Source organism: Dipodomys spectabilis, unplaced genomic scaffold, assembly GCF_019054845.1.
Source record: "Dipodomys spectabilis isolate Male_0828 unplaced genomic scaffold, ASM1905484v1 ptg000319l, whole genome shotgun sequence".
NCBI classification, from domain to species: domain Eukaryota; kingdom Metazoa; phylum Chordata; class Mammalia; order Rodentia; family Heteromyidae; genus Dipodomys; species Dipodomys spectabilis.
Window position 1 is genome coordinate 3,316,767 of NW_024870996.1, and position 72,089 is coordinate 3,388,855.

The 72,089-nt window shown below is 39.9% G+C and overlaps 1 pseudogene; it reads left to right on the forward strand.

Annotated features, from left to right (window-relative positions):
- Nucleotides 1-23,335: 23,335 nt before the first annotated feature.
- On the forward strand, nt 23,336-41,103 carry LOC122128006 (annotated as a pseudogene).
- The last annotated feature ends 30,986 nt before the right edge of the window (nt 41,104-72,089 follow it).

Here is a 72,089-nt window from a genome sequence, read left to right on the forward strand (position 1 = left end):
GATGACCTCAATAATACAAAGTTGAGAGAAAAATAAATACATAAAATCCTGTGTGAACAATGCTCAGTTGGAGATGCATCTCCCAGGCTGTAGCCAGGGTTGAAAGTGTCATTTTGGATATTTGCTGGGCACTATACTCAAACATGCCACCAAGGGAGAGGGGAGGAGAAGGGAGTGTGGTTGGAATTTTGTTTTTAATCTTAAGTTCATTTTTAGATCCTGAAACACAAAATGGAACTTGAGAAGTGTGAATTTAACCAAGCTGAAAAAAAAAAGAAAAAAAGATTAAAAGAAAGCTTTTCTCCACCTCTGCAAAATGAAGCTGCCGAATTCACAACAGTTTTAATTTTAACACACTAAATAAAAACAATAAGCAGCTCTTTGCTCTGAGGTTAAAATCTCTATTTTTGTATCTAAGCAAACAACAGACTGGGGAGGAAAGTTGCCACATTACTAGTGGGTTATTGAATCTATGAACCGTAGCAACTCCCATGTCTTTTTCTGTATTGCATGTCAGAGAAAAATCATTTCTTCAAAGATACAAATGGAGCAAACTCATGCTAAAGATTTTTTTTAAAGACATCCTCTTTCCAGAAGCTAGGAAAAGCTAATAAGCACATAAAGAACATTGCCCTGAAATAAATTTAAAGTCCAGTCCTCTTTGAATTTCACAAAAGGCCTGAAAAGAAGGGAATATTTTTAAAAAACAAAACAAAACAAAAAACCCATAGTCTCCTGGGCCTGGAGCCTTAGGACATAAATATAAAGGTCACTCCAGAACTAGAAAAAAAAAGAATCCATCAGCATATGTTTTAACATATGGGAGTGTTTATGTCTTCAGTTTCTATTCCATTCTATGCCACCAGTCTATTTTATTTATTTTTGGTTGTGGGACTTGAATTCAGGACCTGGGCACTATCTCTGAGTTTTTCACTCAAGGCTAGTGTTCTACCACTTTGAACCACAGCTCCAATTCCAGTTTTCTGGTGGCTAATTAGAGATGTGAATCTCATGGACTTTCTTACCTGGGCTGGCTTGAATCATAATATTCAGATCTCAGTCTCCTGAGTAGCTAGGTTTACATGCATGAGCCACCAGTACCCAACTGTTCCTTTATTTTTACTTTTTTTTATGCCAGTCCTGAGGTTTGAGCTCTGGGCCTGGGCACTGTCCCTGAGATTTACTGCTCAAGGTTGGAGTTCTACCGCGTGAACTAAAGCTCCAATTCCAGCTCTTTGGTGATCAATTGGAGAGAAGAGTTTCACTGAGTTTCCTGCTGATGCTGGCTTCAAACCATGATCCTCAGATCTCAGCCTCCTGAGTAGCTAGGATGACCCTTTAGTCCAGCTATGATCTTTGTTTGTTTTTTACTGCACTGTTTTGATTAGTGTAGTTTTCTAGTAAGATTTTAAATGGGGAAATGTGATATTTCCAACTTTGTTTTTATTTAACAAGATTGTATTTGCTACTAAGGATGATTTGAGATTCCTTATGAACTATAGGGTAGGTTTAAAAATAATTTTTGCAAAACAAGATTTCATGAGATTCTACACATTTAATGAAATCCTTATCAAATATTGAAATACAAGAAATATTAAGTAATATTGAAATATTAGCAGTAGTAAGTCTTCTAATACATGAATGTGGTCTATTTTTCCATTAATTTAAAGCTTTTTTTTTTTAAAAAGTGCAGTTGCAGATTTTATTTAAAATCAAATAATCCATTTAGTCTTGAGAATTTGAAATGCATGGTATAAAATAAAATATAAAAATAATGCATTATAAAAAATATAACATGGGGCTGGGAAGGTGGCTCAGTGGTAGAATGCTTGCCTTGCATGCATGAGGCCCTGGGTTCAATTCCTCAGCACCACATAAGCAGAAAAAGCCAGAAATGGTGCTGTGGCTCAAGTGGTAGAGCACTAGCCTTGAGCTGAAGAGCTGAGGGGCAGTGCCAAGTCCCAGAGTTCAGGCCCCACGACTGACAAAAAATAAAATAAATAAAACATGATATGACTGGAGCTTTGTTATGTCTTTCTACAATATAAAATCAATGATGATTCAGTAATTCTCTCCTGTGATTAACAATACATTGGGCTGGGAATGTGTTTTAGTGGTAAAGATCTCAATTGGAGCTTGTCTCAAGTGGTAGAGTGCTAACCTTGAGCAAAAGAAGCTCAGGGACAATGACCAGCTCCTGAGTTCAAACCCCAGACTGATTAAGAAAAAAAGATGAATACATCACCCAGGTTCTGGTGGCTCTTGCCTGTAAATCCAAGCTATTCAGGAGGCTGAGATTAGGCTGAATGCAGTTCAAAGCCAACTGGGAAAGAACAAGTTATCTAAGCTGGGAAAGAAAAAGTTATCTAGATTCTATTTCCAATGAGCCAGCACAAACCTAAGGTTGGGGACATAGCTCAAGTGATAGATCCCTAGAACTAATAGCACACACACACACACACACACACACACACACACACAAACACACAAACACACACATACACACACATGCACACACAGATTGGTACTTAAATGAAGCAAGATCTATGATCTCCTTTTGAACATAGGAATGAAACTCTGAGTGTAAGAGATTTGCAAAAAGTAATTGTAAATCCTGACTCCAAGGAGTCATTACAAATACTTCCTGAGGAGTTTCCATTAATGTGGATGTTACTCAGTAAATGTTCATCTCCAAAGGGCCTTGCGTTGGGAAGCTAATAATGCGGGCGGTATGTTGCCATGGTAATGATTCATTTGGTTGGTACTTTTTATAGATTAAAACATTATACCCTGGAGTTTATTAATGTCAATGCATAAATCTTAAGTATGGCATTTCATTTAATGTAGATATTTAATGGAATAGAGTCAGACCTAGCTAACCAGCTACGGCAACATGCCAGTGTTCATGTGTATTTTGGACATGTAATGGTATCAGAAATATCACAATTTTTAAAAAATTAAAATCTATTGATAAAATGTGAGTTAACAGTTCTATTCACTTATTTATACTCATACTATAATTATGTTAATATGTATTCATTAATATTTAATAAACATGCAAAAGTATGCCTGTCAGTCAAAAGTTGGTATACATCACTTGATTCTCTATTCCAGGTCCAAATCCCTGGTTCTTATATTTTGTTTTTATTTATTTTTTGTTTTTGTCCATCATAGGGCTTGAATTTGGTACCTAGGCACTGTTTCTGAGTTCTTTTGCTCAAGGCTACTTTGAGCCAGAGCATCACTTCCTGTTTTCTGGTGGTTAATTGGAGATAAGTTTCACAGACTTTGTCTTTGAACTGTGATACTCAGATCTCAACCTCCTGAGTAGCTAGGCTGACAGGCGTGAGCTGCTGACACCCGACTGGCTCTGATCTTCATTAGCAGTGTAGCCTCAAATTCCAATTTCCTTAACTAGAAAATGAGAAGCATTATATCTACTTTACATTGCAGGTGTGCAGATAAAATTCATCTCCAACAAGTGGCATCTATGATAGGAAATGACTAGATTGTGATTTCAGGTCAGTAGTTCAGAACAAGAAACAGGACATGCAAAACATCAAGCACAGCCTTGCTGAGGAAAGGCAATGGAGAATGATCCCGCTGGAGCTGAGGCTTCAGAGCTGAGGAGCTGCACACAGCCTTCCTGAATGGAGAAGGGAAAAACAAGGCTCAGCAGAGCACTGAGTGTGGGATGAGGGTCCATGTTGGGGCTGAGAGGGGTGGGGGGGAGGGGCGAGCAGTGGGCAGTAGTACCTGAGTGGCAGATCCCTAAGGGTAAACTGAGAGCTCTGTGCCTCACAAGGAGAATGACAAGAAATATTCTAAAAGAAAAATTGACAACCTAAGAGATGGGACAAGACAAGTATGAGAAGAACCCTGGGTACCACTGGTCTGAGCAGAGTGGGGTATGAACCCAGGCAGCAGTGAAATGCAGAGATGTGAGTTTCTAAACCACCAAAAAGAAGTCTTCTATACAAAGTGGGGATCGGTGACGCCAGAAACAGAAGTGGGAAAAGCCAAAAGTGCCTGGAAAATCTCCGATTTCTTACAAAGCAGTCGTTCCAAACAGCAATGATAGAACAGCCTATGCTTTGGAAATGTCACCTCTTGTCTCTGGTTAAACATTTTTCAACATGCCTTCATGAGTATTAGCTGACTTGATTCCAGCAAGTGAAATAAGACTGGTAGATGCTTTTTTGTGGGTTTAAAAGTAGTCTACAGATTATTTCTAGGAAATCGACAACTGTGATAAAGAAAATTAATTAATTGCTGAACTTTATTTTCTTTCTCTCGCAAAAAAAAAAAAAAAAAAAAAGACAGTTAAGGGGCTCCTTTCATCTAGGTGTTTGAAACAAAGGTGAAGTCAGTGTGATCAATGAGTTCTTTTGGAATCCTGGAGAACTTGCCCCATGTTCCAGGTAGCAGACACATGCAGTGAAATGGGGAGAAAAACCAACAGCTCGTGTGAACCTTTCTGCTCTCTCCAGCTTGCCCTCTTGTTTTTCCTTTTGTTTGTTTGTTTTCCCCAAAACTGGGATGAGAACTTGGTATCTGATGCTTTCATCAGCTGGTGCTCTACCTCATGAGCCATGTCTACAATGCCCTTGCCCTCTTTCTTGAATTGCCTGTAACTCAGATGCTTGTAAAGTGTGGTCTTGGATATCTCACACTCGTCATGCCTACAACTGAAAATCCTTGGGCCCTAAGTAGTTCCACTCTGTTGTTCTGTTTTGTTCCATGACATTGCTACACTTTTCTAGTGATTGACATGGGATTCTTCACCTCCTGGTTCATGCCCCTGTATGTATGTCTAGGATGAATCGGATGACTTGATTTCAAAGAAGAAACTACAGCAAAGAGCATGAGATGTCACTCCTGCGATCAGGTTATGAAAGATCACAATCTCTGTCTTTTTTTTCTGACTCTTCCCAGATGATTGCAGAGCTGATACAGCAAAGCTGGAGCCGTTCCCATGATGACACACCAAGAAGAATCAGGACATTCCTCCTAATATCTCCTGAGGAACTGAATCCTGATGACAGGAAAGTGAGCTCACAAGTGGATCTCTCTCCAGATGACCCTTTGGATGAGATCGTAGCCCTGAATGACACCTAGACTGTGTCTGGAGCTGGATAACTCCAGTAAGCTGTGCCCAGATGTCTCACCCACAGAAACTGGGAGACAACACATGCTTGCTAAATCCCTAAGTTGGGGTGCTGCCATAGATAACAAAGATACCCAGTTGCCAAGGCTTTGATGGTAAATTGACTGCCATGAGGAATGGAGAAGTCTTCCTAAACTCCCCTAAATTGATGCTTTCCTGGAGTTTGAGGGAATTAGTTAAGGGAATGCACTGTCTCCAGATACCTTTTCCTGTGCCAGACATTCCCCGCTCCCCTCCGCCCCCAGTCTCATCCTGCTCCTTATTCTCTGGAAGAGAGCATTCCCCTCACCCTCTGCCTTGAAGTTGGTTTTTTCTGTGTGTTTATTGTGTTTGCTTTTTGCCCATCCTGGGGCTTGAACTCAGGGCTCTTTCCCTGAGCTGCTTTTGCTCAAGGTTAGCTCTCTACCACTTGAACCAAAGCACCATTTTCAGCTTTTTCTGAGTAGTTTGTTGGAGGTAAAGGGTCTCACAGACTTTCTTGCCCAGGCTGACTTTGAACCATGATGCTCAGATCTCAGCCTCCTGAGTAGCTAGGATGACAGTTGTGAGCCGCTTGTGCCTGGCTTGGAGTTGTTCTTGAGCTTCCAAAATTGGCATAGATCTAGCCTATATTCTTCTGTACCCTGATCGGGATTCCTACAACACAGCCCAATTGCTCCATGTTCTAGCTGATCTTGTTGACTTATATCTTAACTGCAGCTGTATTTGATTTACAATTTATAACATTTCTTGGTCTTCACACTGAACCTACATCAAGCAAATCAAGACAACCTTGACAGTGAGTCCTGCAAGATGGTTCAATTTCATGTCCCAGTAGTATAAGGCTCATTTTAAGTTACAAGGGCAGCACCCTGACCAGCTCCTGATGCTCATCCCTGGTTCTTCTACATCTTGAAGGAGCTATGAACAATCTCTTCAAGGCATGTGCCAAATTCTGAGCTCATCTTATATTTTCAGGGGTCAGTGGATGGGACTTGTGGATGTGCCAGATCTTCTGGGGGAAGATGGGAATGCACCAGCTCCAAGTAGAAGTGTCAGCAGGCACAACCATCAGAGGCTCAGCAGGGAAGTGATGTGGGGCTGAGAATCTGTTCCCAGGCCCTCCTTGACAGAGATGAGGCAGACAATTGATTTGGAGCCAGAAAAACAGATAAATGTTCCTTTTCCTGGCTTCCAAGGGCTTCCACGCCAATTGTGCCAACATCCTGTCCAATTTGTTCCTTACAAGGAGCTTTCTGCTTTCTAGTCCAGAACTATTTACTGAAAGAAAAAATCCTTATCTAGTTGTTAAACTTCACAGACAGTATATGGATGAAAATAATCTCTGCACAAAAAAGTAAATACAATATGCTTCATTTTTATGATATTGAATGTGTGTGTGTGTGTGTGTGTGTGTGTGTGTGTGTGTGTGTGTGTGTGTGTGTGCTGGTACCAGGGCTTGAACTCACACTCAAGGCTAGTGCTGTACTACTTGAGCCACACTTCCACATGATGGTTTGTTGGAGATAAGAGTTTCACAGACCATTTTTACATAGGCTGGCTTTGAATGGAGAGTCTCCAATCTCAGCTTCCTGAGTAGCTAGGATTACAGGCATGAGCCACTAGTATCCAACCAATAGATTCTTTTTTTCTCTTTTTCTTTTTGTTGCCAGATGTAGGGCTTTAACTCAGGGCTTTGGCACTATCCCCGAGCTTCTTTTGCTTAAGGCTAGCACTTTACCACTTGAGCCCTAGCACCACTTCTAGTTTTCTCTGTTTATGTGGTCCTAAGGAATCAAACCCAAGGCTTCATACATGCTAGGCAAGCACTCTAACACTAAGCCACATTCCCAGCCCCCAAACCAATTCTTAGGTGAAAATCAGCTCTCCATATTCCTGGGTTTTACATCTATAGATTCAACCAAATGAGGATTTAAGATAATAAAAGAAAAAAAATTCGGGTGTAACAAATATACAGACCTTTTTCTTATCATTATTTTCTAAGAATACAATATAACAATTACTCACAGCATTTATGTTGATAGATACTGCAAGCTATCTAGAGATGATGTAAAGATACAGGAGACTGAGAACCAGATTCAGGCAAATGTAATGTGACTTTATATGAGACAATTATCTGCGGATCTGAGAATCTGCGAGAAGTCCTGAAACCATCTGTGAGCTGACACAAATTGCAGACGTGCTGGGATAGTTGAAGGCACAGCCTTTATAGAGGTTCTGAGAGCTAGATTACTACCAGAATTACCAGATTGACAGAGAAAAGCTGGGCTCTGCTGGCTCACACCTGAAATACTAGCTACTCAGGAGGCTGAGGTCTGAGGACCACAAAAGGAAAGTCTGTGAGATTCTTATCTCTAATAAATCACCAAAAAGCTGGAAGTAGATCTGTGGCTCAAGTGGTAGAACAACAGCCTTGCGCAAAAAATGCTTAAAAGATAGCACTCAGGCCCTGAGTTTAACCCCTAGGATTGCCATACACACACACACACACACACACACACACACACACACACACACACACACACACACACACACAAACACACACACACACACAGACATTAACAGGTTTATTATCTATTACAAACCAGAATCAAATGACCTTCCCATGTAAACAATGGGGAATTTTTTTCCCATTGAAAAATGACAAAATCATGCCAAGTAGGTACTGGTCCCCAGAGCTCTCCCAACTGAAATGATGATTCCCCTGGGCGACCAATTCTGGGATTAATCCCCATCAGAGAGGTTGTTGGAACAGCAATGCTTTGATTGAATGAGGATTGACTACTGGCTTAGAATTAATGCACTGATAAAGACAAAGTGTACATATTCTTCTGATACAAGACTTAACAAGGAAAAGGAAGAGAAAAAACACTTGTGATGCTGAGTGCATTCTATCCCAAACAATGACAAAGTTTAGGGGTTGATTCTATGTTTTATTTTGCCTTTTTTTTTTTTTTTTTGCTATTGTGCTAATCCAAGGGCCTGAACTTGGGGCCTGGGCATTGTCCCTGAGCCTTGTTGCTCAAAGCTAGTCCTATAACACTTGAGCCAAAGCTCCACTTCTGGCCTTTTTAGTGGCTAATTGGAGGTAAGAGTGTCATGGATATTCCTACTTGTGCTGGCTTTTGAACTATGATCCTCAGATCTCAGCCTCCGGAGTAGCTAGGACTACAGGCATGAACCACCAGTGTCTTTAGATTTGCTCAGCTGGCTCTGATAGCTGTTGTCTCTGTTCCTTGATACTAACATCTATGGTGAAGGTAATTGTAAAAAAAAAAAAAAAAAAAGGAGAACTAGTATCCATTCTTTGACACCCACATCTTATTTGAACTTGAGAACTTAACCATAATAGGGTGATATAGCAAATTAAGTTTGAAGAGGAGAAGATAGTGAAAAAGGGGTTGGCAAGAATGTATCCAAAGTGTTTTATTTGTTATTTATGAAAGAAAACCATTCTCAATGCCAAGTTTAACAACTAACTACTTCATTGTACTATCTAGTGGTGATATCTCCAGGCTTGTATTCAAGTGACAGTTGTATTTCTTTGGCCTGAAATTGTAAATTCTGGTCAATATCCCACCCCCTTTCTCCTCCCCTCTTTCCCTCCCCTCCCTCTCGCTTTCTCCTTTTGTCCCTCCCTCCATCCCCCTGACACTGTGAAATGCTAGAAGAAGAACAAAAGGGAATGGTATCTTTTATTCCAACATTCTTTAAGCAAAACTCCAGTAGCTACTCAGGAAGTTGAGACCTGAAGGATTTTGGTTTGATGTCAACTCAGATGGAAAAGTCTGACTGTATCGCCACTTAACCAGGAAAAAAATCAAAGCAAAATGAACAAACAAAACCTGGACTAAATGGAGTGTGGCACAAGCGGTAGAGTGCTAGCCTTGAGCAAAAAAGAAGAGCAGAGGGACAGTCCAGGCCCTGAGTTCAAGCCCCAGGATCAGGACACACACACACACACACAGAGAGGCACACACACACACACACACCAACAAAATACATTCTTTACAACTAGCAAATTAGCTTGCCACAAGAATTATTCCCACTAGTAATAACCTTTGAAGACCTTTCCATGTCAGAAAATATACCATTATGAAATTATTTCATTTCCCAAGTGCAAGTTTATGACTTCTTTTTTTCCAGTCAGGTCTGTAATGTTATTGTCTTAAATTGCTCCCACTGATAAACCTCCTTGCTGAAGAGCCTTTGGGAATGTCCACATATATTTATTATCCCATAGGAACAATTCTCACATGCGGTCATAATTTCCATAAAAAGAGAAAAATTGGAAAAAATACTATTCAATGTCTCTATATACAAACAGCCATGTCAGTGATACTGTTTTAATTTTTAAAATTGCCTCATTTATATCCTAGGACCCATTGCTCTCAAGACCATTAGCCCAAAACCAAAGTTCTAGAGGAGACACAGTACCAGTTAGTACATGGTGGCTAGTGCCCAGTACAAGTTCTTAACAGGGTTTACAATTCCTTTCTTTTTTGTCCCTGTTATTTCCTAAACTCCCTGTGGAATGCATATAACACATACATGCATGAATGTGACAGAACACCAGATGCCACTGCTGAAGGCAGAAAGGCAACATTGTTGGCTGGTGTAATTCTTCAGACAGGGCCAGCATCAGGTAAAGCTAGCTCAGGCTGCTTCCTGCTCTGTCCCTGGCCCTGGTGCTGCTCTTCCAAGCTTGGTGAGCTTCCTTCCCATGGGCTCCTTTGCACACAAGAAATTCCATGCCCTCAGTTCAAGTCCCGCTGTGATGCTGGGTCACCTTCACTTCATCATGGAGATCCTCTTCTGCACAGTCTCAGGTTCAAGTCTTTGTTTCTTTGTCCCATGCATTCTGCTTCCCCTGCTGACTCCATCATTTTGGCAGAGACTGTCCTCTCTGTTCTCTTCTCAAGAGAAGATGACTTATGGTACTAAATATAACCAGTTTCCTTAGTTTACCCTCATACTTGACTATTCAGTCTGCTAGTGGCTAGTGACTGTCCTAGCATTCATGTCCAGTCATTAGCTCTCCCCCAGGTACACAAGGGGACAGATTTTTGTGTGTGTATGCCTAAGTGGTCCTGTGATAGGTTTGGCCATCAGAAGAAGGACAAAACCTCCAGCCCCAGGGGGCTAGGATTGTGGGCTCCTCCAGGCTCTCTCCTCCGCCATCAGGGAAAAGTCCCTGTGTTTAAACAGAGAAGAAGAAAGGGGATGGAGGAGGAGGAGAAATGGAGGAGGATGAGGAATGGAGGAGGAGGAGGAATGGAGGAGGAGGAGGAGGAGGAAAAAGAACAACAACAGCACAGAGTAGGAGGAGGAAGAGAGAAGGGGAAGAGGAGGAAGAGAGAAGGAGAAGAGGAGGAAGAAGAAGAGGAAGAAGAAAAAGAAGAGGAGGACAAAGAGGAGGAGGAGGAAGGAGGAAGAAGATACATCTCAGCCAGGCACCAGTGGGGTTCACACCTGCCATCTTAGCTACTCAGGAGGCTGAGATCTGAGGATCATGATTCAAAGTCAGCCAAGGCTGGAAAATCCATCAGATTCTTATCTCCAGTTAACTACCAAAAAGCCAGAAGTAGAGCTCTGGCTCAAATGGTAGAGCACTAGCCTTGAGCATTTAAAAGCTCATAGACAGTGCTCACGTTCTAAGTTCAAGGCCCAGGACCAGCATCATAAAGCAAGCAAGGAAGGAGGGAAGCAAGCCAGCAAGAAAACAAGCAAACATCTTGAGATGGAAGGATCCTGGATACCACCAGCCTCCCTGGCTTTGCTCTTGTCATGTCAATTTGCTGAGAAGGCAGGACACCCTTCTTCCTGTTCGCAGTGACCAGGTGCTTTGTGAGTTGGGTTCTCATGGGAGGGGGGAGGAGATGGCGAGGGTACAACTGAAAGGAGGAAAGATTTCTCTCACTTCATACTTACAGATGTTTTGATCTGTGGTCCAGTTGCTCACCATTACTTGGGGTCTGAAGCCCGGCTGCCTTGGGTGGCAGTGAGAGCTTGTGGAAGGGACAGCCTTCCAATGTAGGTCTCCATGGTCTCCATCCACCATAAGAAAAGAGCATGGCCTTTGCTGAGTTCACAACATCTGTAACTAGTGAACAAGAAAGACAGAAAAGAGTTTCCAGTTGAAGATAACTGGCCACACACAGGGGCATCTCTCTCTCTTTTAAGTCTTACTGTAATTATCGAAGAGGTTGTTGTTGTTTTGTCAGACATAAGGCCTGGGCTGTCCCTGAGCTCTTTCACCCAAAGCTAGTGCTCTCCCACTTTGAGCCACAGCTCCATTTCTGGTTTTTTGGTGGTTCATTAGAGATAAATGTCTCACGGACTTTCCCACCCAGTCTGGCTTTGAACCGCAGTTCTCAGATCTCGGCCTTCTGGTTAGCTAGGATTATAAGCATGAGCCACCAACATCTAATGAAATTTTCTCTTTAAAAGGAGAATAAGTGGGGAGATATATTAGAAAACTGAGAAGAATGTTTTGAAGAGAGACCAGAAGGTATAAAGTATTCTTGAAGATGTACAGCAGATGGAATCAGGTTGGTGGCAGTTCTAGAATTTGTGTCCAAAATAAATCAGTTAGAATTGCTCTAAAGAAGTTGTGCTAAAGGAAGTATCAAGAGTGGGTGTTAAGCTGTAAGAAATGATGAGTGGTGGTTGTCTTTTTTTGAGGGGGTGCCAAAATTGATACATACCAAAAAATCAATTCAAGGCTCATTTCTGTAATCCTAAAGAATCAGGAGGCCAGGATCGTCATTCAAAACCATCCCTAGCAGACAATCCTCAAGAGTCCCAATTAACCAGTAAAAATCTGGACTGAAGGTATGATTCAAGCAGTAAAGCACAAGCCATGAGTAAGCAAGCCAAAAGAGCTCAGGGACCTGAAGTCAAGTCCTTATATGGGCACAGAAATAAAATAGAAAAGAAGTCAAGTGACTCACAGAAACTGTCATATATAGTGATATGTGCTGCTAAAATTTAGCAGGTTCATATATCAGAAAAGCCCTAAAATCCTGGAAAATTAATTACAAATCTTAAATTAAAATAAAAGTCAAGTTTCTGGGAGTTGGTGGCTTACACCTGTAATCCTAGCTACTCAGGAAGTTGAGATCTGAAGTTTGAGGTTCAAAGTCAGCCTGGAAGTCTGTGAGACTCCAATTAACCAGCAGAAAACTCGAAATGTGCTGTGGCTCAAATGGTAGAGCAGTAGCCTTGAGCCAAAAAAAAGCTTAAGGATAGTGCCCTAGCCCTGAGTTCAAGCTTGTGACCCACCAAAACAACAACAACAACAAAACAAACCAAAAAACAACAGAGTGACCATGTTTTCAAGAGAATGGGCCTAATTGAAGGTCTAGTCAGACTTGAGAGTGAAGGAGCCCTCCCAGAATGCAATGCAAAAGAAGACACAGGAAGAGCCCTGAGCAAGGCAGTCATTGTCAGGAGTGTGATTTGAGCTCTGTAGCCCATACAATCCTTGAGTTCAAATCCTGCCTCTTCCTCATTCTGGGGTAGGACACACAGCCCCTCAGTATTTTCAGCTGTGAGCTGGGGATGTGTAGAGTAGAAACCTTCCAAGATAGGTTTGTGATACCAGGTAACTGTCAGGCTATCAAACCACATTTCCATGAATGGATTAAACCAACCTTGACCAGAGCTCTCATGATCCAATCACTTCCCCCAGAGTCCCACTTCTTAGTGACGCAGAATTGGAAACCATGTCTTTAACCCATGAGTCTTTAGAGAGACAGTTCATAGCCAAACCATATCACTACCATTGCTTTCCCCTAGTTTGGTAGGGTTTCTTTGTCAGTGCATTAAGTGTCTGGAAGCTGACATCCTGAGAGAATTTGAGGCCTAGTGCCTATTTCACCAGCTGACACCCAGCTGTCCTCAGGACTGTTGGTGCTGGATACTGTTGCCTTGGAGAAATATATAATAAAATGTGTGTCTAGGGACTAAATTCTTCCTGATTTATTCTTTGCTCTTAAGAGTTGTTCTTATTCTCTGAGGAAGCTTAACATCAGTTATAGCTTTCTCCTGCTTTATTTTTCTTCTGTGTATGCTTTTGAGAGCATATAAGTTTAATGTTATTTGGTGCTGTTACTGGGGCTTGAGATCAGGGCCTTTCACTTGCACTTGAGTCTACTACTTGAGTCATACCTCCACTTCTGGCTTTTTTGATGATTAATTGGAAGTAAGAGTCTCCAATTTGTTTGTTCTGACTGGCTTTGAATCATGATCCTCAGATCTCAGCTTTCTGAGTAGCTAGGATTACAGGCATGAAGCACCAGCGCCTGGCAAATCAGGCTATTTTGACAGATGAATGAGCAGAAAAAGGAAGAAAAGCAAAGGTCTGCTGTGTCCCAGTTAACTCTCTAGCCCTTCATGAAAGAGATGGAGAAAAATCACCAAACAACCAAAGAAACTTTTCAAAATTCTGGTCTCAATGGTTTAGTGGGAAGAAACCACTTTCTGGCCTGACTTTTTTGACAGTGTCATGTTACATGCCACATTCCATTCCTCCTGGTCTGGTGAGCTCAGGCTGGGGGGACATTATGAGGTCTCACATTTTTATAATGGAAAATATGTCCTCTAATAGCCAGCAGGATCAAAGACAACGTAGATGTTAATGTGGCACAATCCATTCAGGAAAGAAACTTTATCTCTTCCATAAAGAGCATGACCAAACTGTTCATTAGTTAAGAATGCAATCCTTTATAATTAATATACTTTATTGTTATTATGGAGGTGATATACAAAGGGATTACAATTACATGAGTCAGGTCACGAGTACATTTCCTTTCGGACAGTGTCTTTTGTTCCCTCATTCTCTTCCTACCTCCTAGCTCCTGTCTCCACCCACGAGTTATACAGTTCATTTTCATCAGTGTCCAGTGAGCTTTCCTGTTGCACTTTTCCACAATTTTCTCTTAGAGTTCTGTGCCTTCCCCTACCCTCTCAAAGATAGACAGATGAATACACCATACATATTTTATTTTGTATTACCCCTATTATTGCTCTTCTCACAAGTTGTATTTAATAGATGACCATCTAGGCATTCATGTCTACTATACTACCAGTTCCAGTGTGATTAAAATAACTTAATAAGATGGAACCCCTTCCCCTCAGAATGCATTTCAAATTGAGCATGAGATGATTATGTTAATTATAAGTTTAGACCAAAGTTTCACGGATGCAGAAACAAAATTTACAGGTTGTATGTGAATAAGGGCTTATGTTATGAGCATTATAGTTTAACCTAACAGACTCAAATATGGTCCTAGAGTTTATGCAGTAGGTAGGGTAATTTCAGTACACTTCCTTAACTCACAGCAGGTTACAGTGGGTGTGTTCAGGAAAGTATGCAGCCATTGTTTGTATGGATAGTGAACTTGGAGCTAATAAAAGGAAAAATAAAACCAATATCAACAGAATGTCCAGCTGTGGCCTGGACAGGACAAGTTCTTCAGCAGGGTTGGGACATTCTGTTTAGAATTAGAACCTAGTAAAAGACAATGAAGTCAGAAGATATGCATGAGCAGAAGCAGAAGAATGGATGGGGAGACACAGGTCCCCTTCCCCCATTACATACACAAGTGCCACATGGAAACGATTGTTTCCAGACTCTGGCGTTCAGAATACATCAACTCATACATGACTTCCAGACTAAAAAATTTTAGAATAGCTATTATGTGCACTGATTCCTTAACATACTTTCTCTCTCTTTCTCTTTCTCTTTGTCTCTCTCTCTCTCACACACATGCACACATACACTCATGCATACATGTCAAAGGGAACTGAGATTTGAAGATTGCGGTTCAAAGCCAGCATGGGCAGGAAAATCCATGAGACTCTTATATCCAATAAACTACCAGAAAACCAGAAGTGGAGCTGTGGCTCAAGTGGTACAGCACTAGCCTTGAGCTGAAGAGCTGAGGGACAGTGCCCAGGCCCAGAGTTCAAGCCCCACATCTGACCACCTCCCCCTAAAAAAAAATGAAAAGAAAAAGAAGTCTGCGCTTTGAAAAAACCCCAGAGTCACTTGCAAACCAGGGGGTGGGGGCATGGGGGAAGAGCACCACTTGCTAAAGAGAATAGAGAAAGGTGATTTCTGAGAGAAGGAAGAAAAGGAAAAATAGATTAAGACTTTTTTTCTTTATAGGCTGCAAACACTGGGAATGTTAACCTACTTGTTAAATAGATGAAAGCTTGGTTCTTGCTCTTCAATTGCAAGGGCACAGCTAGGGTCACTTTCAACTTCAACTCTTGCTTGTTCTTCAGTAAGATCCTGTGCATTTGTTCTGTATTGTAACAAAAATGGTTATTACATTTATTTCTAGAGTGTAAGTGTACCTATTCATGGCTTCCATTTTTTTTTTTTTTTGGTTCTCATTACTTTTTTTTATTGTGAACATACTGTACAGAGGGGTTATAATTACATGGGCAAGATAATGAGTACATTTCTTATCAAGCACTGTAGCCTCCTACTTGGTTTAGCCTTCACATCCCTTCCCAGTCACCCCCCCACCTAATCTCCCCCCCCACCACCGAAGTTGTAAAGTTCATTTTCAACATGACAACTTGTACTTTTCATTGTTGCAATGGGTCCACCTGTATTCTTATTTAAACGACTTGTTTTTACCCTTCCCCTCCACAAATTATACTGATATCAAATACAGTAAAAGCAGGGGTTATACTGTGAGGGAGGGACATACAAAGCAACACAGAAAGAATCTTATCAATGCATTAGAAACAAATGCATGAAAGAAAAAAAAACCATTTAAATACATATCTAAGGGTTTTCCTAACATCACCTAATCTGACCTTTTCTGCTTGACTCATACATATACTAGATATTGCAAGTAAGGGAAACCATGGGACCTATGTTTCTTTGGGGTTGGCTTACTTCACTTAATATAATTTTTTCCAAGTCTTTCCATTTCCTAACAAATGGGGCAATGTCATTCTTTCTGATGGAGGCATAGAATTCTATTTTGTATATATACCACATTTTCTTGATCCATTCATCTACTGAGGGGCATCTGGGTTGGTTCCATATCTTAGCTATGGTAAATAATGCTGCAATAAACGTAGCTGTGCTGGTAGATTTAGTGTGGTCTTGTTTGTAAACATTTGGGTAAATGCCCAAAAGTGGGTTTGCTGGGACATAGGGGAGCTCTATGTGAAGTCTTTTGAAGAACCTCCATACTACTTTCCAAACTGGTTGAACAAGTTTACACTCCCACCAACAATGAAGTAAGGTTCTCTTCTGTCTACATCCCCTCCAGCATCTGTTGTTATTAGAGTTCTTGATTTTTGCCATTCTAACTGGGGTGAGGTGGTATCTCAATGTTGTTTTGATTTGCATTTCTTTTATGGCTAGGGAGGTTGAGCATTTCTTCATGTGTCTTTTGGCCATCCTTCTTTCTTCTTCAGAGAAGTTTCTCTTTAAATCTTTAGCCCACTTATTTACTGGGCAGTTGTTTCTTTGAGGATTTATTGTTGGGGGATTTAATTTTTTGAGTTCCAAGTATATTTTAGATATGAGACCCTTGTCCGTTGTATGACTAGTGAAGATCTTCTCAAATTTGTGGGCTTTCTATTGATCTTGCTAGCTATGTTCTTTGCCATGCAGAAGCTCTGCAACTTCATGCAATCCCATTTGTCCAAACTTTCTTTGATTTGTTGTGTTTCCGGGTCTCTATTAAGAAAATTTAGGCCTGTGCCAAGGAGACCTAGAGTTTCTCCTATTCCATCCTGTAATGTTTTTAGTGTCTGCTTTGACTCCGAAGTCTTTGATCCATTTGGAGTTGATTCTGGTGCAGGGTGATATATAAGGATCTAGCTTTAGTTTTCTACAAGTAGTTAACCAATTTTGCCAGCAACATTTACTGAAGAGGCTGTCTTTCTTCCATTCTATTTTTTTAGCTCCCTTATTGAAGATTAGATGGCTATGGGTTTTCAATTCTATTCCATTAGTCCTGAGGTCTGTTCTTTTGCCAGTACTAAACTGTTTTGAAGACACAGAGAGCCCTTGGACCTTTGGCAAAAGCTTCAGGAAAAAGCCTTCCACTTACTTGGGATAGCACTATTGAGAGAAGACCTGCCTGCACTCCTGCAGAGAGAACACACCATTGTACACCAGGTAAGGAAGCCCATTGCCCTAGTTAAATACCTTCAGGATCTGTTCGTGGTAGGTCATGAGTATCTCTGAGAGCCACTGCTTCCTCTCCTGCTTCTCTCGCTGAGTCCTGCTCTCGCAGGAATAAAACCAAGACTTGGCTCCTCTGGCCAACATCTGGGGTTGGGCACAGCTGGATGACTCTCCCATCTGTGGCTCCTGCCTGCGGTGTCCGTTCTGCTTGGACACCTGGATGCAAGGCCATGGTGCTGTGTGGAATTGTGACAGAGCTGCAGAGGGAAGAAAGCATTGGATTAAAAACCCTGGGAGAAACTCACTGCTAACTCGATCAACCCAAGGGGAATGAACTGCATTCATTAACCCCTGGAGCAGAGCTTTCAACATGATGAACAAGACACACAGCCTGATTGACCCTGAAAGTCAATATAAATTCTTCCTTTCACACTCCAAGAATATTTTCCCTTAGCCTTCACCCCTCAAAATATATACCCATGCTCACAATGGAAATATAGGAATTGGTGTCAGGATTTATGAAGTTCAGCTCTCCTGGGACTTCCCAGGACTGGGGCTAGAAATCTCCTTGGAGTACAGCAAAAAAGAGGGACAGACAAGAACAGAGCCAAAGCTAGTATTGCAACATAGTATCTCTGTCCTTGTTCAACTTTCCAGGAAGCACTGTTATTTCTTAAACATACTGATTTTTTTAAGTCCTTAATAGAGAATACAAACTTTGAAATGCTGATGGCCAGGTGTCCTGCCTATAAAATCCTAGCTATTGAGGAGACTGAAATCTGAGGATCATGGTTTGAAGCCAGCCCAGACCAAAAAATCGATGAGTGTTATCTCCAATTAACCACCAAAATGCACCAAATGAAGCTGTGGCTCAAGTGGTAGAGCACCAGCCTTGACTGGAAAAAGCTAAGGGGTAGTGCCCAGGCCCTAAGTTCAAGGCCCAGTACCAGCACACAATAAATAAATAAAATTTGGAAATACTCTCATTTGTTAAATACTGCAATTCCATAAATGTTCCCTCACCCCCAGTCCAGACCTGTATCCACTTAATAGAATGAGATTAGAATGGATTATTTGGTAGAGTATGGGGGTAGCTGTGGCACGCTGCTATAATGCAGGGGCTGCAATCTGGCTCTCCTGTTTACAGCTGCCTGGAACTTTTCAGACTCTGTGGTTGCTTCAGGACATTTTCCTGTCTAGGAGGCATGTGGCCATTTCTTCTCTCAAATTGTTTTTGTTTAGGTCCTTTTTGCTTGTCCATGCTAGGAAGTTATAGAGTGATTTTAAGGAGCTTCAAAGGTTTTGACCTTTTTTTTTCCAGTAGGAATCTAGCAAACAAAATCTATGGTTGTTGTAATATTCTTGTCAGTTTGGATTATTGAAGAAAAAGTATTTTTTTTTTTTTTTTGCTAATACTGGGGCTTCAACTCAGGTGCTCTGTTCTTTAGCTTTTTTTTTTACCTTCAAGATGTGGCACTCTACTGCTTGAGTCACACCTCTACCTCTGGCCTTTTTTGTGGTTAGTTGGAGATAAGAATCGACTTTCTTAGCCAAAATGGCTTCAAGCCATGATCTTCAAATTTCAGCCCCCTAAGTAACTAGGATTACAGATGTGCACTGCTGGTGCTAGGCTCGATCTTTTTCTATAGTATCTGGCAGAATCACTTTCCAGGAAGCAACAAGAAAAGACTTGTTCTGTTTTGGCTTCTGACCAAACATGTGGCTAAGAAACAACTTGGTGCCACCATAATCCTTTGACCTAACCACATAGTTTTGAAACTTTTATGTTTTGAAAACTTACTGGCTCTCTTCAATTCCTAGAGACAGCAAAGAACCCTTGTTTTTTTTGTACTGTTATTGTAGTGTGTGTGTGTGTGTGTGTGTTTGAAGATTCCTACCCATATTTTCTCCAGACTACTCTGCCTCCTGAGGGACTCCGTGCCCCTCATCTTGGGAACTGTAAGTAACAAACCATCTTCCCAATGATGGACTGATAATCACAGAAGCAATAGTAATCATAAAACGTAACCTTTACAAACACCCGTGGAAAGTGCCAGGCTGGGGCTCCGCTGTGACAATTTGGAGAAGTATTCTGAGATTTGGGAAGAACTGGGACAAACGTGGCATTGAATCCCTTTGACATTCTTAGCACCAGCAACTCCCCAAAATGGGCTCAGCATTGTAAATTCTGAGAGAAATAGTGCCATCTTGTGGTCACGTAGAACATATTATTTATTTATTTATAGTTTATTCTAATATTTTTTCCTCTGCAATCTGTTTGAATATTTATTTATTTATAATACTTAATTATCTTTTTTTTGGCCAATCCTGGGCCTTGAACTCAAGGTCTATGCACTATCCCTGTGCTTCTTTTTCTCAAGGCAAGCCCTCTACTACTTGAGCCACAAGGCCACTTCTGGTTTTCCAGTGGCTAATTGGACATAAAGAGTCTCAGGAACTTTTCTGCCCAGGCTAGTTTGAACTGTGATCCTCAGATCTTAGCCTCCTAAATAGCTAGGATTACAGGTGTGAGCCACTGGTGCCTGGTCATATTTTCATTAGTGTTAAGTAGTTCTACAAAGGGATTTTGATTCATCCTATCAATATTTGAGTGCCATGCATCTTGATTAATGTTGAGAGCTTGTTCAGGCTCACAGCAAAGTTGAGCAGAAAGGACAGAGATTTCTTACATACAAGAACTGCTTCCAGCCTAATATGAACATACTCCCCCAAGGTGGGGTTGCCTCTCTTCCCCCAATGTGGGTGAATCTACCCTGAAACTTCATTGTGAAGCACAGCTCTGATCTACTTATGGTTCCACTCCTAATGTCCTATGTTCTAGGAGTTTGGAAATGTGTAGTGATATGTATCTATCTATCATTGCAGCACCACAAAGAATGGATTTGCCACCCTAGAAATCTACTGTGCTTTGTCTTTTAAGGTTCCCCTGGCAACAACTTATCTCATAGTTGCTCATTAAAAGTTGTCACAGAATTCTTTCACCCTTACAAAGCTTCACAATAACTGTACAAGGATGGAACAAGTATAGTTCACAATTCTACCCTTAACTGACCAAGGAAGTATTCTACTATCCATCATTCTTTATCCCGCACCCTCCTTTAGTTTATGATGGTCATTTGAATGAAAATTACCTTTATTCTCATCTACTTTCAAGTTAATCCTGCACCCTTTTCATGTCTTCTGATTTAGTTTTAAAATATGTGGAACATATGTTGCTTTCAAAAGTTAAATCAGTTCACAAGGCTATACTCAGAGAAGTTACTCTTCTTTCCATTATGTGTTTCCCTCATTTCTACTCTGCTGACTCCTTAGAGATAACCAGGTTCAGAGTTTGGCATTTGACACTTCTGTTTCTGTTTGTAATGATAAACAGATTGTCTGTGTGTTTCCCTATTTTCTCTCTTACATACTATGTAACACAAGATAGATGTCCTCTTGAATTTCATTCACCTTTTTTTGCCTTTAGAATACATTGAGGAAGTCATTCTACATCACTTCATAGAGATCTTCTACACAACCCTTCATTCCTTGCTATAACCAATCAAGCCAGTCTCCTGTGTGGTATTTTATACTTAGATATAATCCTGCATTGAGTCTATGGACATATGCGTTATTTGGCTGCATTCTTGGTGATGCATCTTCAGAATAAATTTCAGAATTGGGATTACTGGATGAAAGAGGAAATGTATACAGGTGGCCCTTCATATCCGTGCAATTGGTGTCTATGGATATACAGATCTTAGCTTGAAAGTATTTGAGGAAAAATTGTATTGTTACCAATGTGAACTTTTATCCTGTCATGAATTCCTATCTAACACCACTTTTTATATAGCATTTACATTGTTTTAGGTATTATAAATCATCTAGAAATGATTTAAAAGGTAAAGGAGGGGTTTATAGACTATATGCAAATGTTACCTATTTATATAGCAATATGAAGCATCCATGAGATATTAGTGCAGGAGGGGCCCTGGAATCAACCCCTCGTGATATAGGGGAAATACTATCTGATAGTGTTGACTACTTATGTGTAGTCTTAATAGCTATTGGCATTGGTTTATGTTAACATTCTCCCTTTTTGGAGATTTTTTAACTGATTATTTTCATGCTTTAAAAAAATCAATACAAGTATTATGAATTCTTCTCAGGTCCATGTATTCCACAGATTTGCAGTATTTTCATGATCCTTATTTAAAGAAATTTTAACACCCTCTTCAGTTTTTTTTTTTTTCCTTCCAAATACAAAGTTGTTTAATAGATGGTTTAAAAGCAGCCACATGCCCGCGTGCTGGTGGATCACACCTGTGATCGTGGCTTCTCAAGAGGCCAAGATGGGCTGGGAGGTGTCTCAGTGGTAGAGCGCTTGCCTTGAATGCATGAGGCCCTGGGTTCGATTCCCCAGCACCATATAAGCAGAAAGAAAAAAAGCCGAAAGTGGCGCTGTGGCTCAAGTGGTAGAGCGCTAGCCTTGAGCTGAAGAGCTGAGGAACAGCGCCAAGGATCAGAGTTCAGGCCCCACGACTGGACTCCCCCCACCCCCCCCCCCCCAAAAAAAGAGGCTAAGATCTGAGGACTATGGTTCAAAGCCAGCCCGGTCAGGAAAGTTTATGGGACTCTCATTTCCAACGAATCACGAGAAAACCGCAAGTGGCATGTGGGTCAAAAATGGTAGAGTGCTAGCCTTGAGTGAAAGAGCTCAGGGACAGTGCTCTGAGTAGAAGTCCCATGACTGGGGGAGGGGGAAGGGGAGTGTCCACATTGAAGGTTATGGAGTTTCTTCCCAGGGGCCGTTTGTGATTACAATTAATTTCATCAGATTAAGCTTGCATCATCCAGCTTCTTCATCCACTCAGATCCTGCGGAGGCTGGCATTTATCCATCTTTCCATGTTTTTGATACCGCCCAACCTTTATTTTCCAGAGCAAGTCCTCTCTTTCTTCATCAATAGGAAGTCAAGAGAAAAGGTCCTACTTCAGAATCCTTATGGAACTTACTACCTGTATCATCATATCCTAAGGAATGTTTGACTCAAGTTTACCAAGTCTGAAAGTCACCAGAGTCTCCATGACAATGGAGCATGGTATGCCTGAGTGTGAATCCCAGATCTGTCATGCAAGTGGGTCCAGTGTCACTTTGGTCAAGTGCAAAGCCTCTCGGTTTAAATTTCCTTAGCCATAAACAGATGTAGTAGTTTCATCACATTAAGGGCACTAGTATTACCAGGACATGCCTCTGGATGCTAAAGGAGGACGCTTAGTGATCGCTGGTGGGCCACTGCCCAGGCCTAGGACATCTGCCCAGTGCCACTGCCCAGGCCCAGTGCATCAAGGCTGGGCCGCATCCCAGCCATTCCCCGAGGCCACGCCCCGAGGCCCCGCCCTCCAGCCCCGCCCACCAGCTCCACCCCTTGCAGTGTGTCAGATAGCCTTGTCTTGGCTCTTGTTCTGCCCCTTGCAGTAAATCACCTTGGCACCACCCCTACCTCTGCCCCCGGGCCCTGTGCCCAGCTTCTAACCCTGCCCCTCACCGTACGGGCTGCTCCGCCCATTCTCCTTCCTTGCCCTGCCCTCGCCCTGCCCCTACCCTGTCACGTCCCCTGAGGAGTAGGAAGCTACAGCTCCATCCTCAATGCACTGCCCCCTGCTCCATCTTTGGCCCCTCCCTCTCCCTGCCTTGGGCCTGGCTCTCCACCTGGGTTCCTGAGGGAGGTGGATGCCATGGTGGTTGAGGCACTTGCAGTGGGTGCCGTGGCCTCACGCCTGGAGCTGCAGGAGGAGGACATCCGCTGGCTGTGGGCCGAGGTCCAGCGGCTGCAGCCTCACGACCCCGACCCGAGCCATGCCTCTGGGCCGAGCCTCATGCACGAGGTGGCGCTGCTCCAGGCCTAGGACGTCCCAGGTGGCGCTGAGAACCGCAAGCTGAGCCTCTACCGCCTCTACAGCCTAAGGCTGTGCCCGGCCAAGGGGCTGAGCCATGGGGCCATGCGAGGCCAGGAGGCCAGGAGCTCTGCCCAGGCCATGAATGCAACAGGAGCCCCGGGGAGCACGGGCTGCGCGGGTCAGGAGAGTCCATCCATGGGCCCGGTGCATCCAGCAGTGCGCCCGCTGGGATCTGTCCAGCCAGGCAGGTGCCTGCAGTGTGTGTCCAGCATGTCACATGTGTCCCCACCTCTGTGCTTGCCCTGTGCCCCACATGGCACCATTGCCCCCAGCCCCCCGCTACTCCCACCTGACATCTGTGTCCCCAACCACACGGGCCCAGCTCAAGCCCACAGCACAGCGCCCAGGATGGAAAGTATGCCTCCAATCTTAACACTTGTTAGATTGAGATGCTCTTTACCAAGTGTAATTGTGGTGCATTAGCAACATGGTTTGTTTGGTTTTGCTCTAAAGTAGTTGTTTTTTGTTTTTTAAATCAGGGCCTTATGCTTGTGAGGCAAGAGAGTTTGATCCTGATCTATCTGAGCAGAAGGGGCTTTATAGGGGTGCCACCACTAAGCCCACCTCTAGCAATATCTTAATGAGATGATGGGTTAAAAGTTTCTGGTGACAGCTACACGTTTTCCAGTGACAGTTGTTTATAAGGCATGTCTCCTCCTTCCTCAGGCTTCAGATGTGCAGCTTTTACTTGACTTACTATCTTTCAGCCTTCGTCTAATAAAAGTCAGGAAAAAGATTCTAAAAAGAAGAAACTGAAAGAAAGTGAGCCAGATGGTGAGGTAAGCCATTACAATGGGAATAATATAAAATACCCCCTGTAATTTTAATGATGGGTATGCAGGAGTTTTGACACAGAGTTACTAATTAAATTATTATTTGAGTCATCTAAATATGTCTTTAGTTAAAGATGAGCTAGTCACCCAGCTCTATTAGAAGTACTTCTCAGTTTCTTAAAAGTGAGATAGCAGCTCTCTTCTTTGTATCAAGGAGACTAGTGACTCTGCATTTTATTTTTATTTTTTTAAATAAAAATCATTAGAACAGCCTGGATGTATTCATTGTGTATCAGCATTTGGTATATTTGGACAAAAGAGGACCATCTGATGTCAAAGATATCAGTGTAGTTCTGGACTTCAGATCAGCTAGGAGAAACAATTGAGAAGAAACTGAGATGAAGAGTCGAGCCTATTCTTCATCCATAGTTCAGCAAACTACAAGTTGAAAAAATATGTGGAAACACTTGTATCTGTACTGCACCATTTAGGGACTTTTAGGGTCATTATTCCCTGTTTACCTAGTCTTTTGGTCATAAGCATCTACAGGTGACTTTTAAGGGTACAGGGAAATATGCATGGATTATATACACACACTAGGCCAATTTATTTGAGGGACTTGAGAATCCACAGACTTTGGTAAGCATGGGGCTCCTTGACCAAATCCCCCCTCAATGCTGAAGGATGGCTGTGTATAAATAAATGTTGTGTCACTCTGTATGTGAAGTTGTTTGAGGGGACAGGCTTTGAGCTGGACCCTTAGAGCTAGGAAGCAGTTGGATATGTGGGACAGGGTCTTCCATGGAGGAAAGTACAGGTGAGGCTCTTCCTGGGTATACTGAGCGGACCTTGAGGTGTGAAATGAATTCAGAGCTGTGCAGTGAGGGCATGATTGGGCTTTATAAGTAACTGTATAAGGGCTGTGTGTACTTATCCCATTGTATCCTAATGATTTTTAGGTGAAGCTTGTGGGGCCTTTGCTGTGATTCTTTTTCACAGAGCCTTTCTTATCCTATGGGCCCTCTCCTGGTTCTCCCCATTGCCCATCTCTCCTACAGTAGACTAATTGCGTGAGGGGTGCAACTCTATTTCTGTTCCAGTTGTCTCCCCAGCACCTAACACAGTGTTTGGGGTCAACACAATTCCCCAAATAGGGGTGTTGGGCTGATGTTGGCTATCAGCCACTATCCTGGAAGCATCTAGTAGATGCTGTGCTCCAAGGATGCTTCTCTGCATGAGCAAAGCCTAGTGACCTGGGTTAAGACTGCACATTGCTGCTCAGTCAGCTGATCCCATTATAATCATCTTTCTGACTGTCCTGGGGTTCCTGTTTAGTGAGAGGGGAAAAAGTGCCAGCTGGGGCTTCATTAACCTGTCCCTGCATTTATTTGGTGATTTAATTTTAATTTATGGGTAAACTGAAATTTTATTCCTTATTTATAGACTAAGCTATGTAAGTGAATTTTAGTAACCCATAAACTAAATTCCTTGGGAATTTGGAACCAGATCAGCTTTCTAAACTTGTAGAATGTAAGGTTGCCAGCAGGCATTCTAGGCAGCACCTCATTCTCTCCTGCCTTCATTCTGACAGAGATATAAAATGCCCTTGACTTTGGCATTATCCCAGGCAGCCATGTTGGCTGTCTATGTACCCAGCCCAGAACAGCAGCTACTCTGCTTTTCCTCCCTCCTGATCTAAACCAGATTTCCACACCTCCTCTGTGTTCCAAGTGGACATTCTCATCCCACACCTATATGCTCAAAAGGAACAAGGCAGCAGCTTTTCCCAGGCTCTGGTGAATGCCAGGGAGAGCACAGCTCTCACATGGATATTGTAGACACATTGCCTTTATCCTCTCAAAACTCACCCACTTGGCTCATTTGTGGATCTTCCTATAAATGTCCTATAAATGCTCTGGCTTCTGTCCTGCCCACACAGGTGTACTGGCACTCTAGTGCGCACATTCTGGGGGAGGCTATGAAACTTTACTACAGAGGCCAACTGTGATATGGCCCGCCTATTGAAAATGGATTTTATTACAACATGTTCATCGAGGACAGGTAACACCCCTGAACACTGGCTTTCCAAAGGCCGTGTGCTTATTCCCCATTGCTTTATGATGGCTTCATATTTGCTCATTCATTACATGTTGGATACTGTGAGTTAGGTAGATTGGTAAACCAGTTGTAAAAATTGGTTTTTTCATGTTTCGATTCTAGGGAAACTTTTGATGTTTTATCTCTTTTTCACAGAAAAATAGTAAATGCTAGCTGTCTAATGTGAGACCTGCTAGTGCAGATCTCAATTCACATACATATTCCTCCCAGGCATGTCCTCACATCCTCTGGCAGCAGGAACATGGTGAGCCCTTACTGCAGATCTTTGCAACAAAAACATAAATGCCGGGTCTATAGGGAAGAACACACAGAAAAGTAGGCTTCTGAGGAGCCTGTAGCCTGGCCAGGGAGGCTCCTAGCAGGACAGAGGAGAGATGATGAGATCCCGCAGCATCTGTCTAGGCCCATATCCCTCTCAGGAGTAGTAGGAGTCACTAGTGAGGAAGGACACAGGTCAGAGGCCAGAGGAACTTTAGAGTGTCAGAAGGTCTGTAGTGACTTACATGGTTCTTTCTTTTAGAACAGTGTCCCAGCATGGAGCTGGCAGCCCCGGAGAGCATGTGTAAAACCATCATAACAGAGAAGCAGCCTTTTGAAGTCAGCAAGGAAACCCTCGTGGAAATGTTCAAGGTAACTGGGAAAACAGAACAAAAGCTTTTACTAGGAACATGGAATGCAATTAATGTGGGATAACTTTTTCCCTTCTCACCCCACCGCTAAAAAAAAAAGTCCTCTATTGCTCCGCACACGGTATCCCCAGCCTGGCACTGATTGTGTGGCTACAGCCACTTGCTGTGACATTTCTGCTTTTCCAAGAAATTTTCCAACAGCTGTATAGGTAAAGAGCCAGGTGAAAAATTTCCAATGTATATTTATAAATCTGACGAATTCTGAGCAGTATTAATAGCTGTTTAGTGGGAATACCTAACTATGTATTCTTGAATAAAGCATTGTTTGATTCTAGAATTAGAAATAAAATAAAGAGCATTAAATTCATCAGTATCTGTACTTGTGTACACATAATAGCCATCTTTTTGGAAATAGTTTCTGTTTAAAGAAAAACGATTTTACCTTGTATCTGGGGATATAGCTTTGTGGAAGTCTTTGGGTTTGATCTCCAGAAGGGCAAAAATAAATGAATAAATAATTATCATCTCTAAAACTTTTTGAACATGGTTTTCTAGAACAATATTACCCAGCAGAAATATAATGGAATCCATAAATCAAATCAACATGTATAATCTTAGATTTTGTACAAAATAGTTTTATTTAACCCAGTATGTCAAAAATGCCATTTCAATACATAGACAAATAAGGTCCTGCCTGTTTTCTGCTTGTAGCCTCTCATGTCAGATTACCTGGCTGTAAGTGATGGGGGTCGAGGTCCCCAGGTCAGAAGGTATGGCTTTAGGCTGTGAGCTCTTTGTGTCATGTGGCTCAGCACCTAGACCCTAGTGCCTGCCCTGGTACAGCTTTTGAAAGAGTCATGAGTACTAGTTTGCAAACACATTTTTCTTTGTAGTATAATAAATTTGAGTGCTTCATTCTGAAGGAGAAGGTCAACACTCCAACTACCACAGTTTACAGGTTTGTATGCATACATTTTAACACTTCTAAGGCAAACCTGAAGATTTTAGCAACTGGAGCAGAGCATTTCTAGAGGGTAGTCTGTCATATAGCTGATAAATGATTTGAGTTAGGAGTCCCAAAATATTACCACCTATTAGGATGGTACTAAGACTAATGTTCTTTTTTTTGGTGATACTAGGATTTAAGTTCAGGGTCTCTTACTTGCTAGATTGATGCTATACTGCTGATCCATGCCTCCAGCTCTGTTTGTCATTAGTTATTTTTAGGCTAGGGTCTTCCTTAACACAGACACACCCTCAAGCCTTGATTTGTCTACTCTAGGCTTCCCATCATGACTGTGATCACTGGAGCATACTACTATGCCCAGCTTCCCTCCATAGACTTTTTCTCACAAATTTTTCTGCCTGAGCTGGCTTGGAACCATGATCCTCCCCCATCTTATCCTCCCATATAGCTGGAGATGACAGGCACATATCACTGCACCCAGCTGCCATTTGAAAAATGTCTTGCAACCTTTTCTTCCTAGGCTATAATGAAACTGTTATTCTCTTAATCTCAACCTCCCATGGAGCTAGGTTTATAAGCATAACCTACTGCACCCTGCTAGTATTTGCCTATTGCCCTTCCCTCTTTTTTATGTTCCTGCTATTTAGGTACTGCTAGGACCTTCATGGTTCTATCTAGAGAGTGAATATTTATATTATTTTGGCCATCAATATCCACCAGCAGGGAACTGCATTTCCACAGTTAAGTGCTGTGGTTCTCTGGTGTCAATAAAGTAGAGAGGAAAGTTGTGTCTCTGCCCAGTGCATCTTATATTACATGAACTTGTTACCATAAGGAGGAGACTAGGTTTGTCAACATTGGCCTTCCTGTTCCCGTTAGTTTATGTGACCTTATTTAATTTTTGACACTCTCCTCCCTCCAAAAATGCCTTTCTTCTCTGCAATGAGTTGAAGATGTTATTTAGGCATTTTAAATAAAAGGAAGTGAGGGATGAGGGAGAATAATAGAGTAGTAAATTTGATGAGGCCCGTTGTATGTTTGTATGGACATATCACTATGGAATCCCTGTACAAAATGTGGTAATAAAAATACTAACAATATGAATTGATGTTTTTACATGTAGAGCTTCATTATGTGTGTGTGTGTGTGTGTGTGTGTGTGTGTGTGTGAGCGCGCGTGAGCGTGTGCTGATAGTGGGGCTTGAACTCAGGGCTTTGCACTCTTGCTCAGCTTTTTCACTCACAGTTGGCACTATACCACTTCAGGCATACCCCTAGTTCAGCTTTTTTTGCTGATGGAGTCTTGAGGGCTTTTCCTACCTAGGCTGGCTTTGAAGGGTTATCCTCCAGATCTCAGCTTTCTGAGTAGCTGGGATTACATGGCTGCCTAGGCTGGCTTTGAACTGTTATACTCTAGATCTCAGCTTTCTGGGATTAGATGGGCTACTGGATCCCAGCCTCTTTGCTTTTGACATTTATTTTTTAAACTAAGATATCAAGTTAGTTCATTTTGTAAGAAACCAGATAATTCCAGTCCTGAAAACTGGTATAGAGCAGGGAATATTTGACTTTTCAATTTTATGAAAATGGCAGCTTTGAGAGCCATGACAGTTAAAATACCATCTCTTTCATATAATTTCTTTCAGAAGGTATTCTTTGGTGTTTGAATTTGAGGAAAAGACATCATATTGAGTTCTGAGTATAGATGAGTGGTTTTTCTCCTGGATTTTACATGCTTTTTTTTAAACTTGTTATTATTAAGTAGTTGTACAAAGGAGTTATAATTTCATATGGAATCTTAATTTTTAATTTAGAATCCAGAAGAGAGAAAGAAACCATTTACTTAACACATATAGAAAGCCAAGCATCCTAGCTAGTTGGGAAGTTGAGATTGTTAGGGTTGGGGTTCAACACCAGCCTGGACAAGAGCAGTTCCAGAGCCTCTATCTCAATGAAGAATTGAATATGGTAGTCCACTCCTGTTATTCTAGCTACTGAGAAATCTGACAAGTGAATTACACTCAGGTATGTAACAACCAAAAATAAGAACTGCCAAGCATGGCTCAATGGAAGCAGCACTTCTTGGGAAGTGGGAGTTCAAATTGTAGTATCACAAAAAAATGTGTGCGTGCATGTGTGTGTATATACACACAGACATATGAAGATATGGTTAGAATAATCGAAAAAAATCTGTAAAAGTGTCCTAAATATCTTATTATAGGTATGGTTCACTAATTGAATTCTGTAAAGGCCCCCACAGGGAAAATTAAAACCATAAAACTTTTCAAGGTAAGAATTGATTTTTTAAACTTATAAATACGGCAAACTTAAGTAAACTAGATGATAAGGGATTTCAATTATATTTCTGTACTCTGAATATGATATTTTAAACAGTTATTCTTATTTGGCTGAGAATAATATGTATTTTAGAGTATTGATCTTTTAGGAAACTTTATATGACTTTAATTTTATTTAATGTTATTATATCAGAATACATTTGTTTCATATATTTTGGATAATTCTGTCCTTTATGTAGCTGAACTCCCATAGTCATAAGTTTTGCATCTGTAGAGTTAACAAACTGAGAATTAAAATATTTGAAAAAATTTCATCGATACAGATGAGTGCACACAATAGAGGATAACAAATATTTCCATAGTATTTAGTGTGTCCAATTTAAATATTTAGACATGATTTAAAGCCTAGAGAAGGATAGTGTATGTTATATAGAAATACTATACCATTTTATATAAGGTGAGAAAATAAGAATTTTCATATTCATGAAAGGTTCTGGAACTAATTTCCCTCCAGATACCAAGAATTGACTGTACTAGGGCTTTCTTCAGTTGCCTGGTGCAAGCAAGAATATTTATCTCCATATAAAATAAAAGTACTGCAGGAAAAAGAGCAAAGAAAAGAGTTAAGAATAGAGAAAATGTAGCTCTGAGAATCAAGAGATGTAGCAATGACTTTGTGGTCCAAACTTTTCTGGGCCTTTGGCTTTCTCAAGAAAACTTTTGGTGAATTACTGTGGTGAAATCCCTCTGTACAATTAATATATACTTAAAATTATTTAAAAAAAGCAACATGAGCTGTCAGCCCTGCCCATTTATGTTCTTAGTCCCTGAGCCATTGCTCACTGGGGCTCATCCACCCTTTCTTGGACTGCCTACCTCTTTCTCTTCTACTTGATTGTTCTTCAATATTCTTCCTTACCATTCCTCACATTTCATTCCTACTCTTCACATAATTCACTGAGGTGCTATAATTTGGAAAATTGTACTTGTAATTAGAGCTTTCCAGATTTAATTAGAATTAATTTCATATTCACTCTAGCAACATAACAAAGTGTTTTTAAGCAACCAATGCTGATACAGCAAGGAAAAACCATGACTATATTCAAGAACAGAGATGTTGATACCCAATATGTAAAATGTTTATCAAAACCTTGTGTATGTTTAGAATTCTTCAACATATTTGGAAGGCAATTCTGAACTGAAAATCATGCAGAGAATCCATGGGATATAATTCCCTGATAATAAAATTATAAAGACATGGGAAAAATTCCAAGAGGAAGCCAAGAACAGAGATCACAGGAAAATTGGGAAGGTATGACCCACATTCCCATAGCCATGGAAATATAAACCTGTCTTTGTTACCTAATGATTGCATTTCGTACAACAAAATTTAAATAGTAATGCTCTTCTTCTTCCATCCCATCTGCTATTTTCCTGGTACTCATAACCTGAATTATCTTTTAATCTCTCCCTTTACTATATCTTTTATTAGTTTCTTTAAATTGCACCCTTATAATTTTTTATCATGATTTGTATCATAATATAAAAATAAAGCTCTTTTTAAATGATATACACTTGATAGTATACTATTTACTTAGGAGGTAAAATACTGCATAGAAAGAAGGAATGATATTTGAAAATAGATGGATTCTGGGTTTTAATCTCAGTACTTCCAGGCCAGGATTGAGTTGTGTTATGTGGTGGCTAAGGTGTTCACTTAGAAAGCTCAGTGCCCTCATCCCTCCTGCTGAGCATCTGATGGAATCACTGGGTTGCCCACACAGGGAAGGCTCTCAGGAATGGTCATCATCACCTAAAGTCCACTTTCTACAGTAGACTTCTATAGTGTTTTCGATCATTTTTTCTCCTCATGAGATCTTCTGAGTATGTCATGAAAGTGTTCACAGTGAATAGCATGTGATGACAGGCCAGCCTCAAGGCCAGGTCTGAATGAGTGTGCCCTATAATGTATAGTTAGGGGACGAACTGAGGGCGTGGACATGGCTGGTATTAGAAGATGGAATAATCACTGAGCATTGCATGTTCTGATCCTAGCAGGCCACCTGTGTGCCAACAATTGAGTGATAAGAGGTATTGTTTGAAATGTAATTATTGTTTCCATCTAGGAACAAGAACTTTTCTTTTTTCATGACCTGAGTCCGGGAAGCTGTTTTTTCCTTCCTAGAGGAGCCTTCATTTATAATACAATCATGGATTTTAGATGAATAAGTTAGTTAAATATTTTTTTAAAACTGTTATTGAACTACAATTTATATTTTACTATTTTTTTTCTCATGAATGGTCAAGTAGTTCTATGGATTGTGTCTTCTAATAAAAACCTATAGATGATTTTTTTCTTGGATTTAATAAAATGTGCATGCTGCTCCTGTAAGTCTCTAGAGCATGTAGAATATAAAAATGAGTGTGGATATCTCTGTAGGAAAGGAAAAAGGAGAAAGTGTCTTCTCTGGTACAAAATGTTCATTTAGGAAACTCTTCTGTTGTCTGTGCCCTGACTTCCTGGTGATTTAGGAGTCCCATAGAAAACAATGAAAAGCACTTACATCAAATTCCTACCAGTGGTACAAGTTCATAGATTGGAAAGTCTTCTGTGTCTGCATGGTTAGGACTACAAGACTGCTGGGGTTCCTGTACATTCTCACTTCATTTTGTCTTTCCTGTAAGTAGTAGCCACAAAATCCACTGTGTAGTGATGTTTCAGTTAATGACAGACCACCTATGTAACGGAGAACCCATAATGTATCAAGCAGTCTTATTGCCCTGTCAGATTATGTGGTTGTAGCTGTCTTAGGTTAGGCAAGTCACTGATGAAGGTTCTCATGATGAATTTGCTTAATAACACCGTTCTCAAGATACATCCTTGTTAATAATTGAGACAAGGTCTCAATGCATAGTACAGGCTGGCCTTGAACTCATTATGCAGCCTAGGATGGATTGGAACTCATGATCCTCTTACTTTAGCCTCATGATACACACCACCATACCAAGCTACAGTCTTCAATAAGTTGATTTTTATGTAGCAACTATTACTAACTGACCTTCAGGGATTCTCTTACTATAAAACTGCACAGCTTATTCTGTAGTGGTTCAAGTAGTTGCCTATTTAATTTTTTTTTTAAATTTGGTTCTTTTACTTTAGAATCAATTTGATGCCAAGATTTGTATGAGCTGATATCTTAGAACTTCTTTGCATTATCATTCTGGCTATCCCCTTAAGCTTTCCTGTTTTGGATTGCTTCTTTCCTGACCCTTGTCTTCTTCCTCTTTGCTAATCTGTAACTCACATTTGGAGAGCACTTCCTTCAGTAACTTTCTGAGGAAAGTGCACTGGTTATTGTCTGTGGCTTCACTAGCCTTTTTTTCCTTCCTTGCCTTGCATGTGCGTGGATCGTGAGAGTGATCTCTACTGACTCTGTCACTGGCCAACACACATTCCAGGAAAATTGGCCAGAGGGAGGCAGGTGGAAGACAGAGGTCAGGGAAATTGAAGTGTCCCTGAAAGTTATTATAGATTTTGGTAGATGGTGATGACCAATCACAGTTGCTACTTTGGTTATATTATTCTTGCTAAAAATCAACACATCACCCAGTACCTAGAACTCTCAAGGAGAAGGGTAGAAATCAGTTGCTACTTTGGTTGCTAAAAAATCAACATACTACCTGGTGCCTAGAACTCTGGAGGGGAAAGATGGAGATGAAACCGAAAGGATTTATGATGGATTTAAAGGGCTCTCTTTTCTTTTATAGATGCAAGACAGACATGGCTGATGATCAGGCCCAAGGTCTGATTGTGTGGATTGCGAATTGTAAAGGCATTTAAATATACAACCTTAGTAGTTTCTAATGCTAAGATAAGGCCACTGGTTGGGAAGGAGTGGGTCCCTGAGTTGTATAGCACTCCTCTAAGGTGGACATTCTTTATTTTAATTGGCTTTAGAGAGCAGTTGTTTCTGTAGGATTACATTCGCTTTTATAATGAGAAAGTATTTGAAGATGTTTTTATTCACTTGATGTATAGGAGCTCATGGGGTGTGTTCATATCACCAGGCCTTGTGGTACCTGAGGTTGCCTGAAATTGTCCCTCAGGAACAAATACATTGCCATTATGTCCAGAGTCATTTTCCAGGTTCCTTCAGGAGGCTAGACTGAGCCATTGACTGAGAGCTTGCTTTTCCTAGCCTTGATTACCTCTGCTCTCCAGAGAAAGAAGTTGATGGCATAGCATTAGATATACTTTTCCCCCAAATTTTCTTCTGTTGGTACTCAGCATCAGACCCAAGAACCTTAATCACAAGCCACATAGAAAGTACTTAGTGGCCTAAGACCAAAGCAGGACTCCAAATCCCACACCTGGGTAACATCATAAAGATGTTTCCCAGGCCTCAGCAGAGGTAGAGGAAAGGCAAAAGAGAAGTTGTGACAAGGCCCATGGTTTTGGCCTTTTCACTGTGTGCAAGCCCGAGCCAAGGCCCTTAAACTTCTTCCTTCTCGTGTGAGATGCCCCACCCACAAGGACAAATGCATCTTGAACTTTTTGCCAAGAAATGAACCTGTCAGTGTAGTGAGTAGAGGGGCCTGAACTGGAAGTAGGGCCCAAACATCCCTGCCCTTTATAAACTCTTACCTGGAATTCCTTGGGAAAGCTTAGTAAATTTCCTTATTGATACATGCATACATTTCTTAAGAGGCAAAACCATCTTACTCACCCTCATGTCTTCCCTGCTCAACAGTTGAGTGTAAAAGATGTGCAAGAAGTATCTGTTAGCCGGTGCTGGTGGCTTACGCCTGTAATCCTAGCTACTCAGGAGGCTGAGATCTGAAGACTATAGTTCAAAGCCAGCCCAGGCAGGAAAGCCCATAAAACTCTTATGTCCAGTTAAAAAACCACCAGAAAACTAGGAGTGGCGCTGTGCTCAAGTGGTAGAGCGCTTGCCTTGAGCTGAAGAGCTGAGGGACAGCACCCAGGCCCAGAGTTCAAGCCCCATGACCAAAAATATAAAAGTATATGTTAAACAATTAATGCAATGACATACTTATTGAACTTACTTTCGTCAAATCTAGAACAAAAAAAAAGATAAATATACACTAAAGCAGGCACTTTTTAAAACATTTTCTTCTTTAACAATAAAATAGCAACTACAGAATAGCTTGGTGGAATTTGGAAAACCATGGAAAATGAACCCAGGTGATGGAGCATATTATGGCCCTAAATTAAGTAGATCATAGTCTTCCTAATAAACAAAAATAAAAATTTCAAAATGATTAAAACAAGAAAACCTTTTTAAGCAAAAGTTTTTTACTTACAGATGGATATAAAAATCACTGATGCTATTGGCAGATACCATCAGTGTGCTACCATTCAGTTGGACATCCAGTTGCCTATTAGATTTAATCTTACATATGTTAGGTGAGTAATTGGACATGATAAATACTACAGTAGGAGTATCCTTATTATTTGTCATCTGAGTATGAGTAATGCAAATGTAAACATTAGTGAACCTCTTTCTCCTCTCTCTCTCTCCACACACACACACACACACACACACACACTTACCTGCTCATAGTCTAGTTGGAGCTTTTCTTCATCTATTTTGTCTTCTATGACAAAATATCTGAGTCTAGATACTTCATAAAAAAAAGTTTATTTAGCTCATCATTCTGATAGCTGGCAAGTCCATGCAGTATGGCACTGGCATCTGTCAAGGTCCCCTTAATTGTATCTCAACATGGCAGAGAAATAGTAAGGAAAATGGCTGCATGTTGAAGGAGATGAAGATATGGAGTAGCTTTGCCTTTTAACAACCTACTCTCGAGAACTATCCCAGGCCTGAGAGAGCTATATTGTGGCTCTCTTCTGAGGTTAATGTCCCTATGTCCTAAATAAATATCCACTAGGCCCCTGCCTCTTAAAGACCTACCTCTTGCTGAGCTGTTGGGTATATCCTCATGGTTATAAGTGCATAAGTTACATTTGTCACAATAAGGTGGTATTTTATCTTTCAAAGAAACATGAAAACAAATCTTGTGGAGCTTACCTCATTATTAACCATAATTTCTAGTCCTCTTTTTTTTATTTTTGGTCTGGTCATGGGTCCTGAACTCTGGGTTGGGCACTGTCCCTTAGCTCTTCAGCTCAAGGCTAGCGCTCTACCTCTTGAGCCACAGCACCACTTCTGGCTTTTTTTCTTTTTGCTTATGTAGTACTGAGGAATTGAACCCATGGCAAGGCAAGTGCTCTACTACTGAGCTACCTTCCTAGCCACCTTCTCCCAGGGGAGAAGGATGAGTGTCAAAGGCTTTCAGGTCTGCCGATGGTTTCGCAGAACAAAACTCAGGGAGTGGTAATGTCAAGAGGGTGGGCATTGGATGTAGCAAGCGTGGCTGTGCACGCAGGTGGTGGAAACTAAGAGAGGGTGTGGGAGTTCATTACACTATTTTCTGCTTTTGAATGTATTTTCTTTTCTTTTTTTTTCAATGTCCTGTAATAAAACTTCTTAAAAGCAAGAGAGAAAAGATAAGCAGGCAAAGCCATCCTTCGGAGAGAAAATATGGCCACCAAACAAAACAATCTGTTAAAGAAGAGACAACCAAAACACTAGTCTAAATCTAGACAAAGCTCAATATGAGAAGTAAAGTTACTGCCCAACCTTTCGAAAACATTAACATAAGTAATTTTCATTTTTCAGCAAGGATGGGGATGGTAAGAAAATACCTGTGATCATTCACCGAGCGGTGCTGTGGTCCATGGAAAGAATGATAGCCATTCTCACAGAAAACTACTCAGGGAAATGGAAACTGATGTGCAAAGGAAAACCACATGTCTAGTAAGAGTAAATGGATATAAAAACATTGGCAGCTTATGCTTTATATCAGCAAGTATCTATACGAGCTCATTAACTTTAGAGGAGGAGCCTCAGTAGTGTTGTTTGTTCATTTATTTCAGGCTCTTTTCACATAGTTGCTATATGGAAAAACATACATCCTGCGCCCTGGGAGACGGCACCCTGCCATACTCCCATCTCTTCAACCTACATTGTAAACAGCATAGACTGCCTTGGCCTGTGACTGAAGAAAACCAGCAAATCTGACCCTCCAGTGGCATGAACAATGCTCTGAGAGGTGAGCTCCAGCAGCCCAGCCTCATTCAGGGAGGCCTGGGAAGGGAAATCTTCTGCTGGACGCTGGCTAGAGGTGTGGAGTCATACTAATGTAGGACTAGCCTTACTGCTTTGATAACCAATTTAAAGATTTATACGTAACAAGATTGGAAAAGAAAAACCCAACAGATAGATTAGGGGAAGACAATTGATCTCTCAAAGTGGCCTACTGAGGCAGCTTGTTCTGCCCAGCAAAAGGCCTTCATTGCTGAGGAGTTTTTCAGCATTCACATATGAGAAGTCTTGGGTTAGGTGCTGTGGCTCATACCTGGAATTCTGTCTGTAAATTTTAATTGTTTGAAAATACTTATATGACATAATTTTCAGGCTTTTCTGGCTGTCCCCACTTCAGGTAATGGTCATCCCTGTGGGACCAATGTGTGAAAAATACGCCTTTCAGGAATAAACAGTCAATAACCACCTTGTAGATCATTGACTTCATGCTTTAAAATATAACATCATCATCAGATTAATTCAACAACTAATATGTTTCAGTAATTGGGAGTAACACATGAATAATGTTTATCTAGCTGTATCAGACTATTTTTATTGGCTTTGAAACATTTTTTCCACTTGTCTCTATTAAGCAAAAGCATCTTCTTATATATTATTACATAACAAATTACCCTAAGACTTGGCAGCCTGCAAAAACAAATATTATCTCAGAGATTATCTCACAATTTCTGAATCAAAAGTCTGGGGGCAGCTTAGCTTGGGGTATAGTGTCTCATAAAGCTTGTCACGGGACAAGCGTGTCTTGTCTCCTCATCCCATCCATCTGATAGCCTTCTGAATGTTCCCATAACAGGGCATCTGGGTCCCCCAGAGCAAGTGACGTGGAGGATGGAAACTCAGCAGCAATGTCCATACCATTTGTCTCGCTGTGTGGGGCACGTAGACTGCCTCTTGTGAAAGGCAATCACAGGGGTGTGCAGGCCTGGAGTGGGGACAGCAAAGTTTGATATAGAATCTGGCTACAAGCAACACGATGAGCCTATTCTGTTTTCTTCCAGATATCCAATGAATTTTTTGAGGAAGGATTCATGACTGATGTGGATTTAGATGACAGTTGTACATTAAATAAGAAAATACGGAATGCTGGCTCAGTATAATTTTATTTTGGGTAATTTGTTGTTCTCTTTTTCCAAATGTGTTTTTTGGCTTTGACGCCAAAAAGTAAAATGAGAAATATGCCCCTCCTGATTATATCACAACTTCATGTTTACTTATCCACAAAGAAGAATCCTGGCTTAGCTATTCCTAAGTACTAATGTTATGTGCAAGGTTTATATAATAACTCAAGTTGCCCATGAGTCCTATGATGGAGTGTTTTTAATAATTCTTAACATCTTAAGGCAAATGAAAAAAGAATGTGACTGTGACCTCTTCAGTAGACTTATACTGTTTATTTTTGAGCCATGTGGCAGGCCTAAATTGTTAGTTCCATGTTTTTCTGGTTTAATTAGAAATCTTAAAGATTAATGGGTGGAAAATATTCCAAGTTAAAAATAATCAAAAAAATTTAAAAGTGAAAAAATAAAACATCCCATGAGTAACTGGATACAAAATCCAAAATTTGGGCTTCAAGAATAATTATGAAGGGCTAGAGGCATGGTCAAGTTATAGACTACCTCCCTCGCAAGCACAAAGCCTTCTCTGAATTCAAACCCAGTACAGTCACAAAACATCAAAGATATAAAAATAATAATTTTGAAGTCAAGAGAAATTGGCATTCAGATGCCCACAGGCCTGGTACTACTATACCTCCTGTAAGCTGAAAGAGTCAGCAGAAAGCAAAATGAACATATAGTGAGCTGTCCTGAAAAACTGCCCATTGACTTTGTAGTAGGAATTGTGATGCTTTTGTCAAGCTTGCTGTGGTCTAAGAAATCAAAAATTAGATTAGAAAAAAGATGATATAAAAAGTAGAATGATTCACCTGTCACACTATGGGAAGAGTTGCCAGGAGCACTTAGCCCCACTGTTCTTCCTGTTTGTTCTAGCCCTTTGATCTTCTGTTCTGCTTTGTTGTATGTATCAGTTTCTTCTTTGTGTAAAAAAGCATGGGTGCAGATTCCTAATTATCTCACAATATCGGTCATCTCCCCCCGCCCCCAATTTGGGAAATTGTGGCATGGCTGTAAGAGTTCTCTGTTCCTCTTTGCACCCCAAAACCACAATCCTGTTTTCTCAAGTGGACAGTAGGTAGATGGGATTAGAGGACATTCCTTACCCTTTCCCCCCCAGGTCACTTAACTGTCAAAGGAAGAAGCTAATGACTCTTGACATGATGGTAAATTGTTTATTTTACATGTTTGTTTTCCTTCTGTTTCTGAGGGAATGTTCACAGAGAGATTTCGGTGGCTTCTGCCACTGACAAACTGAAGGATCTTCAGCAATTACGTGTACTAAATGCTGAGGAAGACTTTTAAAGTCCTTTCCTTGCACTTGCTTCTTCATGGCCTTGTTTTGATGACTTAAGTGCATTAATCAGTTAACATGTTAGTTTTTCTTAGAAATTTAGGCCCACTGCTGGGGTCCTCTTGTGGGCTCAGTTGGAAAAGGAACAATGAATGATTAACTGATTGCAAAAAGTTTAAAATATGCTCAGTATGTGCTGAGGGTAAGACAAGCTTGGGAAATTTTCAAGCAGTCATTGCTTCCCAAGACTTATCCACTGAAAGAAGGAAAAGAGAATGGTTGAAAGTTACTGCTACAATTGTGATTTTTTGAAAGATGGGCTTCATTCCTGGGTGTGTAGCTCTATGGTAGAACATTTGCCTAGTGTGTGTGAGGGCTGGATCTCCAGCACTGCAGAAACAAAACAAAAGTAGGCTTCAAATATACAGTCCTTTCTGGATGGGAAGAAATCATACTTCCTAATAATATGCCACAGGTGTTTTTATGGCTGTTTTTACTGAAATTCATACTGAAACTTTACGTCAAAGTTGGAGTCCTACTTCATTTAATTAATTAATTGGCAACCATAAGAGAAGCTATTACTAATATTAGATTACTGAGAACTTCAAAGAAATTCAGTGCTGTAGAATCTGTTATTTGCACTGCACCTTAAGAGTTGCAATTTTAATGCATCTAGAAGAAGTAATTTCCCAAATAAAATGCATCACACAGTGTTTCCTGTTTCCAGCATTTCAACTATGGGCTTGTTTCACGGTAAGCTGTTCACCCAGAAATCACTTCTTTGATAGGCTGACATATCAGTCATGGATTTCAATGATTTGTTGTTCTTGTTGTTGCTTTTTTGTATTTGGTGGTGGGACTTGAATTCAGGACCTGGGTGCTGTTGAGCCACAGCTTCACTTCTGATTTTCTGGTGGTTAACTGGAGATAAAAGAGTCTCACAGACTTTCCTGCTAGGAGTTGCCTTCAAACAATAATCCTCAAATCTCAGCTCTAGGAGCAGCCCTGATTGCAGCCGTGATTACAGGCGTGAGCCACAAGCTCCCAGCATGGATTTCTAATTTTAACAAAAACAAATTACTGGCTGAGAGCAAAATTAAAATGGCTTTCTGAGCAAGGAGAATTTAGGTATCAAGCAAGTATTTTATTTGGCTATTTTCTGCACAGTTCAACATTAATTTATGATAGTATGTTAACAGAGCATCCAGTTAACTTCGTGGGGGACACGAAACAGTTGATGAAGGCAAGCTACAATGTACCAGACCTGTGTAGCAGGTTCATATTTTAAAACAATCTCTCCAGGGTACTAGGGTACAGCCTGTTTTTCCGTGGTTTTTAGGAGAGAGTCCTGCTTCAGCACCCGCTCCAGCTCCCCAAGGGCTAGGTGTGGTGGACTGGGGGGCCGAACACCAGCCTGCGGTACGATGACACCAACGAGAGGACCACTTGGAGCTGAACAGAGGGAACCGAGCTACCATGGCCAGCCGGCAGCTGTAGCCATGGCGCACTTGTGCTCTGCGGGCCTCTGCCCGCGGCTGGACAGGATCCCTCCCGCGTGAACCTTAAGCCCCTCTCCCGGAAGTGTGAGCACCGGCAAGATGGCGGCCGCGGCAGGGGTGCTGAGCATGCTGCTGTTCCTCTTGCAGTTTTTTTTTTTTTAATTTGATTTTATTTTATTTGAGAACATACTGTACAGAGGGGTTACAATTACATGGGCAGGATAATAAATACATTTCTTACCAAGCATTGCAGCCTCCTCCTTTGTTCCCTTCACCTCCCTTCCCAGCCTCCCCCCTCCCCCCCACCCAATCCTTCTCCCCCTTTCCCCCCCCACCGACATTGTAAAGCTGGTTTTGACATGACATTTTGTACTTCTCATTGTTGCAACAGGTCCACCTGAATCCTTAAAAGACTTGTTTGTCCCCATCTCCTCCACATGTTATACTGACATCAAATATAGTGAAAGCAGGGGTTACACTGTGGGGGAGGGATATACAAAGCAACAAAGAAATAATCTTATAAATGCGTTAGAAACACATGCATGAAAGAAACAAAAACATTGAAATACATATTAAAGGGTTCATTTTCCTAACATCACATTATCTGACTTCCGCTTGACTCATACCTATACTAGATATTGCAAATAAGGGAAACCATGGGACCTATGTTTCTTTGGGCCTGGCTTACTTCACTTAATATAATTTTTTCCAAGCCTTTCCATTTCCTAACAAATGGGGAAATGTCATTCTTTCTGATGGAGCCGTAGAATTCCATTGTGTATATATACCACATTTTCTTGATCCATTCATCTACTGAGGGGCATCTGGGTTGGTTCCATATCTTAGCTATGGTAAATAATGCTGCAATAAACATAGTTGTGCTGGTAGCTTTAGTGTGGTCTTTTTTGTAAACATTAGGGTAAATGCCCAAAAGTGGGATTGCTGGGTCATAGGGGAGTTCTATGTGAAGTCTTTTGAGGAACCTCCATACTGCTTTCCAAAGTGGTTGAACAAGTTTACATTCCCACCAACAATGAAGTAAGGTTCCTTTCTGTCCACATCCCCTCCAGCATCTGTTGTTGTTGGAGTTCTTGATTTTTGCTGTTCTAACTGGAGTGAGGTGATATCTCAATGTTCCATTCTGTCCGGCGAGTGTGAGTCAGCGGTGGCGGTCGCGCTGGCATGAACGGGATGGTGGAAGCACGAGACCCCAGGAATTGCTGGCAGGCGGCAGCCCAGTGCGGGCGAGGGGATGAGGCCAGGTCCTCGAGCTGTGGGGCATCGCGGGAGGGAGGCTGGGGGGGGGGGGCTGGACCTCAATCTGCCCTTAGCGCCCGGGTGGCGGGGATCGACCCTGGCGGCCTTCAGTCCGATCCATGTCCTCTGCCATCGGAATTCCAGTGCTGCTCTCGCCTGTCAACCACAAACGGAGGGTCCCGGAATCACATGATTCTCTGTTATAGGGTCCTTAATCTAGAACATTCGCAGCCGCTGGCGCAGTCAATCAAGGACCCGGGCCCAGCCCATACATTCACCATAGTTCCCAGTACAGCAGGTACTGGCCATTTCCTATTCTAGTAAAGGTTCCTATCTATATCCAGTGCTTTCTCCGCTTTTCCCTCCTCCTTTCCCTCCTTCCTAGCCCGTAAAATTCCTTGTGCTATAGGAAGTCACCTTTCATTTTTGATTATCTGGTATAGGACCGAAGGCTAGATACACAGCCATTTGCAGGAGACAGGTTTTTTGGTACTTTTGAGCAGTCCTGTCTCATCCCTAGCCTCTTCTGCAGCTCTTTCTGGCTCTGGTTGCTATTATGTCTCCACCTCCTCCATCAGGAGCACCTTTAACCAGTTCAACTTACCTTTCAATTTTTTTTTCCTCCGCCAAGCACTGGTGGCTCATGCCTGTAAATCCTAACTATTCAGGAGACTGAGCTGTGACGATGGTAGTTTGAAGCCAGTCCAGGCAGGAAAAGCCTGAAAGACTCTTATCTCCAAGGAACTACCCCTGCAAAAAAAAAAGCCACAAGTGGAGTTATATCAGAATGCTAGCTAATCTTGAGCAAAAAGATGCTCAGCGACAGAACCCAGGTTCAAACCCCAAGATTCACACACACACACACACACACACACATACACACACAAACTCACAGTTTACCTTCTAGAGCCCTGTTAATGTTGTTGGAAAGTAACTCCTCAGCCAATTCAGTGTGAAATTGCAGGACAGGAAAGGGACTGTTAGAGACATGGAGTCTGGGTCTGGAGGTTCTGCTGGGGGAGTGAGGACATGAATTACTCATTATTGATCCTAAAGCCATTTCATCTTTCAGATTCAAAGTGTACAGCCTCTAGCCCTATAGCAGTAGGAATGATAGAAAAGGAAATGGTATTTTGTAGCATTGGCAAATTAATACAATGACAACAAGAAAGCCCAATTTTTTTTTGTGTGTCGATACTGGGTCTTGAACTCAGGACCCAGGCTTTTTTGCTCAAGGATGGTGCTTTACTGCTTGACACACACACTCCTCCACTAATGGCTTCTTGCTTGTTAATTGGATTTGAGGGTCTCACTTTTCTCCCCTGTCTGGCTTCAAACAATGTAACTAGAAGTGAGCCATCAATGAAGAACCGGTTTTATGTTACTGTGCTTTGTTCTCTAACAACTAAATGTTTTATTTCAGTGACTTGAAACTGGCATAGCTATTATACTGATTCTTACTTGGATGTAAAAAAACCCAGCAATATAATTGAATATAGAACATGTATTAGGAAACAAGATTCTCCTCATTTGTGTATTTTTCAAAGTCCCTTTTCTCAAGCATCCCTGCAATTTTATTTTTTATCTTTTCAACTGATAAAATTATATTGCACACCTAGTTGGGTTACTTGGAGAAAAAAAGTTACTACGTAATGAATTATTCAACTAAGAAATTATTTGGAAATCTGGTAACATAAAACTGCAAATACAAAAATAGCTCATTACAGCATATTGAAACACCAGTTTGGAATAATTGTAGAATGTTTTCCCAAGTTGGAGCCATGAGGTATGTGTCTGTGGCTTAATTTCCCAGTCAGAGAATTCAAGTGAAAAGAGCATTTGATTAGACATGGAGAGACTACTGTTACGGTTCTGGTCACCACAGATGCCCTTTAGGCTTTTATAGAACCTCTACCATGTCTGAGCTTCAGTTTTTCACCTTAAAAATAGTGTACTTAATTTAAAAAATTTAAATAACAAGAAAAATTCAAAGAAATTTTTTTTTAAGTTTTCAAGTCTGTATTTTTTTTTAAGTTTTCAAGCCCCCAGAGTGTAGGCATTTTGTCTATACTGTTTGTACATGAGCATCTCTGCTTTTCACAGCCACCTGGGAGGCAGGGATGGAAAGCTTTTACCAGTGTCCTGCTTCCCATGTCATGTGGCTTGCAGGGTTCCCTCTTAACTCCCAACTCTGTTTTTCTTTTGCATTCTAGCATGTGTCTCATTGCTAACACTGGTGCCCCTTCACCTAAAAACCTGCCTTTTTCTATTACTATGTTCAGTGCTAAGGGAATAAGCAGCTTTCTCCCACCTACGGAGAGCATGGAAATCCTGCCTTACATAACCAATTGCTCAAGCAATGGCCTGTGTAGCAGACTTCCTATAGATTGCATGGACTGTGACACAAATTTCTCTTGTGTCTACAGGAAGCCCACCATATTTGACTGCACAGTGAAACCATTTGTTACCTGTGTTGTGAGTATGGCAGCTTATTTATGCAAAGTAACCCCATCTGTAAACCTGTTAAAAGTGTAGTTTCAATTTGGCTATTGTGAAGGGAAGTAGTCTGAAAGATCTTGTGTAGTCTTTTATTACTGTCTTGCAAGATATATAAATAGAAATAGATTTGTAATAAAATGATGGTGCACCCATGTAGTCCTAGCCACTTGAGAGCTGGAGGCAGGAAGATCACAAGTTCATGGCCAGTCAGGTTGACGTCAGTCAGACTCTGTCTCAGAAACAAAATTAGGCTGGGCATTGGTGGCTCTCACTTATAATACTAGCTACACAGGAGTCTGAGATCTGAGGATTGAAGTTAAAAGCTAGCCTGGGCAGGAAAGTCCTTAAGACCTTTATTTGTAAGTAAGCACCAAAAGGCCAGAAGTGGTGGTGTGGCTGAAGGCATAGAGGATTTGCCTTGAACAACAAAGGGTCAGGGACAGCCCCCAGGCCTTGAATTCAGGCCCTGTGCACATGCATACAGACACCACATACACATCACACACACACATTTGGGGATATGGCTCAAGTGGTAAAGCACATGTGTAGCAAATGAAGGCCCTAGGTTCAATCTCCAGTACTACTTTTTTAATGAAAAGAAAAATTAATTTTAAAATCTCATTTCTGGGGAAGGGATGGTTTAAGGTCCATGGTAGAACAATGTGTTTAGCATGTATGAGATCCTAAATTTAACCATCAGTCAGCACCCCACCCCCGCAAAAAAAATACTTTGTTACTTAAAGAACTTTAGCTTTTAAAAGTCCTCCATTCCCTTTTCTACCAATTGCAGCTGTCTCTAATATAATGGTAACTGGCAATTGGGTTGAAGTCCAGTGAAAATGTAATGACAGCAATGGGGACTTGTGGGCCTTGGAGAAGATCTGTTTCCTTGCATATCTGAAGCAGGGGTGATTCCTTCAGATGGGCTTCGGGTTCCTAGTTGGGAGGGCAAGGCTCTGTGTTACACAGATGAGATGAGAGGGGGCCGATTTCCTTAGCTGGGAGCAGGTGGTTTCATGTGGACAGACGTCATAAACTTAAAATACAGAGAGCTGCAGAGCTTCTCCCTGAGTGTGGAGGAGAAGCATCTAGTTCCGGGACCTCAGCCCAGTAGGCAGCCCACCTGAGAAGAACCCCTTGCTGTGTAGCCACTTCCCTTGTCCTGTCGTTCTGAACTGCAGGGGCCTCACTGAACTATGGAGTGAGGCCCAGTGCTCAAGTACAGAAGCATCAGGAGGCCTCCTGGACTCCACCTTACTCCCAACTCACTTCCCTAAGTGCCCTTTCTGTTCCTTCCATTTGTCTGCAACTTTATGAAATAAATGTTTTTTTCCTGTATTACAGACAACTATACTTATTATTATGATGATTTTAACAAAAGTAGTGAGATAATCTTAACATTTGAAATGCTTTTACTACTATAATATCAATTTGTCTAGATTTTGTTCATTATGATTTTGTTTTGCATACATATTGTGTTTGTACCTAGTGTTCTAGTTCTGGTACTTACTGCTAGATTCTAAATACAAATGTTTTGAGAATTTTGCTCCACACGATTATGTCATCTTATGAAATACCATATGACTATTAGAACTAGTTAGCACTGTGTCCTCTGTACATAGGATCAAGACTTGAATTTCCAAAAGAACTTCATCATTAACATGACCTGTAGATTTTGCTGGCAGCTTCCTGAAACAGATTACGAATGTTCCAATTATACCAACTGCATGATGGTGGCTTGCCCTTGGCAGTACTACATGGTCAGCCACACACTGTGGGAACACATTCATCACGTGGGTAAGCAAATTCAACTTTGGGAAGTTTGTGAGCAAGATGTATTTCCCCACAGGACACAAGTAGTTCATGCCTGTAAATCCTAGCTACTCCAGAGACTTCCTCAATCTGATAAAGAGAAAAGACATTTTCTTTTCAAAGCTTTAAGTTTGATCTTTTACATTTAGATCTACAACCCATTTGGGTTTTGTCTTGCAGGAGGTGTGAGTTAGAACTCTGTTTTATATCTCTTCCCCTCAGGAGAGCTGATCTGTGTGACTGGATTCGTGTCTTGTCAAGCTTCAGCTTGCTCGCCTGTGGGCAATTTCGCCATTTCACATCACTTTTTCTTACTCTTAACTCCTGAAGTCTCATTGTCTAATAGGGCATTTCACTCTCCCCTAACTAACGCTAACTCAGCTCATTCAAACATGAAGTTTGGCTTACAGATGACAAGGATTTTCATTCCTGTAATAACATTTCCTATTGTAAGAAAAGGTGATTGTCTAAATTCTGAATGAGAAGGCCATTGTTGAAAGTAAAGTCTCCTGAGAATATTTTTGTGCCATATTTTTATATAAAGTGTTCTCTTCTTTTTCTAGGGTAATCATACTTTTCCCAAGATGCTATACTGCAACTGGACTGGAAGCTCTAAGTGGTCCATTTATATAGTCCACTATAACTGGAGGCTATAAGGCTATAAGTGGTCCACTGCTCTGGCTCTTAGGTAGGTTCTATATGGATGTCTGAATGCCATTTGTGTTTTTTCAGGTCAGAGGAATCCTCCCGACCTTGTGTTTGGCCAGCACCCAGGAAACATAACAGGAGTTCACATGACCACTTAGAACCTTGTGGTGTCTCATAACAGGCAGGGGCATCCTTCACTAACTGGGGATGATGGAGTAGAGACGTTGTGACACAGAACCAGCCAGTTTCCCTCCTGAACTTCTGTGCGTCATAAAAGTACTGGAGACTTGATAGGTGGGTTTATAGTTCATATTTAAAATTTTAATTTTCTTATTAAAAATAGTACAAAAAAGTGAAAGCAGAAACACTAAAAAAATTATTTGTAATTTTTATCATCCAGACAATTATATATATATATGTTTTAAATAAAAATCTGAATGCTGTGTTTAGCTTTTGAGCAGGCTTTAAAAGAATTGTATCAGTTCTTCCCATCAACAGGAAAGGCAGGTAGAACCATTAATTAAGCTGTCATAAATTCAGCTATCCATAGCTGAACTCAAAGAGGCAGATCTTGGAACCCTGAGGCCTGTCATGTGTGGCATAGAGCAGGAATTCTCAGCCTTCTCACTGTTGACATTTTGGGCCAAGTAATTCTCAGAGCTGTCCTGTGCATGGCAGAATATTTATCAGCATTAAAGGCTGCTACCCACTGCTAGTTGTGAACCAAGAATACTGCTCCTCTGTGTGTCAATCATAATGTCTCCAGACATTGCCCGATGTCCCCTAGAATAAGATTATCCCTTGTTGAGATCCACTGCATTAGTTTTTGGCCTGAGCAAAGAGAAGAATTGTGCCTGGCCAGAAGGTGTAACTGGAATGCAAAAGAGCAATCCAAGATAGGAAATTAGATAAAATAAGATTTTTTAACTGGTCATACCACTTGTCAGAAGTGGATCAAATTAAAACTAAGAACTGATACACAGCCAGATGCCAGTGGCTCATGTCTATAATTCTAGCTACTCAGTAGGCTGAAACCTGGAGAACTGAGGTTTAAAGCAGAGAAGTCTCTGAAACTCCTTTCCAGTTTACTAGTAGTAGGCCTCAAGTGGTAGATCATCAGCCATAGCAAAAAAGCCAAGCAAGAGCAGGAATCCCAATACTAGTGTTACCTCCCCACCCCCCACACAAAACCTGACATCTATCCCTCAGCTAGGCTCAGTTTACTGGGTCAGCCCAATATATGAGAGGCCCTGACTCAAACCCCAATACTGTAAAAAAGAAAGAAGGAAAAATCCGCTAAAGTGTCCTTGCTTGGATTAGAAAGCCGTACAGTCCATTCATTTCCTGTAGGAGAGAAAAACAATTCAGTTCAGCTAAAAATGGATCATTCTCTTCCTAGTGCCAGGTAATCAAACCAAGAGCCTCACACATGCAAAGCCATAGGCTTACTTTGGACACAGCCTTGTTGCCTGTGATTATTTGGTAGTATGATTTTTGTGAAGTGGTCCTGGTACTCTGATGAGGTGTTTGGATCACTTGAAGCCCTTCCACTCAGTGTGGTGGTGGGCTGTGTAGTGGTGAGCCATGACTGGCACCACTGTGGAACCCAAGCCACTTTGCTGTTACGTTGCATCATCACCCTTGAGGGCTTTGGCGCAGACCACTTCTACCTAGGCAAGTGGCATGAAGGGCAAGCTCTTCAGTTTCGGCAGCATGAGAATCTGGACACTCATAGATGGCTTGTTGATTGGAGTTGGCTATTGTTGGGGAGGGCAGATGGCTCATACATATAGCAATGATTTATGTGCTTCTGACAGGAGCAGCAGTCCTCTGGCCTGTGGGAATGGATGTGGTGTGAAGATGTATTGTTTTTAATGTACAGCATCTGTACTTTGCTTGCCTTGATGAAGGTAAAATAAAATGAAACACTGAACCAGCCTGCAATTTCTCATTTGCCTGAAATACATTGTTTCCTCTGAAAGTTCTTAAACCTGGAAGAACAGCTTCTGTGGTGGATGAAAGTCCTGTACAATTCCTTTCGTATTGCTTGGGTCACATCATAGCCCTTTTCCTCCAGCCTGACCCCCTGCCATCTGCCCTGGAACCTCCAGCTGTGACCACAGAGTGAAACAGGAATGGAGGCATCTGCCTGAGCCTCCCTCCTTTGAGCTCTGACTTTATGACATCAAATGCAGAAGCTTATGGCTAGTTGCTATGGTTTGAATTATTAGTCGTCTACTGAAAAATTAATAAAATTGCAGATTGTTTTAATTGTTTATATTATAGATCTATTTCTGTGTTTTCCAGTTAAAAAAAACTAAGATAATGAGCTAAAATGTTATTTTCAGTTCACTGCATTCCATCATGCATTTATGATTGGCTGATTTCTTGACACCATGGTGTGTTGAAATTTTTTTATGTGATAAATATTTTTGCCTTTATAGATTTCTGTAGACCTTTGGTTGACAACAAGGCAGTTAGCATTCTTTTCTTTCAAACTCAAGTGTCTAAATATTACCTTAAAGATAAAGGTTTGTGTTAACAGCCAGATGATTTAACCAGCAGGTGAGAGCCAGAAACTATAGGATACATAAATGCAATAGGGTAACTGTTTTCTTCTCCAGATGATTTGCTTACTATAGGTTACTTGAAAGGGAGATGAAATCACTTTAGTTATAATTTACCTTTGAGGAATGTGTTTTTGAAACATAAATCTGATTAGGGGTTTGGTATCTATAGTTGGGAGCAGTTCTAGAAGGTGTGTCCCTGTTATATTTGTTTTCTCCTTGTATTTGCAGAAACTGCCCATCTTGTGTTTCCTAGAACCTTGTCACCAGGGGTTCATTCAGATCCAAGGGCGGTTTGGGTTGGCCTTCCTTTTTAACCTCAAGAATCTTGATTGAGCAGATATCTCTTTAGAAAAGGACTTTTCCTGCCAGAAGAAGCTTTTTTGAAAACTATAATAAAAACTGCCCAGAATCTCTTCCTGTTTGGTTCTATGTAGACGAGAATGTTTAACCCTTCCCTAGCACCTGGGAATGGACTCAGTGGTTCTCTCTCTATACATCCCCTCTTTCCTCTCCCCTTTCCCCTCTTCCTTCTTCCTTATTTTATCTTCCTCTCCCCTCTCCTCTCTTGGCTCTCCTCTCTTCTCTTCCTAGCTGGCATGATGTGAGTTTCTCTGTTCCACCACACTCTTCCTGCCATGGAGTGAAACATATGAGCCAGTTCCTCTGAATTGTTTCAGGTGTGTACTCAGCAGTGACCAAAGCTGGCTTGCACACGGGCTTCCTTTATGGTTGGGTCAAAGCATGGTCTATCCCAATGAGTGTGTGTGTGCCCTTTAAAGAATGCATTTTCTGCTCATCCAGGTCACGTGTTTTACACATGTCAGTAAGATCAAATTAGTAATTATACATTTTAGGATTTCTGTATCCTTGCCAATATTTTTATTCTGTCAGAGAGGTGTTGCAGTTTTCAACTATGATGACAAATTTGTTGATTTCTGTTTCTTAGTTTTTGCTTATATATTTTGAAATTCTTACTGATGTAAACATTTTTATTATAGTGTATTTTATTGAGGTGTAACAACATTCATTAGTCACTTTGAAGTGTGTAATCAATGGCATTAAATTCATTCACATTGTATGACTACACTTTCAATTTCACACCTCTTTTTTTCTTTCCTTTTTTCCTTTTAATATTTTTTTTTTTTTGCCAGTTCTGGGGCTTGAACTTAGGGCCTGGGCACTGTCCCTGTGCTTCTTTTGCTCAAGGCTGGCACTCTACCATTTGAGCCACAGCACCACTTCCATCTTTTTCTGTTTATGTGGTAGTGAGGAATCAAACCTACAGATTCATGCATGCTGCTAGCCAAGTACTTTACCACTAAGCCACATTCCCAGCCCCCCCCCCCTTTTCCCTTCCTATTTTCTCTCTCTGTTGTTCAGTTTGGAAATTACTATTGATCTGTCTTTGAAATGACTAAATCTTTCTGCTGTCATCTCCAATCTATTACTGAGCCCATCCAATGCGTTTTTAATTTCAATTATTGTATTTTGTAGTATGCAATTTCCCTTGTGTTCTGGTTGGAAGACGGAGCATCCTTGGGCTCATGTTTTGTGTACTTGACATCACTTCATGATGCTGTTTTGGAAGAGCATGGAAACTTTGAGAATTGGGAAGGGGGAATTGTATATGCTTCATGTCAGCCAAGCAGTGAGGAACAGCCTCTGATATACAATGCTGCCACCATGCTATTCTGTCCAGACCTTGAGCTAAACTGCAATGCAAATCAAAGAGTCATCTCTTAATTGTGTCTGTCAGATTATATTGCAAAAGAAAAGTGATACCCTGTGCTGGTTCACTGTGAATATCAGCTTGACTGCATGGTGAGCTGATGGCCACCCAGAGGACTGGTAGAACTCCAAGCTGGGTGTGTCCAGAGAAGATTGGCATGTGTGTCAATGAATGAAGTAGGAAAGATTTACTGAAGGGGTAGGGTGGGTAGTGCCACCCTGTCTGCTAGGACCTCCTTGGAATAGAAAGGAGGGATAACTAAAATGCAGAGATTCGATCTTCAGTGAGTGCATTTTCTGTTAACATCAACTGTAGACATCAGAGGCCAGATTTTTTTTTTTGTCGGTCTTGGGTTTGAACTCTGGGCTTGGGTGCTGTCTCTGCACTCTTGAGCTCAAGGTAAGAGCTCCACTGCTTGAGCCACAGCACCACTTCTGGTTTTCTAGTGTTTTACTGGATATAAGAGTCTCCCTGACTTTCCTGCCCAGGCTGGCTTTGAACCAAGTTCCTCAGATATCAGCCTCCTGAGTAGCTAGAATTACAGGTATGAGCCACTGGCACCTGACTTAAAGGCCAGATTTTTCAGCTTTGAATATGAACTTGTCTCCGTGGCTCCCTTTCAGGTCTACAGACTGAGATTGCAGAGCTGGGCTGGATTTGAGTTTAATTGTTTCTTGTTGCTGCCTTCAGTATTTCTCTTCTGCTTCTGCTTTCTCGAAATAAGGGTTGCTTCACCTTTTCCTTAGATTGGGGACTGGGCTGTGAGCAGGTTTTCCCCAATATTCTTGAGATGCCCTTTACCTCTTAGCCATCTTTGCATGTCTGTGTAGTGAGGGGCTCTTCCCATACCTCCTGGCTCTCCTGGTCATGTCCTCTTGTTAGCACTGGCTTATGCTGTGTGAGGAGAGGTGCCTGTTGTCCTGGTCTAAACCTCAGTGTGAGGCTCTCAGCTCTCCCACCTCTCCCTTCTCCCCCCACCCCCAGCAACTAAACTCTGCCTCATTTCTCTGGTTGATCTTGGGCAGGCATTTCCCACCCCCTACCTCTACTAGCAGCAGACCTCCTTTGGGACTGCTATGGGACTCCAGTTATAACTGTTTCTTGTCTCCCCCCCCACCCCTCAGAAGTCAGACCTTTCTTCTCACCTCTAATTTCCTATGTGCTTGGGTTGTATGTCTCTCTCCTAGAGAGATACATCATGTGTGCATGCTTTCTTCAAAAAACCTCTTACCTAGGCCTGATGAGTGTGGGCATTTGCTGCCCCTCCCTCAGAAGGGGAGCAGGTGGGAAGATGGAGAAAGGATGAGCTCTGTTCCTGCTCCCCAATGTGGCTGATTTTTTACTGTATGCTTTGTGACTGTGCTATTGAGAGCACCGCTGTCTGTCCTGTTTCAGATGCTTTCTATTCTCATCCTCCAAGTGAGTGCAAATGCCCTGGGGTCTCCCTGGGCCTCCCAGACTTGCATCCTAGCCCAGACATGGCCTTGAATTCCTTAGTAACAGTTATCTGATGCCTTTGTCACCAATGGTGACACATGTGTTTCCAGTGCTCTGCCAGAGGTAAGAGATCACTCACCTCCAGCTTTCCCGGGAAAGCCTGTGCCTACTTGGAACCCATCTTTTCCAATTGCTTTGCAGCCTCAGATCTCATCCACATCACACTAAAAAGGGAATTATGACTTTGGAACACAGATTTTTCTCATTGTTCTCTTATCTCTTTTGCTGTCCTTCATGGGAGCAAAGATGAAATGTTTTAAATCAAAATAACTAACTCACTCTGTTTGCCTACTGAGAACATTGCATGAACTTTTCCTCAATTATTTTCTATTTATAAAGTGAATTTTAAGCAGTTTTATAGCTGTGTTTAAAAGCTACGGATGATCTTTTCACCTCATTTTATAATTTAGTAACCAGAGTCATTAGCAAGATTCACAGTTAAGTTTTTCAGAACTTCAGAACTATATTCTTTTTTCTTTTTGGAAAATCTTGAATTGCTGCATTATAAATTTATGTAAGCTTTGTCTAACCAAGTAGGGCAGTATCTCCTATGGCTTTTATTTTCCCTCAGCAGCCCTGGGTTTGAACTTAGTATATCACGTTTTCTCGTCGGATAGTTTTACCATGAGAGCCAACCTACAGCCCTTTTTGCTTTATTTTTTAGTAGAATCTCACACTCCCTGGATCATCCAGTCCATGATGGATGGAAACTGTTGCTTTGAGGTGATGTTGGTGGTGTGCAGCAAGTACATCGTAGTGAGTTGTGTGATGAAGCAAGAGCGCATGATGGGGGATCCCACAGCCCCCTTCAACGATGAAGTGCCCTTCAAGACACAGCCCCAGTTACCTAAAACCTCCCAAGTCCCACCCCTTAAAGGTTCCACACCTCCCAACAGTTCCACCAATTCTGTGCTAAGGGGCCCTTCAGTGTACTTTGTAGCAGTTGGACAAACAAAATGATATAAAAGTGAATTATTAGCTGGGGTGCTGGTGGCTCATGTCTATAATCCTAGCTATTCAGGAGACTGATCTGAGGATCACAGTTCAAAGCCAGCCTGGGTAGGAAAGTCTGTGAGACTCCTCGCTCTAATTAACAGTCAAAAACTGAAAATGCTGCTGTGGCTTAAAGTGGTAGAGCTATAGCCTTGAGCAAAAGAGCTTAGGGATGGCACCCAGACCCTGAGTTCAAGCCCAACTACTCCTCCAGAAGTTTCAAACATTAAAAGATCCTGAAAACACAATTTTAAGAATTAAATTTCCTGTTATAAGATAACTCCAATAATCTGGGGATGATGATTTTACAATGACATTTTCTACATAAAATTAAACGGCAAATTTTCCTTTAGTACTGTTAATTAACATTCCATTGTCTTATTGATAGTTTTTTTAAGAAGTTATTTTCAGCCTCACAACTATCATTATGGAAATGTCATGTAAAGTTGTGGAGTTTTTCATTTTGGAGGATTCCTTTATCAAATTTCTTTCAGTGGTAAACCTTGAGGTTTATTGCATTTCTAGTCAAGTCTCTTGTGCAGTGCCCTATCTGAAGTCTCCAAATGGATGATATTTGTTATGCAATTAGTCATTCAGTACTTGCTGTTACATTACCAGCTGAGTGTATTCAATGCTTACCAGAAGCACTGAACCCTTTCTCTCAGATCAGGAGTAGAACAAGGATGTCTACTCTTTGCCGCTCTCATCCAACTTTTATTTAACACAATAGGGATGTTCTAGTCAGTGAAATAAGACAATGAGAGGAAGTAAAAGCATACATATCAGAAGGGAATCTTTCCCTGTATACAGATGATGTGATTGTCCATGTATAAAATATGAAGATACCAAAAAATCATAAAAATAATATATTCATCAAGATGTGGGAAGATGACCTACATATAGACAAAGGCGAACAGTTACATCAAAAAAAAAAAAAAAAGAACAGGAAATCCTTGAAAAGACATGTGGTTTGATGTTCACTCTACCACCTACATCTCAGATGCAGAGAAACACAAGGTTTTTGGTCATCCGAACCTATCTGCTGGAGCACCAGACAGCCTGTGGCAATGCCCTGAAATGGATAGGCATCAAGGAGATGGGTAGGGCTAAGGAAAGAATGAGCCAATGTCCTGTGAGAAAGGACACTTCATCTCTCCATCTCAGGCACAATGTCTGGGACATTCTTCATCCCTCCCTTAGGGACCTAAAAAATGACCAGATTCCTTCTGAGTGCTTGAAGTTTAATATAAGTGCCTGAAAAGTTTCTTCTGCAATTTAGGGAACTATTTGGTTGGTTGGCTTGGTCAGCTTTAAGATATTGGTTTGAAAAAAGGGGTAATAAATTTTATTTTCAAATTTGTTTCTGTGACATTCATACTTTCATATGTCCCTGTAGACTTGCTGAGTCTGATATTCAGGCTAGGGAAGGAAATGACCTCTGAGAGGAATCCTCCACCCCATGAAAGGGGTATCAGCCTGAGGAACTGTCCCCCCTTCTTCCTTCCCTAGTGTATAGTATCAGGTAGAAGGTGCATGTTTTGTCTGGCCAGATGTGGTTAAACTACCTCTCTTTTCCTTCCCTCAGTTGTGTCTGACCCTCAGTCTAGGTGTAGCCAATCAGAGGACTCCATCCTCTTTCTTTGGGGAGAGATAGTCAAAGCTGGGCCAGTCAGCAGCCATTTTCCGGCTCCAGCAATGCCTGAAGCCCATTAATCCCCTGGAAGTTCCCATTACACAGGACAGCAAGTTTCTTCCTTTCCTTCCTCCTGAACTTAGTTGAGTTGGAATTTGATCACTTGCAACAAAATGAGTCCTGAATAATAAGTAATCCCCTTTGTAGCAAATCTGGAAATACATTACGCATTCTTCAGAATGTCAATATTGGCTTCCACTTGTGGTCTTGGAGCAATGTGGACAGAACAAAGCAGGTCCCTTCCACCTTCTATATCAATTATGGAGCAAGATCTTGTCTCAAAAACAAACAACAAAAACAACGGAGTGGCCAGGTGCTGTGGCTCATGCCTATAATCCTAACTACACAAGAAGCCATAGGTATGGGTGTGCTGGGTCTGAGGCTGGCGCAGGGAAAAAGTCAAAGTTCTATTTGAAATATAACTAAAGCAAAAAGTGATAGAGATATGTCTAAATTGGTAGTGCACCTGATTAGCAAGTGAAAGAGGTTGAGATGTAGCCCAGGCTGGCCTTGAACTCAAAATCCTCTTTCTGCCTCTCAAGTAGTAGGACACCCAGCTGGAGTTAAATATCTCTTTGTCCTCAAATATTTATCATTTCTTTATAGTGAAACCATTGGCAATCCTTTTTCTAGCTCTTTATTGTCATCTGTAGCCACCTACTTGTGCAGTGGCACATAGAAGTTTTTGCTTCTTTCCAATCCTTAGTACCCATTGATGTGTCTATCTTAACTTTTTTGGTCTTTGTGGACTCACACACCTTATGCTCAGCTCTGAATAGTGGCCCACTATGTGGGTTGTGGGGTTCTAAATCGATCACATTTCATATACTCTTTGTTTCTTTTCTGTAGAGAACAAGTATACCCTACTTAGTACATGTCTACTCGTTTCTGGCAACCTGTGAGTCCTCATTGGTCAACAACCATGTCATTTTTATTTTTGATCCCACCCCTAATGCACTAATTCTGCCCTGGTCCTTCCTATGTAAACTAAGACTCTGCATCTTTTTTGCTGTTCACAGAGCACCTTGAGGCCTTTCTGCATCCTTTACCCATGCTTTGTCTTTGCAATAACTGTTTGTTCCCATGCTGATTATACAGTCCTCCCTCAGAGATCTCCAATGTGAAATACTTCATATGTAGGCCTGCTGCTCACATCTGCCCTGGGTTTCTCCTAATGTCTTTGTTTGGGTTTGGAACTCTTGCTACCCAGAGTTTCTTTTCCCTTTGCTTGGTTCCTTGTGTTGGTTTGCTGGAAAGTCCTTGTTTGTTCTTTCCTAAGAGGAAAGATGCATTGGAGGCTAGCTTTTAATTCATAGGTGTCTGAGACTTATCTTAGAGCATTCACATGTTGGTGGTCACTTTGCCTGGACTGTCAGGGTGACTCCATCTTCCGCCTTTGCAACCTCTGCTGTGTCCCTCCAGGGATGTTGTAAGTCTTCTGCTTGTCTCATTCTCATTCCTTTGAGGATCGTCTGTCTTCTTCCCTTCTAGCAGCTTTTTAGGATTTTCTTTTCTTTTGAAGATTTATCCTAGCTCTTCTGAAAGTCCATCATGTGTGTTTAGATGTGGATTACTGTGTCATTGGGGATGCTTTCAGCTGTAAGTATTGAATAACCACTCTTCCTGGCAACTTAAGAGATAAGGAGATTTATTGGCTTATAAGCAAAGAAGCCCCAGAGCAGTCCAGTCCCAGGTGCCTCAGCCTTGCTGGCAAAGTGCAGAGTCTTTGCAGCTTCTTTTTCTGCCAACCTCCAAGTGTTAACTGTCTATACAGGGTGGGGAACTTCAGGAACCCAGCACATTCTCGCAGTATCCAGAGAAGGGGAGAAGCTATCTTTTCTTTGAGTCTTGCTTTACCTAAGAGATCTGCCACAGATTCCGTCCTAGTATCTCATCATCTGGAATTGGGACTCTGCTCTGGCCAGAGCAGCCATGATTAAACTAGACCATGCTTGCTTCCAGTCTTGGGGGATGTTTGAAGAAATGTGAAGAGCTGACAGAAGAGAAGAGAAATGTCTGTTGAGGAATAGGACATTTCTTTTTGTTAAAAATGTTTCAATTCTCTATAGGGAGGGTCCTCTGTGCTCTGTAGCTCCCTCAGTTCTCCCTTCCCCTATTCTCCCTCACTCCTAACCTCTATTCCCACACATTCTCTCCTACATCATGTTACCATGAAGATACAATTCTGTGAAACAGTCCTTGGATCTGCCACTACATTGAACTTGGGCTTCCAGCTGCCAGATGCCTGGAAATCAATGCTTATTTTTAAAGCTGCTTGGCCTAGGATGCTTTTGATTTAACAGCACCAAGCACAAAGACGTGGCAGGGATAGAGACTGCACTGCAATCATGAAGACAGACAGGATCAGAGGTAGGGAGAGAATTGTGGCCATTTGCTTCAATTTGCTCCTTTTCCTCTATCTTCCTGCATTTGTTTTTTATGCTTCTTGGACTATTTCTCCACTTGAGCTTTCAAGCATTCTGCTGAATGCTAAATTTCTACATTTTCTAAATATATTATATATAATATATGTAATAGAATATATATGTATATGTGTGTGTGTATATATATATATATATATATATGTATATATATGTATGTATGTATATATGATCTAGTACTCTACTACTTGAGCCACAGGTCCACTACCAGTTTTTTGGTGGTTTATTGGAGATGGGTCTCTTTGACTTTGCTGCCTGGGTTGGCTTTGAACCATGTTCTTCAGATTTCAGCCTCCTGAGTAGCTAGGATTACAGGTATCAGGCTTACAAGATAGTCTTATTTCCTAAAAAAAACGCTATACAAGGCTACCAGCATCCATCAGTGACCATACATTCAAAGCAAAGCTCTCAGTTTCTGCAACTCAAGAGTTTTTCTCATGGAGACAGATGTTTCCAGTTTATACTAACATGAGATATTCATTGTTTCTAGAACACCCTGTCATGAGCCCTCTTTAACAGGATGTTGGATGCCTGGCCACTCCTCTGTGTACCACAGAGGACTTGCATCCCTTGGGCCTGATGTTGAGACTATTCTAGAGTCTGGAGACAGTTAAGAACTACTGTTCCTTCAAACACTGTCCATTTCCTGTTTGTTTAATTCCATGAAAGCCTTCCTACTTCCAGGAGCAGCACTGGCTACAAAGCAGCTATATGAACCCATGCTTTCTTCTCTAAGCAATAACTTCCCATAGAAAAGGGACAGCAGACATGATGTTGGCCAAATACACCTTTTACAGCTCAGTTCCTCTGGTTTCTAAATCTACCAGTATCATCACAAATCCAAACTCTTCTGGGGACCTTGTCCTCTTTTGTTCAGTTGCCATTCCTAGCCAAATCCCAGCTCTGAAATCTTGGTCTCTAGAGACTCCATGCTATGGTAGAAAGACAAGATTAAAGTGATAGGGCTTCTGGTTTTAATCCTGTTACTGATTACCTGTGGGTACTTGAACAATGCACGGAGTAAGCTCCAGAGTCCTCAGGACTCAAGTGAGAATGTTGCAATCAACAGCCCAAAAAGGTGGCACATTTTTATTTTAAATGTTTTTTTTTTAACTTCTTACCTAATGAAGTTTCAATTATTCAATATTGCCCAGAAGCCAATTGACTGGAAGCACTCACACATTTCCCTTTCCATAAAAATGAAATTCAGGATGTCATGATATCTCAAACGGCAGGGAAGATCATAGCAAGGCTGGAAAGTGGAGGTATCTCTGATTTGGGTAAAATAGGTTTTTAAATACATTTCAGAGGTACTCTTTTACAACAGAGGAAGATGATATTGCTTGCAGTTGACACACGTGCAGGTTGAACCATCCACAAGAGGAAGTTACTCTTGAATTTATTGTTGACTTAGGTATTCATTAGGAGTCTTAGTTGCACAAGTACAGAAGCCATACCACTTGTTTAGAAGAAAGGAGCTCACTATAATCTTTGGCAGTGTCTAAATTCTGAAAAGGTTAAAGACACAGTTTAGATACAGTTTAGGATTGAGTGGGAAAGCTAACTGTAAAAGCTCACACTAGGAGATGGTAAAACACATCCAGGATCATCTCTGTAATCTTGCAATAGGCAAAGATTATAAAGAAGCACAAAGCTTAGAAAAAGTAGATAAATGGTAAACCATCAAAAATTTAAAATATTTGCTCTTCAAAATTCATTGTAATCAATGAAAAACCAAACCATAGAATGAAAAACATTGTTTGCAAAGTGTATTTGACAAAGTTCTTATATTATTCAAATTACTTAAAGAATTTCTATATTTCACTAAGATTAACAACTTAATAAAAACTGACAAAAGAGTGTCAACAAATCTTTCACCAAAGAAGATATGTGAATAGAAAATAAGAAAATAAAGATGCTCAATATGACTAGTGGTTACATAAATGCATATGAGCTACCACTACATATCCATTAGATTGGCTGACACTCCGAACACTGTTATAAGTACAGACAAGAAGATTTACAGACCGGTGCTCCGTGCTGCTTGCTGACAAGAGTGCAAAAGATTTTAACATCTAGAAAACACTTCCTATATGATCCATCACTTCTACTCCTAAATACTTACCTAAGAGAAATGAATTATATGTACATGCAAACAAACAAAAATGCATCTAACAGCTTTATTCATAATCGTTCCAAAGTAGAAACAATCAAAATGTCCATCAGTGGATGAAAGGTAACAAATAAGAGAACACACTTACAATGGAATTCTACCCAACAATGAACAAGAATAAAACCACAGATGTGCCAGAACATGGATGTCTCTCAAAAGGCCACAGGATCCCAGATTAAAGGAAGGATACTGTCGGATCCTGTTCTAGGAATCCTGTTCTAGGGAAGGCAAAACCAAAGACAAAGTGCAGTAGGGGTATCCACCGTTAGGGAATTGGAGAGGGGACTGGCTGAGAACAGAGGAACTTCTAGAGGTGATGCTCTCTTACATGCTTTGTGGCAGTGGTTTGACAACAGAGAAACTCCTTAAATGGAAGAGGGTTTGGTGATACTGGGTTTTTAAAATTCAGGGCCTCGTGTTACTCGGCCAGTGCTCCACCACTTGAGCCAAACCTAATATTTTTTTTTTGCTTTGATTATTTTTTATGATAGAGTCTTACATTCCCCTACAAGCTATCCCTGCCTGGGGCTAGCATTGGCCAGTGATTTTCCCACTAATTCTCTAGTGGAGATTACAGGTGAGCACCACCATGACTGGCCTGTTTTTTTGTTTTTGTTTTTGTTTTGTTTTTCTCTTGTGCTATAAATCAATAGTCTATCTCATGCTAGTCAAGTTCTCTACCAGTGCCCCAAGCCCCCAAACTCATTAGGCAGCACACCTAAATAAGCATGAATAATATAAATTTTATTTCAGCAACTCAATCTTTTTTTAAAAATCCTCTTAATTCTATTCATCCTGGGTGAATTTCTAGCAAGACTACTACCCAGTGTTAAGTTCTCTATGTCATCATTGACCATCCCTTCCCCTCTGCATGTGACAGCCCCCTCCCCAGACCACCTGCCTCCCAGTGCACCATGACTGACACAGAAGGACGTAAGTGATTAGAGCCAGTCACCATCTATGGTCACTACTGCAGGAACTGACCAAGCATAATATAACTTTATAATATACAATATATATTATATGTAACATGTAATATTATATATTTATACATAAAATTATAATATAGCATATAATATAATATATAACATTATCTATTATATATTATGTATAAATAATAAATATATATATTATTCATCATTTATATATATTTATATATTATATTTATATCAACGTGATGATATAAATGATATTATCCAATGGGTGAACTTTCCTATGATTATAGTTTCAGTAGCTTCCTGAGAATTTTCAGGCATAATTTTCAATGGTGATCTAGAATGTGGAAATGCACTTTGAAATTCAGTAAGCACAATATATACATTGAAATAAATGTGTATTAACAAGATGGTCATAACATTCATCTGAACCTTTTTGTGAACTTGGCTGCTTTTCCTTCATATGCAACAATTAATAGCACTGGATTAACTCTACAAAAAATTGTATCATTTGTCAAAATGTATATGAAAGAAATGCTGTGAAATCTTATCTTAATCAGGACTTCAAATAAATTTTGTAGTTATATATGGGTACTATGTCTTTACATTGGATTTCTATTTCCTTCATGTCAACATTGTTTCTAAACATGGACCTAGAGGAGACTTAGCAGCAATACCTTTGGTTTGTGAAGAAAAACAGGAACATATTTAAACATCTTTTGCAATAATCAGTGTTAACACACAGGTAGAATTTTTGCAGGTAGAAATTCATAAAGCAAGCCTCTTAAAATCATATTGGAAATAAAGTGGAAAATGAAAAATTAACATAAAGAATCCAGTAATAAAGAAAAACATCAATCACTTTTGGTAATCAAAGGATTTACAATAACTGAATTGGTGAAAACTGCTAAAGCATTAAAAAGCAAATAGTCATTAACAATTCTGAAAAAGGGAACATCTTTGATGAATAAACACCATTTGGGAAACAAATCCCAAAATAATCTTGCATTAACAAATGTTTCAAAATTTGTGACATTTTTCTTTACCTGTATCATTTTTTGAATTATTTATTTACTTAATTGTTGCATGGAATAAAGTGATGATTAATAGGAAGTCTTCCAATGTAAGTCTCCTCAGAGACTATACAGACTGTTCAGATGACATTCCATAGGATCTAGATATCATGTAAATAATTTTACTCACATATTTTGTCTTTAGGTGGATGTGTTATATGCTTCTCATGTGACAAGAACAACACTGTTTTAGTGGATATAAATTCCCCAGGATAGTTTCCTTTCAGATGAAATAAATTTATTTGGTATATTTTGTCCAAACTTTTACCAGTTGCTAAACATTACTGACAACTACAGTTTCTGAATTAGAAATACCCTCCATTTTCTTTCTGAATTTCCTAGAGAAATAATTCCCAAAGTCCATTTGCTTGGCAAATGATATTTCCCTATTGTCATCTTAGGCAACACCATTTAAAGTGATTACATGATAATTCAAATATCATAACCTCATACCGAAGATAATTTGCTGTTTTAATTATAATTCGTAGAGGGAAGAATAAAAATATTCTAGAGATTTGTGTTGAGAGGACCTGTGAAAATATGGAAGCCATATTGACACTGTCCATTTTGTCTCAAATATTGTTAAATCATTATTTCTTTGTGATGAACTCTGTTAATATGTGTATGGTTAACCCTTTCTATGTTCATATCAATTTATTTGTGCAATTCATATGCATGTTTTTGAAGTATTTGGTTGGACAACGTGCAATCTTTTTTCAAGCTATACCCCCTGAGTTTCAAAAACAGAATTTTTCTTAATTAGGGAAGCATCGATGTTCCCATTATTGAATTGGAATAACCAAAACATACATATTCAAAGTATGGTACCTTGCAATAATATTTATAATAAATTATATTTTACAAAACTCCTGGCCTACACTGTCTTCCTCTAATACACTAAGATACCCACTATGTTTCCTGATATCTGCAGGGGTTGCAAATATTGATGTCCCCTTTCAGAATTCAGTCTTCAGAAACTACTCATATTGCCCTGTTGAATTGCTATATTCACATGGACAGGTGACATTCATATATTTATGAAAATACAGCTACTTTTATATGATTGTATATTTTTCCTTTATTTCTTAATATTATGACTGTGACTACTTTAGAAACATTTGCATTTTTCACATATCCTAAAGGAAAAAAAGTTTTCGCTGATTAAACATACAGGCAGTGATATGTATGACATATCTTTTGTAAGAATCTTGATGATTTTTCTATTATAATACTTCAAAACTTTGAATATGTTGTATAACATATTCATGTTATACATGAATTCATGTCGGTCTTCTCATCAAAAAATACATATCTCTTCACATTTTAATGTGCAAAAGTTTCAGACATGTGTAAAGGAGTAGAGTAGTCATATAAAATCATGAATAAAGTACTTCCAAATTTAGTAATATTCTATTGTATTTTTGTATCACATCCTGACATAATTTTTCAAAGTCTGCAATTCCTGAGAGTACACTCAGGCTTATGAATGAGATGTATTAGAAAAGTGTTATAAACCTTTGTGGAAGCATGTTTGTTCACCAAAACACTAACTTTGAAAAGGCAGACCTAAACCATAGGACTTACGTAATCACTAGTGTTATAACAATATGGTAACAGCATATGTAGTGGCAATATACAAAAGGCAATATGGTTGATATTATTTTTACAATGAGTGCTGGGATATTGGAGATGGAAAGGGTGAACAATGAGGAAGGGGATATCAGATATCACAAGATTTTTATCAGTCCTTTACTGATTTAATGATACCTATTCTGGACCTTACCTTGAGAATAAAATAGATATTTAACAAAAGGTAGACCTAAATCATAGAACTGATAGAAAATTGAATGTTACTTATCACATACAGAACTCACTTTGAATGTGATGAGAATGAAAGTAAGTTTTAATAATTCTTTTAATTCTAATTTTTCAATTAGCTACCTTTTTGATATATAAGACAAAGAACATAGCATTTAAGACAAATTAGCCAAGTGTATGTTTAAAATTCTGTTTTCTTTTTTTTAATTAATTTATTTTATTTTAGTGAACATACTGTACAGAGGGGTTACAATTACATGGGCAGAATAATGCATACAATTCTTATCAAGCCTTTGCAGCCTCCTCCTTTGTTTACCCTTCATATCCCTTCACAGACTCCCTCTCTACCCCCACCCAATCCTTCCCCTCTTTCCCCCCGCCCTCGCACCAACGTTGTAAAGCTCAGTTTTGACATGAAAACTTGTACTTCTCATTGTTTCAACAGGTCCACCTGTATCCTTAAACGACTTGTTTGTCCCCGTCTCCTCCACAAGTTATAATGACATCAAATATAGTGAAAGCAGGAGTTATACTGTGGGGGAGGGACATACAAAGCAACAAAGAGATAATCTTATAAATGCGTTAGAAACAAACGCCTGAAAAAAAAAACATTATAATAGATATCTAAGGGTTCATTTTACTAACATCACATTATCTGACCTTTTCCGCTTGACTCATACATATACTAGATATTGCAAATAAGGGAAATCATGGGACCTATGTTTCTTTGGGCCTGGCTTACTTCACTTAATATAATTTTTTCCAAGTTTTTCCATTTCCTAACAAATGGGGCAATGTCATTCTTTCTGATGGAGGCAATAGAATTCCATTGTGTATATATACCACATTTTCTTGATCCATTCATCTACTGAGGGGCATCTGGGTTGGTTCCATATCTTAGCTATGGTAAATAATGCTGCAATAAACATAGTTGTGCTGGTAGCTTTAGTGTGGTCTTGTTTGTAAACATTAGGGTAAATGCCCAAAAGTGGGATTGCTGGGTCATAGGGGAGCTCTATGTGAAGTCTTTTGAGGAACCTCCATACTGCTTTCCAAATTGGTTGAACAAGTTTACTGGAGGGGATGTGGACAGAAGGGAACCTTACTTCGTTGTTGGTGGGAATGTAAAATTCTGTTTTCTACAACAATCAGTATGGATATCCTTGTTAGGTATTAAAATCAAATAATATTGCCAACAGGGATCTACAATAGGAAGAAGAAAATAAAATAGAAACAAAATCTCACATAGTACAATATAAACAAGAACAACAAATATAAAAAAATCCCTTGTGTGAATATCTTCAGGTTAATTTTGCTTACCATCGTGTATATATATATATATATATATATATATATATATATATATATATATATATATGTAGATACCTGCACATATATGCCTATATATTCACATATCTATATGTATATGTTTTTGAGATTTTCTGTTCATCTGTTACTTTAAACCTATACTAATTATTGAAACCAAATGATAAGTATTCTCTTGATGGTGTAGAAGTGACAATTCAAATAAGTAAGAACACAAGGGTCACAAACAGGATTTTGAAATATACTTCATCCATTCACTAAGAAGAGTTAAATCCTTCCTCAAGAAACACATTCAGTATATGCTGCTCAGTCATGTTTACCTCACATAAAATTATGACATGCACAATTACAACCATTATTTAATTTGGGTGAAGATTGCAAGATTATATTTTTATGTATTTTGATATTCTTAGTTTCTTGTACTTTGGTGATGATTAAAATTGAGGACCTGAGCCTTTGTTCAAATCAGTTTGGGTCAAAATTAATTGTCTAAATGGACATGAAAAGTGTTTCACTGATTCATTATAGTATGAGATAATGAATTCAACACTGTAATAAAAGGCACAAATTCAAAATTAACGATAGATAGATAGATAGCTCAAATTTCCTTTCAATTATCATTTGTTATGCTTAATTTTAGGTGAAAGTTATCATGGCCAGTGCTTTGAGATTTCCACTACCTTCGTAATAAAATAATATAGAAGAGATGGAAATTCCATATTGAATATTAGCAAAATAAACCAACAAACAAAATGAATGATACATGCAGAAGAAAGTGAGTTGAGGAAGATTTTATATCTTTCTAACTATTTGAAAGAGTGATGGGAGCACAAATATCCAATATTATTTTCCTTGAGATCAGTGCAATGTTGGTTTTTTAAAAAATAATTTTTATTGTGAAAATACTATACAGAGGGGTTACAATTACATGAACAATGTAATGAGTACATTTCTTATCAAGCATGGTTGATTCCTCCTTTGTTTTTACCCTACCATCCCTTCCCTCCCATCTCCACAACTACACTACCCCTCCTCTCCTCTCACCTAGATTGTAAACTTGTTTTTTGACATAGTGTCTTGTACATCATTGTTGCAATATTTAAATGCTTCTCCAAGAGAATTTTATAAAAATGGTTTTGTCCATTTTTTCTTACTTGTATCAAAGTTAAATTAAAGTTTTCTATTATAAAATTAGGATAAACACTAAGATCTCTACTTCCTGCTCATTTTGAAAATACTGATTTGCCATAAGCACATCCTATCCAAGGTCTTACCAATTTTAGAAATCAGTTTTACAAACGAGTGCAATCATTAAGTACCACTTGTGTTGCACATAAAATCTTGCATTGTTCATAAAATTGGTATACTACATATTTTTCTGTCTAAAACTACAATTTAGTTTTAGATAGTATTAAACATGAATAAATAATACACTAAAAGCATTTCTACTGCTAATTGTACTGGATCTTTAGCCATATTTTATGAAGATATACATTGTGAAACAAAGTTGTAAAATTGTATTTAGAATATAGGTTTACATATGTGAGTCCATAAGATTATCATCCAATATTCTAGTTTTCAAAACAGATTGTTTCTGGTGATGTGCATATTCAGACAGCATTATTTTTCCTATTGAATAATATAAAATACTGGATACAATCTTTTCAGAAACCTTTGAAAATGTCTACAATTCTGTGAATGATTCAATCCAAATACTTAATGGAATCCTGCGCAGTCTACAGGTAAAACGAAGCATTTTCTATTCCTATTGTGTAGAGATTATATATGTCTCAAGGAATCAATATAAGGAGAAACCTCAAACTAAGCATATTAAAGTAGAAAGATGTGAGAATATAAAGCGATTATTTCTGCCCTTCCAGACAATGACCATCATAAAATAAGAAACAGATACTTTCTCATATATTTGTCCATTTTTCCATAAGTATTCATGGCAGGAAATGGAAGCCTGTTTGTAGTGGGGTAAGCAATTGTCAATGACTATGTTTTCAGACTCTGTGCTAGACTTTTGTCCAGGCATAAAACATCTGTTCAAGGAACTGAAAGCCAGTATAATCGTTCAGAAATGGATGCATTCTTAAGTTTCAGCTTATGGATATTTACCTCAGAAAACTGATTTTTCAGTGTTCATTTTATGACAGTGATTGAGATTGTTGTCTATGATTTCCACTCTAGTATTGCCACAAAGGAAAATTTTCATTAAATCACTTTCCCTGTTACTCTGCCTGTTTGACTGAATATTCTTCGTAATAATTCCAAATGTTCAGGAATATATCAATGTCACTGACTAGAATACGACTTTAGTGATTATCTCCTATTTCTTCATGAGTCACACTGTCATATCAAGATATATTATCCCAACACATACAGTGTGCCCTGATTATTTCTAATTGTTGCTATCAGTACTCAAATTTTATGAAGAAAACCAGTGGAATTCTATTCCATCTCTACAATGTGCTGAATTCTTTCAAACGTGATTTCTAAATTTATCTCTCTTACTTGTTTGGAAAATAGTGTTACCAAAAGTAACTTGAATGTGGTAGCCTATTGGTACACTAAGGAAGACAGAGAAAACAGCCCTGGTTAGGAGAAAGAATGAGAATGAGGATCAAATTGCAGGCTGGTCAATAACAGGGCAAATTCTAGCTAGTGTTCAAATGTATGAATTTTAGTACAGTTGAAATGAATTTCAGATCATTTCACCATTAGAAGAAGGAATTGGATATTGTGTTATATATTGACTCAATTGACTGAAATTACTGAGATCCTGATTCTTACGTGAGCTCACAAGAATGATGAACACATCCAAAATAGAGAGTTACAAATTTGATCATTGCGTCTGATGAGCTTTCTGATGGGAATCATTTCCATGTACTTCAGAGAGGGTTATTGGTCTGCTTTGTTATGACTGATTAATTTCAAGAGATATTAAGCACTCCCACACCATCCCTTCTTTTATCAGTACATGTGTCCATGTTATTTGGATTATTCAGAAATGTTGCCATATTCTCCATTTAAAGACGAAACAGGCTTCTAATTCTTCTCTCCCATGTCAGTCTTGTTAAATTGTCTCAAACCATATGCATAACAATATTGAAATGCTTCAGTTCCGAAGGATTCATAAAGCAGTACTTCCAAACAGGCAGATGTGGAAACCCATAATATCATGTCTGTATTATTGTAACACCAAATACTTTTATTGCCATTTCTTTGTTCATAAACACTAGATATTTAATGAAGGAACTTGCCACTGAATAGTACATATTTTCAATATCCATATTTAATTCTTGATATTCCCAAAGTTTCCTCAGTATAAACCCAAAAAACATTGGTAGGAGATTTTGGTTTAAAATTGTTCAGTATTCATGAAAAATAATTATAGTTAATATACCTAATACTGGAACTGTGACATATACTGGACAATACCTTCTATATGTCAGTATACATTTTACTCCCACTTTGAAAAGGTTGAATAAGTCATATTTTTAGTAATACCTAATTGACTTTCATGTGTTCTATACAAACCTGTTAACTGAGGCTTTACTTAAAAATTATGCAATAATTATTTATGTTCCAGGATATTTGTAAGTAATTTAGACAATTTTGATTAAATGTAACATCAATGCATAAGCCTATATGTATATACAAAAACCCACACATTCACTGATATATCTTTATATATTCTGTTTATTTTTTACATTATATAGTAACAAAATTTTTTTAATAAAAATATATACATAAAAAATCCTTCTGAGAGACTTTCTCTTTCCTACTCTTTATATTTAACATTTGCTAATACATGCTTTGAGAAATTTTAGCCTGTTTCATCCTCTCTTGGAATCAGTATGAATTGAAGATGTGAATGAAGAAGATATATACAAAGATAAAGCATATCTACAAGGCAGGCAAAGGAGCATATGTGACAGAAATTGAATAACGTGTAAAAATGCCTTGTTTTGAACTTAGCTTCTAATAAACATAAACATAAAAGTTCACAGTCATAAAAAATATACACTGTCATTCTCACACAATGTTTATCCTTAGGAGAATGTTGTCAACTTCGTATCAGAATAGTGACCAAGAATGTATATGAAAGTTCTATGTAGAAACAGCCTACAAACATAACCTGAATCAATTTGGAGTAGAAAATTTGCACTAGAAATGTTTATATTTGTAATGTGTTTGCATCATTTTTCAGTTGGTACCATTCTTAAGCACAAGCATTTTCAGAAATCCCAAATAATCCTGTTTCCTTCCCAAATAAACCATTTTCTTTCTTTCCTTATTTTTTGTTGGTGGTGGGGCTTGAACTCTGGGCCCGGGCACTGTCGCTCAGGTCCTCAGCTCAAGCTAGCAATCTATCATTTGAGCCACAGTACCACTTCCGGTTTTCTGAGTGGTTTATTGGAGATAAGAGTCTCACTGTCTTTCCTGCCCAAGCTAGCTTTGACCCTCGATCCTCAGATCTCAGCCTCCTGAGTAGCTAAGATTACAGGCATGAGACACCGGCATCTGTGAAAGAACCATTTTCAAATTTTACCTAGCTATCACTAGGAAATAAAGAAACTGAAGAAGTGAAGAAAATAATATTTAAATATTGATTTATTGTAGCTGCATGGACCATCGAAAGAATGGTGATATTTAAGCAGAAGAACTGACAATGAAAATTATTTGATGTTTACATGAAAATGAGTGAAAAAAGTAAAATACCTAAGAGTTAACTAAAGAAGTGGGATCTCGATGATGAAAACGCTAAAAACCTGAAAAAGGAAATTAAATCCCAACTAAGGAAGTGGGAAAAACCTCCCATGCTCCTGGATTGGGAGGATTATCATCATGAAAACGGCAATGTTGCCAAAGGCTATCTACAAATTCAATGCGGTAACTGTCAATATCCCAACCTCATTCTTCAAGGAAATAGAAGAAGCAATCCAAAAACTCGAATGGAGCAATAAAAGAACCCAAATAGCCAAAAGACACAGTAGAAAGAACAAAACGGGAAGAATACCAATTCCAAACTTCAAAATATACTACAAAGACATAGTAATCAAAACAGCTTGGTACTGGCACAGGAACAGATCTGAGGACCAATGGAATAGAACTAAAGACAAAGAAATGAACCCAAAGACCTATTAGAGCCAAAAAAATAGAATGGAAGCAAAACAGCCTCTTCAGTAAATGATGCTAGCAAAATTGGTTAAATATCTCTAGATGTCTACTGCTAGATCTTTATATGTCAAACTATACCAGAATCAACTCCAAATATATCAAAGACCTCTAAGTAAAAGAAATTACCCTGAAAACATTACAAGAACGAACACTAGGGCTACTTGGCACAGACCCAAATTTTGTTTTTTCTCTTTTAATGGTAAATTTTGTTTTTCCTTTTCTGTTCTGTTTTTCTTTTAGTTATGAAAAAATTGTACAGAAAGGTTACAGTTACACAAGGAAGGTAATTAGTACATTTCTTATCAAGCATTGAATGATTTAGAAACACAAAAAATCTATGAAAGTTTGAACAAGTGGATGGCATGAAACTGCAGAGGTTCTGCATGGAAAAGGACAAAGCAAGCAAGATCTATAGAAAGCCAGCCAGTTGAGAGAAGATCTTCACTAGCTATTCAATAGACAAAGGTCTCATATCTAAAATATACTTAGAACTCAAAAAATTAAATCCCCCAACAACAAATCCTCAGAGGAAAAAATCACGAATTAATAAGTGGGTTATAGACTTAGAGACTTCTCTGAAGAGGAACTAAGAATGGCAAATAGACATGTAATATTTGGTCAAGTTCCCTAGCCATAAAAGAATTGCAACCCCTGATGTCACTGTATTTGATTCCATTGTACACATATATACACACACACATACATTTTCTCTAATTTCAGGAGGGGAAGTCAAATAACAAATTGCTGTAATAAGTATATAGGATGATCCATTGTAACAACTGGATCTACCAGACACTATAATGAAAATGAACATTAAAATTTGCAGAGAAGGATAAGGATAAGTTGGGGAGGGGAGGGAATAAAGGGTTGGTAGGGAAAAACAAAGGAGGGGTAAAATGATCATTATGAAAGGAACTTTTTACCTTGCTTATGTAATTATAACCCTTCTGTACAGCCTCTTGTCAATAAAAGTATGTATTTAAACTAAAGAAATAAAAACATAAAAATTAACATTGAGATTCCAGTTTACCCCGGTTAGAATGGCTATAATAAAAAACTCAACAGATGCCGGAGGGGATGTGGCAAAAAGGGAACACTACTGCATTATTGATGGGAGTGTAAACTTGTTCAAGCACTTTGCAAAGCAGTATGGAGGTTCCTCAAAAACTTAGAGCTCCACAATCATGGAGCAATCTCACTTTTAGGCAATTACCAAAAGGATCACACATAAGGCCATACTTAAGCTACCAGCATGAGTATGTTT